The sequence below is a fragment of the Podarcis vaucheri genome (assembly GCF_965113315.1).
Source record: "Podarcis vaucheri genome assembly, chromosome: 6".
NCBI lineage: Eukaryota > Metazoa > Chordata > Lepidosauria > Squamata > Lacertidae > Podarcis > Podarcis vaucheri.
In genome coordinates, this window is record NC_138764.1 from 103696188 (window position 1) to 103753334 (window position 57147).

Consider the following 57147-nt stretch of genomic DNA (forward strand, 5'->3'; position numbering starts at 1 on the left):
ATCAGCAAGTGATCGGGGAGGGAGATAAGGGATGCTAGCAATAAAGGAGGCTGCCTGGGAGGGGGGAGGTAAAGGCAGCAAACTTGCACGGAGAGGAGACAGGAAGACTAAAGCAATAAGGAGAGAAATTAGAAGAAAAGGAGGAGCAAAAAACTGCTCCAGCTAAGGAAAAGACACAAAGGCAAACAAGGGGGAAGGGAGTGTTGAAAGGAAGCAGCTGATCGGTGGGATCGGGAGAGAGATAAGGGATGCTAGTGGAGGCTGCCTGAGAAGGAGGAGGTTAAAGCCCATGGATCCTCAGGATTTTTACATTGGGTCACCCCAAATTCACCATCAAATCACATAGCATGTCCATGGCTACAGCCTGCACCAAAAAAATCACGCATCCACTGTTTCCTGGGGTTGCAATGGTGCAAAAATGTGGTTACAAAGCACAGATCCACATGGATCCTCAGGATTTTTGCATTGGGTCCCCAAATTCACCATCAGATCACACAGCATGTCCATGGCTACAGCCTGCACCCAAAAAATCATACATCCACTGTTTCGTTCAGAATATTTTTTCTTGTTTTCCTCCTCTAAGAACTATGTGTGTCTTATTGTCAGGTGCATCTTATGAAGCGAAAAATACGGTAGCCTAAGGCAGCCTTCCCCAGCCTGATGCAATTGGGAAGAGTGCGCCTCTGCTCTGAGTACTGCTTGAGGGCTTCCTATCGACATTTGGCTGGCCACTTTGAGAACAAAATGTTGGACTCGATGAGGCTTTGCCTTGACACCAGGGCTCTCGTGTTCTTATGAGCATCTCACAACAGAAGCACTCCACGCTGCAACCATTTGCCCTAAGTCCCACTTGCTGTTTAGCTTGTCTTGCCCACCAACCTATCCCAATCAATCCTCGTCTGCAGAAAATGCCCATCGGTTAGCTTGGTTTGCATCACTGAAATCAACTACAGTGGTACCTTGGTTTTTCGAACGGCTTGGCTCCCGAACAAATCAGCTCCTGAACGCTGCAAATCCAGAAGTAAGTGTTCTTATTTGCGAACGTTTTTTGGAAGCCGAACATCCGACACGGCTTCTGTGACTGAGTGCAGGAAACTCCTGCAGCCAATCGGAAGCTGTGCTTTGGTTTTCAAATGGTTCCAGGAGTTGAACGGAACGGATTAAGTTTGACAACCAAGGTACCACTATATGTGTTTCACCACAGGCCGGTCCAGCTCTGAGGTACCTGGGGCCCCCTCTCCTATTCCCATTTTCCAAGAAGCAAAAGGAGTTTTCAGCCTACACTGCAGAATTCTTATCTTAAGAGAGAAAACCCACCTCCTTCCCTATATATGGGCTTTCTCTCACCACCCTCCGCTGCAAACACACAGAAGTGAGAGGCAGGAATGGAATAGATGCTCCTCGCCCCCTCCTGCTGAAGAATAAGGGACAGTGTATGAGAAGGGAGGAAACAGAAACATCTGTATTGGTTGTCAAAGCATACAAAATACAAAATGAGAAAGGCAGCTTTTGTCAGCTGAAACGAAACAACTCGAGAGATGTCAGCCTCGGAAAATGCAAATATTCAGTCAAACTCCGAAGTATAAAGCACAGCTTGACGCTCGTTACTCTTCCAGCCCACACGGTGTAACATGCAAGTTACAAGAATACCTGAATACAAATTACACCAATTGTGAGGCTTTTAGTAGGATGGGATAACAGCAGCTTTTGATTTCCTGGCACCAAAAAGCCACCGCCTTTCGGAAGGAGGAGGGAGCAACCCAGAATATAATGGGAACGAAGCTGCAGGGGCAGAGAGGGAACAAGCTGTACACAGCAGCCCACTCCTGAAGTGCGTTTCTGGCCCTGGGTTGCAGACGAGAAATCAGCTGCTTTTCAGCAAAAGGCAACAGCGCAACTGCTTCTGTTTCCCCAGGTCTTTGCTGAGGAAGATCAGAGAAGCATTGCATGTAGCAGTGCTGAATCTGGCAAGAATCTGGGCATAGCTGTGGCTGTAATAAAAAGAGATCACATCTGTGCAGCTCTTTAGAGGTTTCAAACCATGTCATGTACACTGTGACCCTTACAACAACTTTGTACGGTGGGCCAGTATAGTATCCAAGCGCCCAACTTATTTAAAGGACTATGTTGTTGGACATGTAACACTGTCGATCTAATGGAAGTCTGTGAAATGTAACCAATATGTTTTTGTGCCTAATTGATCCATTACGTGTAGTGCTGTATATTAAGGAAACCATTACGATTGTAACTAACACCTTATCTCAGTGGGGAGGGGTGTTATGTCCTGAAGTTCTCACCCTGGGCCAGCAGGGGGATACGGTAGATAGTTTTCACTCAGGTCCGCATATGCAAATAAGGAATTGAAGGTGAAGTTCAGTGATTGGATAGTTACAGAAAGTTGTTACTGTTGCTTTGTAGTTGAACGCTATATAAGCAGGCTGGCTGAACCCTTCAGCCCAGTTCTGTTCTGGCCTGTGAATAAACAAGAGCTGTGTGAAGAATCGCTGTGTCGTCTGATATCTTCACCCAGAACTTAACAAAATGTCTAGAGAAGGGTGGCTTGTCTAACAGCATGTGTGTGTGTGTTGACTGAAGGACTCTTTGAATCCAATACGTTACAGCAACTACCTATGTTGTGACAGAGAATCCAAATGCTGCAGTAAGCTTTGCAACATTTTGGTGTTCTCTGTCTTCGATCTTCCTGGCGGTAGGCTTCCAGTGGGGGGAAATCTCAGGCCCACCTTAATAAGTCACAACCTTTGACCCTCTGATCCCAGTCACATAGCAATGAGAGGCACGAAGGGGAATGTCATTTGCACTGGAAGAATAAAGCTTCTGCAACTGAGACATGGTCAGCCGCAGCTTCTTAGTCACACACAACTCCCCCTGGGGAAAAAACACCCCAGTTAATTGTTATTATTTTTAAAAAGGAATCTTATTTCTGAAATGTCAACCTGGCTCCACGGCGTGATTCACAAGGCACCTATTGTTGCTCTGGCTCTGTGCAATAAACAGGCAAATCACTAATGACTCGCAGTCTAGTTAAAAACACAGATAAAAGCCATCAGTGTGCATGGCAACCACATTAGCACATACCGAAATAGACCAGACCACAAGATTCCGTTGCTAAATGGCTTGAAGGATGTCAGCATCCATAGCCTCACAAACAGGCAGGTGTCGTGTCGTCAGAAGGCTGGGAACAGGTTCTGGTGTGCACCAGAGCCTTGTTTCCCCCACCGGAGGGAGGCAATTCCCCTAACCAGGAAAGTGGAAACTACGAGGCTATTTTGTAGGGGAGGTTGGAAGCTAAGGATCGGTCTGGGCCAGGGAGGTCTCATCAGCATGTTCAGTGCTGTGCTTGCCTTGACCTGGAGCGCTTGGGAACATAATGCTAATAGCCTGTCAGAAGAACGTCATGGTAGGTCCCAGTCAGGACCTGGAGAAAGGTCAACTCGTGCCCGGCCAGCTGGGTGAGTCACATCTTACTTCCCTCTGGACACAGATCCTTCTAGCTCAGAATTATCTACTCTGACTCTCCAATCAGCTCCTCAGCCCTCCTAACCTGAGATCTGTTAACTCAAGACATTGAAGGTGGAACCTGAGACCTTCAATATTCACGGCATGTTCTCTACCGCTAAGATCATGCCCTCTGCCTCTCTAAACTGAGCTAAATAAGCATCCTTCTTGCCATGGGTAGGTATCAAACAGATGCCACCATACAGAGAAATGCATAGAGGTCCCAGTTCAGCTTGCAAAGAAGATAGCTTTGTGTTCCGGAGATTGCAGAAGACCAAAATACCTGTGAAAATGACTGGGGTTGAGAGAGACCCATAATGATATTGTGCGCAGCTGCCCGGGGTCAACCTCCGGGCAGCTGAGTTCCAGTTCTCTAAAATGTCCTGAAATTGAATATGCATTTGGCCTAGTTTCCTTACTCATATGTGAGGAGCTTACATAAATCGTATAAGTGCAGAAGACGAGTCACTGAATCATAGCACAATCCATTCTCTTTCCAAGGCAAGAGATATTTGTTACATAAATGTACATTAAAAGTCCCTGTGTTTGTAGAACCACCAGCTTGTTCCTGCTCCCCTGAGAAAGAAGTTCATTCCAGTTTTTAAAGCGAAGTCTCTGCTTGTTCCATCCTCAGGGATTTGTCCCTGGGCGAGAGATGGTTGTAAAAACGTTGAGCTCCGTGGAGTTAATTTCTTTGGCATCTTGCGGAAGCGCCCGAGATGTCTTCACTGCTGCTCCTGGATGAAAAAAAGGAAGACGCCAGAGACCTGTCCTTTGTAGTGTTGCAACCAGAGGCAAGAAGCATCCGCAACTTTCCTGCAAGGAGTCATGAATTCCCTCCAGAGACTAACTTGCCTCTGATTCTGGGCGTTCTGTCTGACCCTGATGCCTGCTTAGAAAAACAGCAAAGATGAACGTGAAATTGGAGGAGAGGCTCAGCGTCTAAAGGTTGGTGCAGAGTGGGAAATTATGGAATAGGCACGCAGATCTCTCCGAAAGAGGGCAAACAAACTCGTAGAGCACCCTTTGCAGACCTGGTGCCCCAGGAAGCTGTTGGACTACAATTCCCATCAGCCCCAGCAAACATGTGCAGGCACCATTGGGAACGCACTGCAAATTGTGCATAAACAGACGTCTCTCCACCTGCCACTCACCCCACATCACACATGGGGGAAGCAGCTTTGGGATCCAGGATAGGCCTCATCAGGGCTATGGCCAGGAGGCTCCCCAGCCCTGGGTAAAGACTTTTGGGGGTGGGGGGAGGATAGGTGATTTTGGCTGGCTAAGGTCAGTGGAAGGAGATTGGCCTCTCTTCCCTCTCTGTGCATTTTCTTTTGCCTCCTTCAGCCCCAATGAAAGCATATCCAGTATACCTGAAGGAGCGTCTCCACCCCCATCACTCAGCCCAGACACTGAGGTCCAGCACCAAGGGCATTCTGGCGATTCCCTCACTGCGAAAAGCCAAGTTACAGGGAACCAGGCAGAGGGCCTTCTCAGTGGTGGCACCCGCCCTCTGGAACTCCCCCCATAGCGGTCAACTTTCCCCTTTATTTAAGGGAAATTCCCTTATTCCGAATAGGATTCCTCGCAAGAAAAGGGAAAAGTTGACAGCTATGACTCCCTCCCACCAGATGTCAACTACCAGACTTTTAGAAGACATTTGAAGGCAGCCCTGTTTAGGGAAGCTTTTAATGTTTGACGGACTACTGTATTTTAATATTTTGTTGGAAGCTGTCCAGAGTGGCTGGGGAAACCCAGCCAGATGGGCGGGGTATAAATAATAAATCATTGTTATTGTTATATTATTATTTCTCAGGGTTCCCTGGAAAGATGGAATGACTTGACTGCCAAGCCAGTTGACATCTACAGCATGATCTTGTCTTACGTGTGGGTTCGGTTCCAAAGGTACTGCATATACAATGAAATATCCAAACCTTTGAAGCTGCTGCCCCCATGGCTAGCGGTTAATGTGTGGGGAGAGAAAAAAACCATACTCCCAGTGCCTGTGGCTTCTTCTTATTAATATTATTGGGTTTTATAAACAAGAATAATGTTATACAAATAAGTATACCAAGTTTTCTCATGTCATTTGTATATCACAACCATAGCATAATAAATGTGGAAAAAATATCTGCATTTTTCATTACTAGTGGTCAATGTATAAGTTCTTGGTTCATGAATTGGTTTAAACAATTAGGAAAAAGAAGGAGGAGGAGAAAAAGGGGGGAAGAGGGGGAGGAAGGAATGGCGAGTGGGGTGGTTATGCTTCTATTATTCTACTTAGTGTCAGTATTACTTTATGGGTTCTCTTACTATAATTATTAATTAATTAATTTATACATACCCCGCCTATCTGGCTGGGCTTCCCCAGCCACTCTGGGCGGCTTCCAACAAAGTATTAAAATACAGTGGTCTGTTAAACATTAAAAGCTTCCCTAAACAGGGCTGCCTTCAGATGTCTTCTAAAAGTCTGATAGTTGCTTTTCTCTTTGACATCTGGTGGGAGGGCGTTCCACAGGGCGGGTGCCACCACTGAGAAGGCCCTCTGCGTGGTTCCCTATTCACTTGTTGTATTTCCTTGGTGGTGAGAGAGGTTGAGGTGGCCTAGCGTGTGGTTGGTTGTCTTTGGTTGGCTGCAGTGAGAATTGTTTTTGTGTGTGAGCAGGGTGTGAGTATGTATTTTTGAATCAGGTTAGCCAGATTGATTTGTATGCTGTCGGCGGATTCTTGTTGCTGTCTTGTTGGGCTGTGTATGTGATAAAGGGGTAGCCATACCGGGGTGAAGGCGTCTTCTTCTATTTGTCCCCATGTCAGTTTGTTGGTTAGTTTTTCTAATAGGCTGTTTCCCAGACTATTTGGTACCACTGGTCCATGCTTACTCCTGACAGGTCTCTCCAGTGTCTGGCTATGATGTTTCTGGCTGCTGAGAGTAGGTGGATTATGAGCTCTTTGTGGTGTAAATGGGCATTATTGTCTTGGAAGATGTTTGCAGGGGCTGTTCTTGAGACTGACCCAGAAACTCCAGCGGGTGCAGAATGCTACTCCTTACGGGGTCCTTGCCACGGGATCACATTCACCGGTGCTATACCAGCTGCCCTGGCTCCCGGTGGAGTACAGGATCAGGTTTATGGTGCTGGTTTTAACTTTTAAAGCCCTATATGGCCTATGACCCTCATACCTATGGGACAGCCTCTCCTGGTATGTCCCACAGAGGAACTTACGGTCTTCAAACAAAAACATCTTGGAGGTCCCAGGCCACAGAGAGGTTAGGCTGGCCACAACCAGAGCCAGGGCTTTTTCGGCTGTGGCCCCGATCTGGTGGAATGCTCTGTCACAAGAGACTAGGGCCCTGCGGGACTTGACATCTTTCTGCAGGACCTGCAAGACAGAGCTGTTCCACCAGGCCTTTGGCAAGGGCACAGTCTGACTCCCTCCTTTGGCAGTCTTCACAGAACTCTAGCCCAATGGTTGCCATTAATTTGATTTGAATTAATTTTATAATGAAATGATTTTAGAATGTTGTATTATTTTATTGTTGTTAGCCGCCCTGAGTCCGGCTTCGGCTGGGGAGAGCGGGATATAAATAAAAAAATATTATTATTATTATTATTATTATTATTATTATTATTATTTATTACATGTGGTCTAAAATGCCCAACCCAAGCCTTTAGGATAGGGAAGCCTGTGCCTTTAATTAGGGGCGACCCTCCAGCACTTTAAGGTTCTCCAACTCTTCTGCACCACATCGGAGAACTCCATCCTTACCCAGTCGTCTCCATTTCCACTCTGATCTGCTTCCTCCGCTTTTCATCGATGGGGTAGGAGAAGAAGACTGCCATGGAGGACAGCAGCAGGGCAATGGGAACAGGCGCCATTAGAATTTGCAGCGTCAGGATCACCTGGGGGTTATGTGTGCAGTCCGTGGCTCTGTAACCTGCAAAACTGGAAATGATGGCTTTTTTTTAAAAAAAAAAAAAAAGATTATTTCTTTGTTTATATGCCACTTTTTCCTCCAAGGAGCGTGGTTCCCTTCCTCCTCATTTATCCTCACAACAACAACGCTGTTAGGAAGCTTAAACTGGTGACTGGCTCAAGGTCACCCAGTGAGAGCTCCATGGCCGAGTGGGGGATTTGAACCCGGGTCTCCCAGGTTAGAGTCCATCACTCTAACCACTGCACCATGAGGGCTCTTAAGCCAGCCCTGCCTCTGGGTAGGCAAAGTAAGGCCTGGGGGCCGGATCTGGCCCAATCCGGACCGCGGATGGTCGGGGAATCAGCGTGTTTTTACATGAGTAGAATGTGTCCTTTTATTTAAAATGCATCTCTGGGTTATTTGTAAAAGGTAAAGGTAAAGGGACCCCTGACAATTAAGTCCAGTCATGAACGACTCTGGGGTTGCAGCGCACATCTCGCTTTAAAAGCCGAGGGAGCTGGTGTTTGTCCACAGACAGTTTTCCGGGTCATGTGGCCAGCATGACTAAGCCGCTTCTGGCGAACCAGAACAGCGCATGGAAACACCGTTTGCCTTCCCGCCAGAGCGGTACCTATTTATCTACTTGCACTATTGACGTGCTTTCAAACTGCTAGGTTGGCAGGAGCAGGGACCGAGCAACGGGAGCTCACCCCGTCACAGGGATTTGAACTGCCGACCTTCTGATCAGCAAGCCCAAGAGGCTTAGTGGTTTAGATCACAGCGCCACCCGCAGGGCATAGTAATTCGTTCATTCCCCCCCCAAAAAAAAATATAGTCCGGCCCCCCACAAGATCTGAGGGACAGCAGACCGGCCCCCTGCTGAAAAAGTTTGCTGACCCCTGCTCTAGGTCATTCTCCCTTCCTAGGAAGCAAAAGGGATTTTGGGACAGCGTTTGTGGCTTAGGAGGCTTACTGCAGACTCATGGTGGAAATCCCAAGGGAGAGGCCAGCGGCGAGCTTGTTGAAGAAAACGTAGAACGAGTAGAAGAAAGCTTCCAGGTTGAGGCAGGTGGGGTTCTGCAGCTTGAAATCGTCCACAGCATCTGGAAGCATGGACCTGGGGAACAGGAGGAGATCAAGTCAAGCGGTTTGCACCTGCAAGACAGTCACCACAGCATCAAGCAACAATTCACCCATAAGCGAGCAAATCTAAGGTTGCTTCAAGACAACTTCCCTATTAAACATACGGTAAATCTCAATGTTTTAAGGGACCCGGGTGCCGCTGTGGGTTAAACCACTGAGCCTAGGACTTGCTGATCAGAAGGTTGGAGGTTCAAATTCCCGCGACGGGGTGAGCTCCCGTTGCTCAGTCCCTGCTCCTGCCAACCTAGCAGTTCGAAAGCACGTCAAAGTGCAAGTAGATAAATAGGTACCACTCTGGCAGGAAGGTAAATGGCATTTCCATGTGCTGCTCTGGTTCGCCATGCTGGCCACATGACCCGGAAGCTGTCTGTGGACAAACGCCGGCTCCCTTGGCCTATAGAGCGAGATGAGCGCTGCAACCCCAGATTTGGTCACGACTGGACCGAATGGTCAGGGGTCCCTTTACCTTTACCTTTAACGTTTGATATCCAGTGATAAAAGTTTCCCCCATATCCTCTCATTGAGGTTTTTAGTAACAGATGCTGTACACACTTGGAAAACCCAACAAGTGAAAAGATAAAAAACAACAACAGTCTCTTTTCAGCTCTGAAAAACCAGTGCATCCATTAGTTCCTTAAATAATAATTTTGGATTCTTTCTACTTACCATCTATTATTTTCCCACAGTTTCCCCCATTATGCTTTTATAAATGATGTATGGGATTATTTGTGTTGCATGGAATTCTCTAAGTGAAGAGGATGGCAGATCATTAGTTTCTTTAGTACTATGCCCTACTGTGAAATTATTATAGGAAGATTATATACGTCATTATAATAATATTAGCTTTACTGGCTGGAGAAGCTGCGTTTTTTGGTCCCTGCTCCTGCCAACTTAGCAGTTCGAAAGCACGTCAAAGTGCAAGTAGATAAATAGGTACCGCTCCGGCGGGAAGGTAAACGGCGTTTCCGTGCGCTGCTCTGGTTCGCCAGAAGCGGCTTAGTCATGCTGGCCACATGACCCGGAAGCTGTACGCCGGCTCCCTCGGCCAATAAAGCGAGATGAGCGCCGCAACCCCAGAGTCGGCCACGACTGGACCTAACGGTCAGGGGTCCCTTTACCTTTACCTTACTCAATGTTTTTGCACAAAGTCTACAGGGAGGTTGCCTGCAGAGCATTCGTTCCGATTCCTTCACAAGGAATCTGTGTCAAGCAAGTGCGGTTCACTCCATCTTTTTCCTTATCTCAGAAAGTCCACCAGCAAAGTAGCAACTGCCGGTGCAAAAGGGACGAAGCCCAGGGACTCAGATTTCCCAGGCACTCGGGGACTTTACTAAGCTACATTTGCCCTGGACCTCGCAGAGCTGCTGCCAGTCCCAGTGGACAAAATTAGCCCAAAATTGAGATACAAATGTCCCCAAAGGTTCTGACAACCCTCAAGTTGGGGGCACGATTTGCCCTGGGAGCGGTAAGGGTGCTAGAGGAACAAGGTGGGCTCTTAGGGGCTTTGCTGGAGCTAATAATTTGCTTTGACCCACTGGAAGGGCCTTGATCATCTAGAGAGAATAATTGGGTGCACTCTTCCCACCTTGGATGAAATCTACGCTTCCAGGTGCCATAAGAAAGCTGCAGAGATAGCGCAGGATAGTGTGCACCCCGGAAATGATCTCTTTCAGCTTCTGCCTTCTGGAAGGAGGTACAGGGTTATAAAGACTAGGACTAGCTGCCTGAGAAAGAGTTTCTATCCAAATGCGATTTTGGTTTTAAACGCAGTGTAACGTAGTCTCTGTGGGAGTAAAGTAAAGGTAAAGGGACCCCTGACCATTAGGTCCAGTCATGACCGACTCTGGGGTTGCAGCGCTCATCTCGCTTTACTGGCCGAGGGAGCCGGCGTACAGCTTCCGGGTCATGTGGCCAGCAGGACTAAGCCACTTCTGGCAAACCAGAGCAGCGCACGGAAACGCCATTTACCTTCCCACCGGAGCGGTACCTATTTATCTACTTGCACTTTGACGTGCTTTTGAACTGCTAGGTTGGCAGGAGCAGGGACCGAGGAACGGGAGCTCACCCCGTCGCGGGGATTCGAACTGCCAACCTTCTGATCAGCAAGTCCTAGCCTCTGCGGTTTAACCCACAGCGCCACCCATATATTGTATTTAATTAGGGGGTATCAGAGTTTTTAGGGGGTTAACCAAGCTGGGATAGCAGGCTTGTTGGTTTTTGAATGTCCGTTATAGATTTCTTCAATTTCATTGTTCTGCATGGGACAATGACAATAAAGATTATCGTATCGTATCATCGTATCGAAAGACAGATGAGATAGAGGAGCAAGGCCGGCTCATCCATTAGCCTCAGTGAGGCACTCGCCTCAGGTAGAAGGCTGGGGAAAGCTGGGAGGGAAGGCAGATCTGGTCCACAAGGAGCGCGCCACTTGCCACCTTCTGTGCCTGCTGCCACCTCCAGCCTCCCATTTTCTCTCCCACTGCCTTCAGAGTATCGGGACCTCCCTGGGCCACCTCCAGCCACCTTATTTTGTTTTGCCTCAAACGGCAAAATCTCTTGGGCTGGTCATATCAAGGGGCAAGTAGGAATTAGAACAGAAAACTCCAAAGGGAAAAACTTGCTGAAGCAAACACAGCAGCAGACCCTGTTATAAATCTCTCTCATGCTTGGTTTTCTCACACCCATGTGCCTAGCGCTGCATTTTATGAACCAAGTGACTCTGAGAGTTCCCAGAGTGCCGAAATGCTGGAAAGCATAACACGGGGTTTCAGGAAGCTTCCGTCCGGATGCGGTACACCCTCCCCAGACAAGGCCGCTATTGTTCGGGACTTCCCTTCCGCTCACCATGGCAACAAGTAGAGGACGGCGAGGCTGCTTCCTGCCAGGGCGACCATGAAAACGTAGACCAGGAAGTTGTGGGTCACGACCGTGATAACAATGAGAGACGGGATGATCAGCTGCAGCAGACAAGGTGAGCAGGAGGAGGAGGGGAAAGAAAAAGAGGAAAAAGAAGCACCTCGTGGACCGTGATCTACCTACGCTTTCAGAGATGGGATACACCTGAATGCCAGTTGTGGGAAATCGCCAAGTGGGGAGAGGTGCTCTCGCACTCAGGCTTGCGGGATTCCTATGGGGGTCTTGTCGCAGAAGCATGCCAGTCCGTAATCACACAGTTCAAAGATGGGGTGAACTCTTTATTTGCAAAAATTCGACCTCCACACACTTGGTGGGATGTCAGGCCTAATGAACACACAGCTCGTTCCTGCTGGTCTTCCTCCATCAGTTGCCAAGACGGAAAGCTCTCACTTCCTCACAGCCATCTACCGTATTTTTCGCTCTATAGGACGCACTTTTTCCCCTCCAAAAATGAAGGCGAAATGTGTGTGCGTCCTATAGAGCGAACGCAGGCTGTGCGGCTAAGGCCAAAGCCAACACAGGGAGATGGAGCGCTGCGCAGCACTCCGTCTCGCTGTTCTAGCTTGGGGATGGCTGCGCAAAGCCTCCGCAGGGCAGTGGGGTGAAGGCCCCCCGCTGCTCTGCGGAGGCTTCAAAGGCTGCGCTCCGGGGGCTTCAGGCAGCTATCCACAAGCCTTCGGAGCGCAGCAGGAGTTCCACAGCCTGATCTACAGCTTTACTTGTAGGTCTCATTTGTTACCCCTCTGGAATTTGGCATATATATTTTTCCAACCTATCCCTGATGGTTTTCTATAGCCAGTTGGCTCTTAACATTATATTAGGCGATATACAGTGTTTAAGGCTCGCCTCTGCAGTCACAGTGCAGTCTTGGACCAATATCTCTCTTCTGGAAATGTGTAATCTCACTGACTCACTCTCTCTCTCTTTTTCAAAGCACATCATAGATGTGTCAGGTGCTTTTTTGCTGACATAGTACTTTTAAGTACTTAGTACTTTTAATCTGCAGGGTAGAAAAATTTCAGAGATGCTCCAATCCTGCTTTCTCCTGGCACAATGCCTGGTGGAGAAAAGGGCATTATCCAAGGTGTTTTCCTCCACATCACAGGTTTGTTACATTACTGGTAAATTTATTTGGCTTGTTAGTCACTTATAGAAAAGTGTAAAAGGTGGGTGGGGGGAGTCTCTGAGCAACTTTTAAAAAGAGAGCATAAAGTATATCATAAATCAGATAATAAACTGCAGGAAAACTATTATGAAACAGACCCAGCAACAGCGGAAAACTTCAGCGGCAGGAAACATCTTATCAACAAACCACAGAACAGTTGACTTAATCCAGGGGTAGGCAAATTTAGGCCCGGGGGCCGGATCCAGCCCAATCGCCTTCTCAATCCGGCCCGTGGACAGTCCAGGGATTCAGCGTGTTTTTTACATGAGTAGAATGTGTCCTTTCATTTAAAATACATCTCTGGGTTATTTGTGCGGCCTGTCTGGTGTTTTTACATGAGTAGAATGTGTGCTTTTATTTAAAATGCATCTCTGGGTTATTTATGGGGCATAAGAATTCGTTCATTCCCCCCCCAAAAAAAAATATAGTCTGAGGGACAGTGGGCCGGCCCCTTGCTGATAAAGTTTGCTGACCCCTGACTTAATCTGTCCAGTGCCTTCTTGGTGGTGGCACCCGCCCTGTGGAACGCCCTGCCACCAGATGTCAAAGAGAAGAACAACTACCAGACTTTTTGAAGACATCTGAAGGCAGCCCTGTTTAGGGAAGCTTTGAATGTTTTACAAACTACTGTATTTTAATTCTTTGTCGGAAGCCGCCCAGAGTGGCTGGGGAAACCCAGCCAGATGGGCAGGGTATAAATAATAAATTATTATTATTATTATTATTATTATTATTATTATTATTATTATTATTATTATTTATTATTATTAAAGATGTCAATGACAGCGCCAGGCAGGCTCCCCTGGGGAGAGCATGCCACGAGCAGGAAACTATGGCTAAAACGGTCCCTTTTCCTTGCCACCACCCTCTGCAAATGCAACTGAAAATGGCAAAATGCAGACAAGTCATTGAGAACAGGTCTTGTGATGGACACTCACCGAGAGGCCTATGAAGACAGCCATCTTCTTCCCAAACCTTACCAGGAACCACTGCCAGACAGGGATGGAGAGGCAGGCGACCACCTGGAGGCAAAGAGGGGAGAGGAAACTCATCACCCGGCATGACCCAGAGCTCTTTGACACAAAAAAGGAATGGCAAGACAAACTGTTAGAGTATATTGAACTGGCTAGATTAACAGAGGCAATAAGAGATCACACTAGACTAGAGTTTCAAAAAGCATGGGGGAAATGCAGAGAATACTTCAAAAAACAGTGCCCTAAAATACAGTGGCGTAGCGTGGGGGGTGCAGGGGGGGCCGGCCGCACCGGGCGCAACATCTGGGGGTTAGGGTTAGCGGGCGCAAATCCACGGGTTAGGGGGCGCAAATTACTTGCCTTGCCCCGGGTGCTGACAACCCACGCTACGCCACTGCTAAAATACATACCCGAACTTGTCTCGATTAATGCCTGCAGGATAATTTGTGGATATTTAAGTTATAATGAGAAAAATCTTAATAATTATTCAGCTTATAAGACGTAAATGAGGAGGCCAGATACAGGATAAAGGAAGTCTTTTATTTGGTTGTTTGTATTGTTGTATGTTATGCTTATTGTATGTTCTGGTTTAATGAGGGTGGATTTCTGTATTGGGGGGTGGGGGGTTTATGTTATGTTGTAAATAAATTTTCTAATAAAAATTTAGAAAATTCAGAAATTCAGAGCTCTTTGGCACAAGGCTATACAGTGGTGCCTCGCAAGACGAAAAGAATCTGTTCTATGATTCTCTTCGTCTAGCGGTTTTTTCGCCTTGTGAAGCAAGCCCATTGAAGGATTAGCGGATTAGCGCTATTAGCGCTATTAGCGGCTTTTAGTGGTTTATCTGCTGATCGGATCAGCTGATAAGCGGCTTAGCAGCTTAGAAAAAGGGGGGGAACCAGCAGGAACTCGCAAGACATTTTCGTCTTGCGAAGCAAGCCCATAGGAGATTCGTCTTGCGAAGCACCTCCAAAACGGAAAACTCTTTCGTCTAGCGAGTTTTCCGTCTTGCGAGGCATTCGTCTTCTGGGGCACCACTGTATTTATCTTATTTGGATAATCTTATTCGGCTTTCTAAGGAAGATTAATCGCAGCAGATGAATGAGCAACCCACCTTAGGGCTCCACCTGGTGACCTGTTCCTTCTGCATCCTTCCTGATTTGCTCCCACAAAGCTCAGGCGGAAGTCAGACTTACGGACAATTCCAGACTGTCTGTGATGGCCTGGGATTCGGACTTGGATGCTGAACCTGAGGAATCCCAGCCTGCACAGGAGTCCCCGCCTCCAGAACCAGCTGAGCCGGGGCTGGGGCATGAGCCTGAAGGGTCCTCACCTGTGCTGGGTCCTCAGGTGCAGGCACCAGCTGAGTCTGCTCTGGCTCCAGAGGTGATGGAGGACCCATTGCCTGCAGGTGCTCCACTCTCAGCCCCGGCAGAGGAAGCGGAGGTTGCCTCTGGGTCCGGTAGCCCCCCAGCCTCCGAAGTTGCAGCGGCTCAGGGCAGAGAGGCGGAGGGAACCCGCAGGAGGTGCTCGCCTCCAGGCCAGGAGAGGCTAGTCACCAGAAGTTCGGGGCCGCCCTATGCCTCAGGGTAGGTAAAAGCCGGCCAGCCCCAGTCCCAAGTTGCGGGAGCAACATTGTTGGTTGCTAGTTCCTGCCTGAACCCTGTCCTGCTTTCGTGCCTGAGCTCCCGACCTGCCCTGGCTCCCGGCTTGCAAGCCTGTTCCTGACTTCACCCGACTCCCTGCCCTGCACCCAGCTCCAGCTACTACGGACTGTCTCCACGTTGCACCTTTGACCCCGGACCGGACTTGGACCTCGCCTCTCGGGTAACCCATGGGACTAGCACACTGTCCCTATTTTGGGGTCGTATCCAGCCATATCCCAGCAAATTCAAGCTGTGCAAGGAAAGCTGGTTTGGAGCTTTTGCACAGCAAACCTGCTTCTCCCACAAAATATGAATTTGTTTTGCAGTATGGAAAGTGTTATGTACTGAGTTGAATAGGATCCTAAATCCAGCAGTCTGATTGGTCCTAGAACAATAGGATTCAGAATGCAGCAGTCTGATTGGTCCTTGAACAATGCAGCAGTATGATTGGTCTGCAGGAGCCACCCAATCCAGCTCCAGATGGAAGTGAATCCACAACCTGATTGGCCTACAGGTGAATTCTGGAATTAGCCAATCACGTGCAGCCCATTGTGTAAATAATGTATATAAAGCAGATACTTTGGGGAAACTTTCATTCCTCCTCACCACTATGTATAAATAATGTATATAAATAATGTATATAAAGCAGATACTTTGGGGAAACTTTCATTCCTCCTCACCACTATGAGCTGAATAAAGAGCATGAAATCCACTCTTGACTCTGAGTATATTTCAGAAAGTGATGGGGAAATGTACTGGAACATAGGAGCCAACTCCTAGGGGCTGAGGGGGCTTTGCCCCCCCCATAAAATATTTGAGGGGCCTCCTCCACCTCTCCCCCCTCAGCTGATCGGCATTGCCATTCAAATAGTCTGTGTGTACCACATCATGTGATCGATTATGCAGGGCGGGGCTTACCTGCCCTCTCCCCAATATTTTATTCAAGTTGGCACCCCAGTAGTGCAAAGTGTGGGACGACACTCGCTTGATGCAACGTCCCCTAGTGTCCCCCACAAAGAAGTCAGGATAGATATTCATTAAATAAAAGGTAAAGGTGTGGCATCTGAATATAGACTGCATTTTTAATCAAGGCATATATTGGCTTATATCTTGATCAGGTTCCTAAATTAAATGGGCTTAGATTTTCAAAAGTTTCATGCCAGGCAGATCAGCTGCTTAGAGGATCTTGGCAATGTTTTCCTCCTAGACAAAGGGGCCCCTTGATTTATAGCAGAAAACAATTCTCAAAGTCGTAAAAAGGGAATTACAGGTTAAGAACAAGGTTACATAGACCAAACATAATTAGGAATGGGTAAATAGTAAAATAAAACCGTTAAACTTGAGCCACAGGACAAAAGGCCAAGAGCACATGGAAAACAAAGCAACTGGCTGGAGAAGAGGGGGAGTGTAAACTGAAGAGGCTTCTTTTGAAACTGCTTTTTTTACTGAGTTCCCTTTTCTACTTTAAAAAGGCCTTATTCCTTTTAAGAGGCTACCTGTGTTGTGTATTAAATATATTGGCTTAAATGTAATTATGCAAAGGATTTAGAAATGCTGGATTCTTATTTCATATAGTTGTAAGAGTTGTATTTTGAAATTAAGTCAGCCACCAGTCTAGCCCCCCTGCCAGACAAGAGACGCCATCCAAGCAGTCCTGATATATTAGTTGTCAGACATTTGTTTAGAAACCTTCAAATGAAGGAGATCTTTCAATGTTGATGTGAAACTCAAGATCCTTGACATATGTTTAAGATAAAAATTTAAAATTATTAACCATCTGTTTTGGAGGGCAAGGAAGGCAAGAGGTGAGCTGGTAATTAAGATTCCTTGTTGAGACACATGTAAGATATATTACTACTTATTTGTCATTTATAGATGTAACAATATATAGCTCTTTGTGTTCCATATAAGGACAGGAGGATATGGGTGTATCTTTTAGAATTGGTTATAGCAATCAGCCAATAGGAAATCCAACCAGGCTGATTGAACAGAGGCAGCCACAGGAGGAGCAAAGGGGGCTGGATTAAGGGAATATAAGTGCTGGCCATAATGGCAGGAGGCCAGGCCAGAGCTTGGTAACCATATACCACTGTGCCTCTCATTTATTTGTCTGACAAATAAATTATTATTTTAATTTCTCTGATGCTGCGTTGAATATTTCATTCCAGCTAAGCGTTAACCACAAGCAGGGTGCTACATTTTATGGTGCCTGCGACTCGGATAAGTGGTCTGCTGGAACGCAGCCCCTTCGCCTTACTGGACGGGGTACAAGAGAGAAGACAACTGATTGCCTACCCAGCGCGCACTGGAAAAATTTTTTCCAGGGGAACGCAGCAGTCTTGTCTGTCTGATACCCTGCCCACTGACGGCGACGGACCGGGGGGAACCAGAGAAATAAACAGGGAACCAGCTAAGGGTAAGTGCACTAAGGGGTTTTGGCCCTCCAATTAATTGGGAGGAAGAGAAGTCCTGATCAAACTTCTGCGTCTCAGTAAAGGGGAACTGAGTACGCTAGGTGGCTGGGTACATCAGATGGTGATCTGGTGTAGGGAAAAGGGAAGATTGGGAGGTAGAGTATGGTTGAAGTATCTGGCGCATTGCATGTGTGAGAAAGTACAATGTGTAGCTGACCTAAGTGTGGAGTGAGTACTACTTCGTTTCCCAGTAAGGTGTGTGTGTGAGTGACTGAGTGGATACTTCACAGGGCCATACAATGGGAGTTGGGGGTTCAAAGGGGGGAAATACACCTTTTGAATGTATGTTAAATAATTTTAAGAAAGCCTTCTCAGGGGCATATGGAGTCAAAATGACGCCAGAGCGCCTGAGAACGTTATGTGAACTAGAATGGCCAAAACAAAATACTGGATGGCCATCTCAAGGAACCTTTGATATAAATTTAGTAAGCAAACTTTGGTCTAACATCACCAAAGAAACTGGAGGGTGCCCAGAACAATTTTCATATATAGATTCTTGGCTGAGCACATTAAATAAAAATCCTCCATGGATAAGGGAATGCAAAGTCCAACGATGCAAATTATTGGCTGTAAAAGCCAAAGCTAGGAAAGGAATCTTGCCAAATAAACTCAAACCCATTTTTGAGGGACCAGAGGAAGAGGTGCTTCCACCTCCACCCTATGCTCCACATCGAAGGGAGCCTAATTCAAACCCTCCACCAGTTGTAACCCCAAGGCAAGAAAGTGGAATGAATAATGGGGGTGGAGTCACAGAACTTGATTCCTTGATAGATTATGATAAATATCTTCAGGAGGCATTGGAGTCCTATAATGAAGCCCAAGCAGAAGTGGTTATTCCACCTGTGAGTCCCAGTAGAACTCCATCTACAGTCTCCTTTAGTGGAACAACTAATTGCCCACCCCAAACCCCTGTACATCCAAGTCCTAGAGAATTATTACAGAAGTTACAGGGAGACCTTTATCGGTCAGCAAGCAATACAGCCAGGCGTATAAAGCTGCTAAAAGAACGCCTTGGGACAGATACCATCCCCTATGATTTGAGGCCCCTAGAGCAAAGCGAAGAGAAAGGTCACGTAGTAGCCCCTCTTAGAAGAGTATTTGATGCACTTGAGGAGCCTGTGCTGGTTAATGGGCAACCCGGACCACGGCCACCTCGAACTTCGATCCTCCAGTACATTCCATTCACAACTACGGATCTGATGAATTGGAAAACACCCCATCTTTCGCAGAAAAACCTCAGGCTATGATGGACTTGGTGACTTCAATAGTAAATACTCATAGTCCTACTTGGACAGATTGTCGCCAGCTCCTGAATACTCTCTTCACCACTGAGGAAAGGAGAGACATAATTGAAAAGGCACAGATATATTTGCGTGAGCAGGCCAGAGTGGGAAATATTTATAATATTGACCGTCATCTCCAGGACAACTTTCCCTTGGAAGATCCTAATTGGGATCCAATCAATGCAATTCACCTGGCCAGGCTTACCACCTACCGCCAGACGCTTGTGCAAGGTATCTGCAGGGCATGCCAGAAGCCCACTAATATGTCTAAAGTCTCAGGAGGGTAGACGTGTTACCCATAACACTGTTTCGTGTTCGGTGCACACCCACAAAAAGACTTAAGTTGTCACCTTTTGAGCTCCTGTATGGGAGGCCGCCCTCCTTTGTTCAGGATATTCCAACTGACCTCAAACAAATAGGAGACCATGCGACACAGGGACAAGTGCAATCTCTCTCCCGTGTTTTTGTCTCTCTCCCGTGTTTGTTTGTTTTTTTTATCTTAACAGGTGGGCCCTCGAGCGCACGCCGTGCAGCATTGCCGTGCCGATTCATCAGCTCCAGGCTGGCATAGCATATGGGTGAAAGAGTGGAAACGTGATCCACTTGCACCTAAGTGGCGTGGACCTTACACCGTCTTGCTCTCTACTCCAACAGCGGTGAAGGTAGCTGAGGTGACCCCCCTGGATTCATCACTCCCGTTTGAAGAAGTCCGAAGGCAGTTGGATGTGCAAAGGTGACCCCTCTAATCCTTTAAAACTGACTCTCTCCAAAAACCCCTGTATCTAGCCCTACCGGGAACGGGCTAGGTCACGGGCAACATTAGACGACCGGCCTGCTGCAGCCACAACCTGGAAGCTGGCTGACCTGCGCACGCCTGAAGCTTGAGGAGCATCTGAACCAGCGATTGTGAAAGGGAAGATTCTCTTATACAATTGATTGACTGCCTCCTTGTGGAACAATTATCAGAGATATTACACATTGGGGATCCTTGGGATATATGTTTTGGTCTTGGTGGTTCCCCATTTCTGTCACTGGGGGAATTATATTGGGACTAATATTTATTTGCTATCACAATAAGGTAATCTTTTGTGGAAGGAATGCATATGCTAGACATCAACATGATTTTATTATTAATCCTGATCCCTTGGGAAGGGGAAGGGTCCTTGAATCTGACTAAATTTGCTAAATATGGATTCCGCTATGACCACAATATGTAGGTAGGTTTAGCTGGAATGGTAGCCAATGTTGCAAATAGGACCAATTGCCTTGTTTGCTCTCTTGGGCCAGATGATTCAGAGGGAGGTATGTCCTTATTACCAATACCATTAAATGCCATTGGTATGGTAAGCGAAATGCCACACCAAACAGAAGTACAGAATTTCCCCGGATGGAACTCAACTAAACCATTACGAGTTATACCTGTACAAGGGGAATTCTGTGTACATAAATCATCAGATGCAGCTGATTCTACCATGATAGGCTCTTCTCATTGTCACTATACTTGGGATAATATTAAGAATACCTGGGCACACGGTACTACCTATCGAACTCGGAATGCCTTGCCCTGTGCACCTCCTTTTATTCATGCATGGAAAGTGGTATGGAACATAACTGTGACAGAGAAAGGCAATCTAACATACTGCACTGTGAACTCTCTACCTCTTTTGATATTTCGCCTTCTGTACTCCACATACCAAAACCCTCAGACCCGATGGTTGTGGTGGATATGTGGAGAATGGGCATACAAGAAACTCCCCTCCAAATGGAGTGGGGCTTGTTTCCTGGGATGGGTATTACCACCAATGTGGATTATGCCCACTAATTTGGCCAAGCGTACACGAAGAAACGCTGATATTTCTCATATAGCAGGAGGAAGTACCCAAAGTTGGAGCGGTACTGATGATTGGCCACCAGAGCGCATTATAGCCTATTATGATCCTGCCTCCTGGAATCCTGGTGAGCTCATACAAGGGGCACGGGATCCTATTTATAATCTAAACAGAATAATTCGATTGCAAGCAGTAGTGGAACTTGTAACCAATGTAACGGCCCAGAGTTTGAGACTTATTGCATAACAGCTGGATGAAAGTAGAGCCGCCATTTTGCAGCTGAAAATGGGAATGGATTATGTACTTGCCAAGCAGGGAGGCCTATGTGGAGTCTTGAACTTGACAGGGAATGCCTGTTGCTTTAACATTTCAGATAATGGTGAGGCAATCCGTGTGTTGGCCACAAAGATGGAGAATATAGCACATGTCCCAGTACAAACATGGGAAGGATGGGATATGGGATGGCTCACCAATTGGTTACCTAATGTCACAGGACTCAAAGGGATACTATTGTCTTGCTTGTTTTTCTTGACAGTAGTGGTAATGGTTTTATGTATGATGCCATGTATCATTACATGTTTTAGAAGTACAATTAGCAAGATGATTTCGAATGAAACTCTACCTCATATCATGGCCCTATACAGAGCTTTAACTCAGGAATATGATGAAGATCAAGCTATCAAGGACGCTTGGTAGCAAGGTCCTTGAGCTTGAAAGGGGGGAATGTGGCATCTGAATATAGACTGCATTTTTAATCAAGGCATATATTGGCTTATATCTTGATCAGGTTCCTAAATTAAATGGGCTTAGATTTTCAAAAGTTTCATGCCAGGCAGATCAGCTGCTTAGAGGATCTTGGCAATGTTTTCCTCCTAGACAAAGGGGCCCCTTGATTTATAGCAGAAAACAATTCTCAAAGTCGTAAAAAGGGAATTACAGGTTAAGAACAAGGTTACATAGACCAAACATAATTAGGAATGGGTAAATAGTAAAATAAAACCGTTAAACTTGAGCCACAGGACAAAAGGCCAAGAGCACATGGAAAACAAAGCAACTGGCTGGAGAAGAGGGGGAGTGTAAACTGAAGAGGCTTCTTTTGAAACTGCTTTTTTTACTGAGTTCCCTTTTCTACTTTAAAAAGGCCTTATTCCTTTTAAGAGGCTACCTGTGTTGTGTATTAAATATATTGGCTTAAATGTAATTATGCAAAGGATTTAGAAATGCTGGATTCTTATTTCATATAGTTGTAAGAGTTGTATTTTGAAATTAAGTCAGCCACCAGTCTAGCCCCCCTGCCAGACAAGAGACGCCATCCAAGCAGTCCTGATATATTAGTTGTCAGACATTTGTTTAGAAACCTTCAAATGAAGGAGATCTTTCAATGTTGATGTGAAACTCAAGATCCTTGACATATGTTTAAGATAAAAATTTAAAATTATTAACCATCTGTTTTGGAGGGCAAGGAAGGCAAGAGGTGAGCTGGTAATTAAGATTCCTTGTTGAGACACATGTAAGATATATTACTACTTATTTGTCATTTATAGATGTAACAATATATAGCTCTTTGTGTTCCATATAAGGACAGGAGGATATGGGTGTATCTTTTAGAATTGGTTATAGCAATCAGCCAATAGGAAATCCAACCAGGCTGATTGAACAGAGGCAGCCACAGGAGGAGCAAAGGGGGCTGGATTAAGGGAATATAAGTGCTGGCCATAATGGCAGGAGGCCAGGCCAGAGCTTGGTAACCATATACCACTGTGCCTCTCATTTATTTGTCTGACAAATAAATTATTATTTTAATTTCTCTGATGCTGCGTTGAATATTTCATTCCAGCTAAGCGTTAACCACAAGCAGGGTGCTACAAAGGGACCCCTGACCATTAGGTCCAGTTGTGGACGACTCTGGGTTTGCGGCACTCATCTCGCTTTATTGGCCGAGGGAGCTGGCGTACAGCTTCCGGGTCATGTGGCCAGCATGACTAAGCCGCTTCTGGCGAACCAGAGCAGCGCACGGAAACGCCGTTTACCTTCCCGCCGGAGCAGTACCTATTTATCTACTTGCACTTTGACATGCTTTCAAACTGCTAGGTTGGCAGGAGCAGGGACCGAGCAACGGGAGCTCACCCCGTCGCAGAGATTCGAACCGCTGACCTTCTGATTGGCAAGTCCTAGGCTCTGTGGTTTAACCCACAGCGCCACCCGTGTCCCATATATAAAATCTATATAAAATATAGATTTGATATGCAGTTGAAAACATTTACATTAGGAGCCATGGAGGGGATGGGCGGAGGTCTCCAGATTCAGAGAAATCTCTCTATAGTGGTACCTCGGTTGTGGAATGTAACCCGTTCTGGAAGACCATTTGACTTCTGAAACATTCAACAACTGTGGCGCAAAGGGCGGTCTGCAAAGTCAATGCAGAAAATGGAAAAAAAATGCAGCCGTTCAACTTCCGAGGCGCGTTCGAAAACATAATCAATTACTTCTGCTTTTTCAGCATTCAAAAGCCAAAATGTTTGGTTTCCGAGACACTCGAAAACCAAGGTACCACTGTATATGGAAATGTATTTGGTTTTGTTATAAATTTATATTTGAAAAATCAAATAAAAACGATTTTTAAAAAAGGTCGGGCAATACGTACCAACATGATGAGCACCAGATGCTGGAAGCTCCCAGGCAGTCCAGCTGCATGAGTGCAGAAGAAGGCAAAGATTCCCTGGGCAAGCTGTGGGTGGAAACGGAACAGCCTCAGCGAGCACTCGGGCGCTGAACGGGCAAGTGTGGCATGCCACTCCTTGCTAAACCATTGCTTCCATTTTTATCCTCTGTGACCGTCAAGGAGGCTGCTTTCAGAATGAAAATCAGTGGTGGGGAAACACCACCTTGCCAGGTTCTTTTGGTCAAGCCACACTCACCTGCCCTTACCTGGGGCAGGTAAAGATAAACCTGGGTTGAAAGTGCATTTTGCACATGCTGCCAATCAGTGAACAGGGTCGGAAGGAGCAAAGGACTTTCCCATCCCTTGCTATGGACCCCGTTAACTGGAGATGCCAGGGATCGAACCTTCGACAAGCCAAACAGGTGCTCTACGGGACCGCCTCTCCTGGTCTGCCCCACAGAGGACCTTAAGGTCCATAGTTTAGAGGTCCCGGGCCCTACGAAAGTTAGATTATCCTCCACCAGGGACAGGGCCTTCTCAGTGGTGGCTCCGACCTAGTGGAATGCTCTGTCCCATGAGACCAGGGCCCTGCAGTATTTAACCTCCTTCTGCAGGGCCCGTAAGACAGAGCTATTCCGCCTGGCTTTCAATTTGAACTTAGCCTGATCTTTTATTCCCCTTCCTTCCCTCCCCCTCCCCTTTTTATGAAGATTACCTGCTCTGGGATCCCACAGCTAATTCTCCCCTGGTCTCCTCACTGGCCCAAATAGGAATAATTTAGCCAGCTAGCCCCGGTGATCATCTAATGTTTATTTGATGGATTTCCCCCTAAATTGATTTTTGAATTCTGAATTTATCGTTATTCACGTTTTATACTGTATTTTGTGCTGTTTTTTGTTGCATCAATTACGTGTTTTAAATTTGTTGTTAGCTGCCCTGAGCCCGGTTTTCTGAACCGGAAAGGGCAGGGTATAAATAAAAATTTATTATTTATTATTATTACTGCTGAGCTATGGCCCGTCCGGCAAATTCAGTGTAGCGCTGAGCAATTGTGTCCTGCTTCCGCCCCAGGAAAGCCCTGTTACCCAGCCATGGTAGGACCTGCTATTACCTGGAAGGCCAGCGATGCCAGCAAGAAACCTGCAAGGAGCCGGGTGTAGGAGCTGTGGCTTAGGACGGCCCGCAGACTGGCAAAGAATGGGAGTCTGGTCTTTCCCAAAGGGGTGTATCGTCCTGGCAAAAAAGAAAGAGGGAAGAAAGGAACAGTAACATGGATTTATTTCTGCCATTTCTGAATTGCCTTTCTGCACCAGAATGCCCAAGGCAAACGTATGGCGTAATAGAAGGGGAGCAGGCTAGCATTAACTTCCTTTAAGCTTTCCTTTGGCAAACCAAGTTGATGGACTATGCCAAAATGGCAAAATTAACTGGGAAGCTCAGAAACCAAGAGGGCAAGAACTTTTTTAAAAAAAAGAATGGGAAAGGTTTATAATTTACTTACAAGACCATTGTAAGCAAGTTAAAACATTAGCAGGATTTGTGATGTAGTGGAAAGAATGGATAATTTGGAAGGACAAAAATTTGGACATATTGATGTTGTTGTTGTTGTTTAGTCATTTAGTCATTTCCGACTTTTCGTGACCCCCTGGACCAGAGCACGCCAGGCACTCCTGTCTTCCACTGCCTCCCACAGTTTGGTCAAACTCATGTTTGTAGCTTCGAGAACACTGTCCAACCATCTCGTCCTCTGTCGTCCCCTTCTCCTTGTGCCCTCCATCTTTCCCATCATCAGGGTCTTTTCCAGGGAGTCTTCTCTTCTCATGAGGTGGCCAAAGTATTGGAGCCTCAGCTTCAGGATCTGTCCTGCCAGTGAGCACTCAGGGCTGATATCCTTCAGAATGGAGAGGTTTGATGTTCTTGCAGTCCATGGGACTCTCAAGTGTCTCCTCCACCACCAGAATTCAAAAGCAACAACAACTAAACAACAACACATTTCTTTCTTCACAGGGTGTTTCCAGACAGGATCTTAATATTGCAAGCAGGCAATTCAGAAGATGCAAATAGGTCATTGGCAACAGCAATGTATGGGTGTGTTTTAACTTTTTCAGAAGGGAAGATGGGTCTTGTTTTGGACTTTGCAAAGAATCTTGCATGCATAAGCCGCAGCCATCCCACCATAAGCTTCTGTCTGGATGTACCCTGGATCTTGTGACCAGACCCAGGGCTGAACCTTCAAGAAAAGTCACAGTGAGCGCCAAAAATATGAAATAGTTATACGTTTACCTGGCTGCTCTTTCACTCCCAAGAAGAGGACCAAACAGGAAAGGAAATAAAGAGAGCCAAGAACCAGGGAGGCGACAACATACGCCGTGCGCTGAAAGGGAAACAGAGAAAACCATTTACTGGCCGAGTGCAAAATCACAACCAGTCAAAATCTGAAGGCTTGTTCTCTGGTGCAATGCATGCATATTCCACTCAGAGTAAACCCACTGAAGGGACTGGACCTAAGTTAGCCATGTCCGTTCATTTAGGGAAGTTTTTAATGTTTCATGTTCTGTTGTGCTTTTAATTCTGTTGGGAGCCGCCCAGAGTAGTATGGGAATATTAAAGATTGTAGGAAAGGATACAGTGGTACCTCGGTTTAAGAACAGCCCTGTTTACGAACTATTTGGTTTACAAACTCCGCAAAACTGGAAGTAGTGTCCCGGTTTGAAAACTTTACCTCTGTTCGTAAACCGAAGTACCACTGTATATTGAATAAGTATTAGCCTTTCCTCACTCACGCTAGTAAGTGATGTAGCAGAGAAGATTCCCCTCAATATAGTAGAAGCTAGTTTGCAGGTTCGTTAGAATCTCTTCGTTAAGTTTATTCCTGGTGTCCCCTTTTGATCCCGCTTAAAAAGACACAGGTGGCGCTGTGGGTAAAACCTCAGCGCCTAGGACTTGCTGGGACGTGGGTGGCACTGTGGGTAAAACCTCAGCGCCTAGGACTTGCCAATCGTAAGGTCGGCGGTTCAAATCCCCGCAGCGGGGTGAGCTCCCATATTTCGGTCCCAGCTCCTGCCCACCTAGCAGTTCGAAAGCACCCTTAAGTGCAAGTAGATAAATAGGTACCGCTTTATAGCGGGAAGGTAAACGGTGTTTCCGTGTGCTGCTCTGGTGCCGGTTCGCCAGAGCAGCTTTGTCACGCTGGCCACGTGACCCGGAAGTGTCTCCAGACAGCGCTGGTTCCCGGCCTCTAGAGTGAGATGAGCGCACAACCCTAGAGTCTGGCAAGACTGGCCCGTACGGGCAGGGGTACCTTTACCTTTACCTAAAAAGACACAAGAGTCTTTCTGAGCAAAGTAACAAAAGGTTTATTCACATTTCAGTTCACAATATGATTCCCAGAAGGCAGACTTTTCTTAATAGTTACACAAGAATCTGCGGGTTCATCTCATAGGGAGACTGAACTCATGTGCTGCTGGCTGAGAGCCAGCAGACAGAAAAATTACATTAAGGCAACAAAAGGGCGGCAGGAGAGCAGCGTGGCAGCAGAAGAACAGCAACAAGACAGTATGGAGAAGACAGACGAACTGAGAACATGGCTTTGTGACGTGGCTCTTTTGTGGAGGCAGCCAGAGCCATGCTCATCTCCCAGGTCACATGGAGGGAGAGGAAGCTCCAAATCAGTCTAAGAGGACGTTACCCTGACTAGATGTCCCCCTGCCTGGGCACACTCTAGGAAATAAGGAATGCTGCATTTGACTGCACCAATGGATTACATCCCACAAGTGGCTGGGGAAAGCCAGCCAGATGGGCAGGGTATAAATAATAATTCTTATTCTTATTCTTATTATTATTATTACTACTACTACTACTCCTGCCAACCTAGCTGTTCGAAAGCATGTCAAAGTGCAAGTAGATAAATAGGTACCGCTCCGGCAGGAAGGTAAATGGCGTTTCCGTGCACTGCTCTGGTTCGCCAGAAGTGGCTTAGTCATGCTGCCCACATGACCCGGAAGCTGTACGCCGGCTCCCTCGGCCAGTAAAGCGAGATGAGCACCGCAACCCCAGAGTCGGTCACGACTGGACCTAATGGTCAGGGATCCCTTTACCTTTTACTACTACAGTGGACACTCGGGTTGCGAACGTGATCCGTGTGGGAAGCACGTTTGCAACCCACAGCGTTCGCAACCCGAAGCACTGCGCATGTGCACATGCAAGTTGCAATTTGGCACTCCTGCGCATGCACAAAGCACGATTTAGCATTTCTGCGCACGCGTGACTGCCGAAACCCAGAAGTAACCCATTCCGGTACTTCCAGGTTTTGGTGCATCTGTAACCCGAAAAAAATGCAACCTGAAGCGTCTGTAACCCGAGGTATGACTGCACTACAGTGCTATTATTAATGGAGCTAATCTGAATAGGGATGGCAGCATGGGGGAATGGAGCCTCCTCAAGGAAGGTTACGCATGCTAGAATAATAATAATAATAATAATAATAATAATAATAATAATAATAATAAATTTTATTTATATCCCGCCCTCCCCAGCCAGAGCCGGGCTCAGGGCGGCTAACAACAATCAAATAATCAAACAATCAAATAATCTAACATTCTAAAACATTTCATTATAACAATTAATTAAAATCAAATTAATGGCAACCATTAAGCAAAGTTCTGTGCAGGTTGCCAGAGGAGGGAGTCAGGCTGGGCCCTGACCAAAGGCCTGGTGGAACAACTCTGTCTTGCAGGCCTTGCGGAAAGATGTCAGGTCCCGCAGAGCCCTAGTCTCTTGTGAACTCTGTTAGGCTGGGGCATGCTGCAACATTTTGTTGCAGCTCTCACTTGCTCCATGTGGCTCCCAGTCCCATTTCAGCTCCCATGTGGCTGGTTGCCTACAGCCGCCAAGGGCCGGCCCAACTCTTACCGCATTCTCCAGCACGTCCGGGAGCAGAGAGGTGTCGTTTTCTGCCAGGGTGCCATTCGTCACGTCGCACCTCTTCCTCATGCTGGCGTGGTGACTCCCGACGATTTGCCCCTGGATACCCGACCCCACCAGGGTGCTCAGCATCTCCACTCCCATCCCTGCCGAAAGCCGTGGAAAAGTGGGAGAGGCATGAGCGGAAAGGAGTCGCAGCACAGCTCTAAACCAGGGTGGGGGGCAGCCCCCCAAGGCTCTTCCATCCGGCCCTCTGGACTCTGCCCAGGCCACAACCCCTTCCCCTAGGCCAGACCCCTCACCATCCCCATCTCACACCCTCCTTGAGTGATATTTGCCTGGCCAGAAGGGGCCTGGATGAAAATCAGAGTGGCGCTTGCAGAAGTTTCTACAACTCTGGATTTTGCATGGCTGGAACCTAGCCTATGGTTACCAGACGTCCCCGTTTCCCGAGGACAGTCCCCGGATTTACAAATCTGTCCCTGACAAAATCCGTCCCCAGAATGTCCCCGGATTTCATTTAAAGTCCCCGGATTTATATTTTAAGTGTTGTAGATTTATTATGAGGGAATGAAGTTTTAAGTCTTAAGTTAACCATATTTGCACATCAGTTTCTAATGTTGTGAGTGTCCTCTATTTCAGAGGCTTCTACTCTGCAGCCTCCTATAGTCGTTTTAACTGCGAGTCTTTTAGTTCTTATGCTCTTACAGTACTTTTAACTGCGTGTTTTTGTTTGTTTTTAGTTCTTAACTGTTTTAATTATCAGTTTTTATCCATCCATTATCTGTGTTTAATCTTGTATTTTATTCAGATGTTTTATCCTATGCTTGTTTCTTTCTCCTTATTTGCTCTAACAATTATCTGTTTAAAAAATCCTAACGGCTATTTTATTTATATGTTTTTTTATCCTGGTCTGTGACTGTAATAAAGTTCATTCAGGAGGGAATGAATGTTGTGTGATTGGTTCAACGGCACAAGACACATCATATGAGGACTTCCGGCGAGGAAAAATGGAGAGCGCCACGGCAGCAAGCAGCTCCTGAAGCCAGCCAGAGCCAACTGCGCTACCAGGCTGGCTTCGGGCTGCTGAGACTGCCACTGCCACTGCCAAGGGGGAACTGGGGACGCCCAGCGCATCAACTGGGGAAACCACTGAACACGCCCCCCCAGCGACCCAAATCGAGCTGAGAGCGAGGGTGCCTGGCCACCCAGCCGACTGCCCAGCGGCACTCCGGGGCCAGGAAAAACTCCAGAGCCAACGCAGGGAGAAGGAGGAGAGGAGGAGAAGGAAGATAGAGAAAGAGGAAGGAGAAAAAAAGTTTGCTGACCCCTGGGCTAGAGGGTCCTTGTCCCTTCCAACTCTGATTCTATTATTTTTTCCAGACTAGGAAGTCCCTGTAGAGCAGGCATCCCCAAACTCGGCCCTCCAGATGTTTTGGGACTACAGTTCCCATCATCCCTGAGCACTGGTCCTCTTAGAATCATAGAATCATAGAGTTGGAAGAGACCACAAGGGCCATCGAGTCCAACCCCCTGCCAAACAGGAAACACCATCAGAGCACTCCTGACATATGGTTGTCAAGCCTCTGCTTAAAGACCTCCAAAGTAGGAGACTCCACCACACTCCTTGGCAGCAAATTCCACTGTCGAACAGCTCTTACTGTCAGGAAGTTCTTCCTAATGTTTAGGTGGAATCTTCTTTCTTGTAGTTTGGATCCATTGCTCCGTGTCCGCTTCTCTGGAGCAGCAGAAAACAACCTTCCTCCCTCCTCTATGTGACATCCTTTTCTATATTTGAACATGGCTATCATATCACCCCTTAACCTCCTCTTCTCCAGGCTAAACATGCCCAGCTCCCTTAGCCGTTCCTCATAAGGCATCGTTTCCAGGCCTTTGACCATTTTGGTTGCCCTCCTCTGGACACGTTCCAGTTTGTCAGTGTCCTTCTTGAACTGTGGTGCCCAGAACTGGACACAGTACTCCAGGTGAGGTCTGACCAGAGCAGAGTTAGCTAGGGATGATGGGAGTTGTAGTGCCAAAACATCTGGAGGGCTGGGTTTGGGGATGCTTGCTGTAGAGATTCACCGTCTCAGAAAACAAGGATGGCAGGAGCTACATTTCCAGATCAATGGCGATCTCTGCCAAGGGACTTACTGTAGGCGGTCGCAGAGTCGCGGTCCATCTGACTCCCTCCTAGGAACATGGTCAGTGAGGAATAAGGGACGTGGTAGCACTAAAAGGAGGTAAAGGTGAAGGTAAAGGAGGGAATCTGTCAGGGTGGAAATAATAGTAATAATAATAATAATAATAATAATAATAATAATAATTTATTTATTTATACCCCACCCACCTGGGCAGCTTCCAACAAAACACTAAAATACAATAACCAATTAAACATTAAAGCTTAATGTTCCACAGGGAAGGCGGCACTACCGAGAAGGCCCTCTGCCTGGTTCCCTGTAACCTCACTTCGCACAATGAGGGAACCGCCAGAAGGCTCTCGGCGCTGGACCTCAGTGTCCGGACAGAACGATGGGGGTGGAGACGCTCCTTCAGATATACTGGACTGAGGCCATTTAGGGCTTTAAAGGTCAGTGCTAACACTTTGAATTGTGCTTGGAAATGTACTGGGAGCCAGTGTAGGGCGTCTTTCAAGACCAGTGTTATATGGTCTCAGCGGCTGCTCCCAGTCACCAGTCTAGCTGCCGCATTGTGGATTAGTTGTAGTTTCCGGGTCACCTTCAAAGGTAGCCCCACGTAGAGCGCATTGCCGTAGTCCACGCGGGAGATAACTAGAGCATGCACCACTCTGGCGAGACAGTCTGCGGGCAAGGAGGGTCTCATCCTGCGTACCAGATCGAGCTGGTAAACAGCTGCCCTAGACACAGAATTGACCTGCGCCTCCATGGACAACTGTGATTCCAAAATGACCCCCAGGCTGCACACCTGGTCCTTCAGGGGCACAGTTGCCCCATTCAGGACCAGGGAGTTCCCCACACATGCCCACCCCCTGTCCCCCAAAAACAGCACTTCTGTCTTGTCAGGATTCAACCTCAATGCAATGTTGTGAGCAGGGCTTTTAGCAATGCCTACTTGTAGCTTTTTAAAAATGTGGCTTTCATTTTAAACTCCCCGCTGTGTGTGTGTTGTGTGTGTGTGTGTCTTTGTCTTTTACCCTCCTGGTCTACAAAGCCCACCTTGAACTGCAGGACGTGCCGTGTCTATATATAAACCTCAGCATCAATAAATACATGAATGGCTGAAGGGAACATTCATTCATCCATCCGTCCCACGCACAAGCGCTTACACTCATGCAGGTCTGGAAGAGGCAGTACATGACCAAATACCAAAAGAACTTCAGTGACACAGAGAGGGAATCTGAGGGCACGAACCAGAGCATAGTGTAGAAGAAGACCCCAAATGGCGTGGAGCAGACGACCCTGCAAGGAGAAGAAGAGAGCGTAAGGACCACCTTGCAGGGCTGTCGTTGCTAAGAGCAGCCGGCTGGATGCCGCCAGGCAGCAAGCAGGATTGCATTGACTGTGCCAAAAAAAATCTGGTGCTCAGAGGTAGACTATCCCTGTATCTGGAGGTTCCACTGCAATGGGGAATTTGTCACAGTTATTGGAAGAGTGGGCAATGGAAGAGTGGGCAAAGTGGAAGTCTTTGTTTGCCAGAAGGGCTCTTGTGCCTTTAAGGGCCACAGGAAAGGCAGGAGTCCAACAGGTAGAGCTGCGGAACCAGGATGTGAAACCAGGGATCTGATCGCTGGCGCAAATGTCAGGCCACATCAGGAACATGCCAGGATCCATCCTGAATGTTCAGCTTCAACTGGTTCAAAGGGGGGGGGACTAACAATGCCATTGGCCAACCGCCTCTCTCTTCCCCTTTAAATCTCTGAGGTTGGAAATATAAAGGGGGAAGAGGGGAGACTTGCAAAATCTCCACTTCTGCCAAATTCGGCCCGTGGAGCCGAAAAGGTTCCACGCCCTTGGCTTAAGGCAGGGGTCAGCAAACTTTTTCAACAGGGGGCCAGTCCACTGTCCCTCAGACCTTGTGGGGGGCCGGAGTATATTTTGGGAAATAAATATGAACAAATTCCTATGCCCCACAACCCAGAGATGCATTTTAAGTAAAAGGACACATTCTACTCATGTAAAAACACGCTGATTCCCAGACCGTCTGCAGGCTGGATTTAGAAGGCGATTGGGCCGGATCTGGCCCCCGGGCCTTAGTTTGCCTACCCATGGACTAGTGGCTCTCTCTCTCTCTATGTATATATAATAAAAATTATATAATTTTTTGTTAGTTTTTTAACATATCATTTTCAACCGTTATTAAACATACTTTTACATCTTATTCAATTTTTTTTGACTTCCATCAGTCCTGTCTGAAAATTTCCCAATCTGATCTCTTAGTGTGCATTTCTTATTTTCCCTACTACATTTCAAACTCATAACCAATATCTCTATCTTTTCCTACTTTGTAACACTTCGTATATTTCCCCTTACAAAACTTCTTGTAGTCCTACTAGCATGATTTGTTGGTTACAGTTGCTCTTCAAATAATTCATATACGTACTTCTTCCCATCTTCTGTAAATCTCTGGTCCAGAAGTACATGGATTAGCGGTTCTCAACCTGTGCATCCCCAGATGTTGTTGGACTACAACTCCCATCATCCCTGAGCTCTGGCCTTGCTAGCTAGGGGTGATGGGAGTTGTAGTCCAACAACATCTGGGGACCCACAGGTTGATGAAGGCTGAATTTTTCGTTTTGTACCTTCCAACTCCACTGCCCTATGAGAAGCAACCGGCTTAATGCACCTCCAGCTTTTATGACCAGGCTGCCTCTTGATCTTTCCTGCAAAACACCAACAGATCCACCCGGTTTCCCCTTTTCCCTCTCACTCACCAGGGGATCAGTTTGCCCCACCTCCGGCGGGGGCTTCTGCTGACCAGGAATCCGATGGCGGGGTCGGCCACAGCATCCCAGGCTTTCCCCAGGAAAAGGATCAGCGAAGCATGGAAAGGCTCCAGCTAGATCGAGGCAAAGGGGGAGACGGAATCTGTTAGGCAGTGTGGAAAGACCTGGAGCATCAACCCAAACAACATATCAAAATTGATTATTTAGTGTCTAAGGGCCGCCGACACTTCGGAACTCCCTGTCTATTGACATCAGGCAGGATTCTTCCCTCTTTTCAGTGCCTACTAAAAACTTTTGTTTGTTTTGTTTAGGCTGGCCTCTCCAGATATCTAGAATGTTTAGTTTATTGCCGATGTGCATTTTTTTGAATGCTTTAATTCCTTTTATTAATTATTCTGCTGTTTTATTATTTCTGTAAATGGCTTTGAGGTTTTCTGCAGTCAAGCAGTATGCACATTTTATGAAATAATAATAATAATAATAATAATAGACGTGGGCGGCGCTGTGGGTTAAACCACAGAGCCTAGGACTTGCCGATCAGAAGGTTGGCGGTTCAAATCCCTGCGATGGGGTTAGCTTCCATTGTTCGGTCCCTGCTCCTGCCCACCTAGCAGTTCAAAAGCACGTCAAAGCGCAAGTAGATAAATAGGTACCCCTCTGGCGGGAAGGTAAACGGCGTTTCCGTGCGCTGCTCTGGTTCGCCAGAAGCGGCTTAGTCATGCTGGCCACATGACCTGGAAGCTGAGCGCCGCAACCCCAGAGTTGGTCACGACTGGACCTAATGGTCAGGGGTCCCTTTACCTTTTAATAATAATAATAATAATAATAATAATAATAATAATAATAATAATTTATTAATTATACCCCACCCATCTAGCTGGGCTTCCCCAGCCACTCTGGGCGGCTTCCAACAAAATATTAAAATACAGTAATGCATCAAACATTAAACGCTTCCCTAAACCAAAAGCCAAATGAAATAAATTTCAAGGGCTGGAAATCACGTGAGCAACTAATCTGAGTCCGGCTTCAGATAAATTGCACTTCCAGACCACTGCTATTTTCAAGTGGGATAATGCCACATTCCTACCATACATTTAAAGTACTTTGATACCACTTTAACCAGTCATTCCTTCTTTCCAGGGAACTCTGGGAATTGTAGTCTCTTAAGGGTGCTGAGCGTTGTTAAGGAGACCCCTATTTCTCTCCCAGAACTACAATTCCCAGAGTTCCCTGGAAAGAAGGAATGATCGTTCAATACTATAGTTCTGGGATGGGCTCCTTTCACAAACTACAGCTCCCAGAATTGTTTGGGGGAATCCATGACTGTTTGAAGTGGCATCCTAGTGCTTTAAATGAATGCCCTGAATGTGGGCTCCATCACAAAATAGCAAATTGAAGCTGCACTATTGGAGTTGATTGAAGAGAGGTCTTGTGCAACAAAACCCAGACTTTTTGCAATAAGGAAAATGACAGATAAATGCACAGGAAAACATGGGATAATAATGCAACATTCTCAAACCTCCTTGTGTGCCAATCAGAAGGAGCAGGTGCGCAGCCTGGGAGTCATTTTGGACTCACAGCTGTCCATGGAGGCGCAGGTCAATTCTGTATCCAGGGCAGCTGTCTACCAACTCCACCTGGTACGCAGGCTGAGACCCGATCTGCCCACAGACTGTCTTGCCAGAGTGGTGCATGCTCTAGTTATCTCCCGCTTGGACTACTGCAATGTGCTCTATGTGGGGCTACCTTTGAAGGTGACCCGGAAACTACAACTAATCCAGAATGCAGCAGCTAGACTGGTGACTGGGAGCAGCTGTTGAGACCATATATCTCCGGTCTTGAAAGAGCTACATTGGCTCCCAGTACATTTCTGAGCAGAATTCAAAATGTTGGTGCTGACCTTTAAAGCCCTAAACAGCCTCGGTCCAGTATACCTGAAGGAGCGTCTCCACCCCCATCGTTCTGCCCGGACACTGAGGTCCAGCTCCGAGGGCCTTCTGACGGTACCCTCCCTGTGAGAAGCCAAGTTACAGGGAACCAGGCAGGGGGCCTTCTCGCTAGTGGCGCCTTCCCTGTGGAACACCCTTCCACCAGATGTCAAAGAAATAAACAACTATCTGACATTTAGAAGACATCTGAAGGCAGCCCTGTTTAGGGAAGCTTTTAATATTTGATGAATCATTGTATTATAGTATCCTGCTGGAAGGCTCTTAGATGGGCAGCGTATAAATAATAAATCATCAACATCATCATATTAAGAAACCAACATTTCATCTCCCTGCAAACAAACCAGGGGTGGATCTGCACACAGGGGAAAAACCGCTATAAATAAGTCAGAAATCAAATTGTTATAACAAAAGGGGGGAACCTATGGAAAAACGCTATGCAAATGTTTTGCGCTGTCTGGCACTATCTGGTGTTGCATGTTTCATAGAATCATAGAGTTGGAAGAGACCACAAGGGCCATCGAGTCCAACCCCCTGCCAAGCAGGAAACACCATCAGAGCACTCCTGACATATGGTTGTCAAGCCTCTGCTTAAAGACCTCCAAAAGAGGAGACTCCACCACACTCCTTGGCAGCAAATTCCACTGTCAAACAGCTCTTACTGTCAGGAAGTTCTTCCTAATGTTTAGGTGGAATCTTCTTTCTTGTAGTTTGGATCCATTGCTCCGTGTCCGCTTCTCTGGAGCAGCAGAAAACAACCTTTCTCCCTCCTCTATGTGACATCCTTTTATATATTTGAACATGACTATCATATCACCCCTTAACCTCCTCTTCTCCAGGCTAAACATGCCCAGCTCCCTTAGCCGTTCCTCATAAGGCATCATTTCCAGGCCTTTGACCATTTTGGTTGCCCTCCTCTGGACACGTTCCAGTTTGTCAGGGTCCTTCTTGAACTGTGGTTAGTTTATAACTCATTCAGATCACTGTTTTTTGACGAATGTCGCTGAGTGCCAGGATGGAGCTCACCTGCACGACATCCAGCAAGAAGATCTGGAGGAAAAACCCGACGGCGTTTCCTGTGAGCTGATACGGGGCTCCTCCAAGAGCATAGCAAACCTTCCGGTGGAGAGGTAAGGCTGGTTTCACCTGGAAAGGAGATGCTGGCAGGTGAGGAGAGCATCTCTTGAACACACACACACCCTGCAAAGGTAGCAAATCCTGTCTTCTCTAATGCAAATATAAGAAAATGTTAAAGAGCAACCCTGGTAGATCAGAAGGCGTTCACTTTGGTGAGCATCTGGCAGTGGTGAACTGGGTACCTCTGGGAAATTCAGTTGGGCATGAGGGGAGCATCGCACCCCTGTCAAAGTGTCGCACTCGAGGGAGGACTTTGGGGCATAGGTCAAGGGCCCTGCTCTGCAGAAATGCCCAGGAGAGCCTCCCCCAAAACACAGTATATCTGGCTTTTCACACTTTGAAGAAAGGTTTCATCTTGAAAGCCCTGTGCGGCCTAGGACCCTCGTACCTACGGGACTGCCTCTCCTGGTATGTCCCGCGGAGGACCTTAAGGTCCACAAATGGCAACACCTTGGAGGTCCCAAGTCACAAGGTGGCTAGATTGGTCTCAACTTGGGCCAGGGCCTTTTCAGTACTGGCCCCGACTTGGTGGAACGCTCTGTCACAAGAGACCAGGGCCCTGTGGGACTTGACATCTTTCCGCAGAGCCTGCAAGACAGAGCTGTTCCGCCTGGCCTTTGGTTCGGACTCAGTCTGACCCTTACATTTCCCTCCCCTTATGGTCTTGAGTTATCAGCTACTTTTAAAATGAGGCTGCATTTTAAATTGTTTAACGTGTATTTTAAATTGCTTTATTTATTTATTTTCTATTATGTTTTTATTGTAATTTTATTGGTGTTTATTGCAGAACTGTTTATTGGGGATTGTGGGGTATAAAAAATTATTATTATTATTATTATTATTATTATTATTATTATTATCCTGCATGTAAAGCACCCAAAGAATTCTGGGAGCTTCTGCCAGTCAAAGTAGAGTATGCTGAGCTAGATGGAAAAGTGGTCTAATATATAGCAGACTTCTGTGCTCCCCTACTGCAGACTTTGCCAGCCTCCAGCTGTTTAGGGCTACAGGTGCCATCACCCCCAGCTGGATGGCTGCAGGTTTCTTCCTCACAACCTCCCAGTGCCTATTGCCTCTGACATGGGAGGGTCTGTAGAGATGCTGGATATGAAAATCCCTTCTGCAGTTTCTCTGCAGGTAAAGGTAAAGGGACCCCTGACCATTAGGTCCAGTCATGGCCGACTCTGGGGTTGTGGCGCTCATCTCGCTTTATTAGCTGAGGGAGCCGGTGTACAGCTTCCGAGTCATGTGGCCAGCAGGACTAAGCCGCTTCTGGCGAACCAGAGCAGCGCACAGAAACGCCGTTCAGCTTCCCGCCGGAAGCACTTCGACGTGTTTTCAAACTGCTAGGTTGGCAGGAGCAGGGACAGAGCAATGGGCGCTCACCCCGTCACGGGGATTCAAACCGCCGACCCTCTGATCGGCAAGCCCTAGGCTCTGTGGTTTACCCACAGCGCCACCCGCGTCCCTCTGCAGTTTCTCTACAACTCTCTAATCTGGCCTGCATCCAGCCCTATATTCAAACAGCAGGGAGTTTCCACAGTGCAAAATCCTATCGGGTTGCCTTGATCCCACTGTCAGAGGGGGGTTAAATTCCTCTCTAAACACGAGCTTCTTAGTGTGTTGACCAAGGAATTGCTATGTTCATCTTATGCAAGATCAGGGATTTGGCAGACCCAGAGAAAGCGCTCTCTCTCTCTCTCTCTCTCTCTCTCTCCTGACTGCTGCCTCTTCCTTTGACACTGAGTGGGGTTTCAGCATTTCCTGATAGGCCTAAAATACAATTTCTGAACATGTTGTCGAACTGACCTGACCTCTCTCAAGTCACGACAACATCCAAAGTCCAGAGTCTGGCCGGTGTTCAAAAGAGGCGATGGAAGTTTTTGCAGTGGATAACAAAGAACCAGAAGAGAATATGTGGTTGAGGAAAGCAAGCTTACTCAAGGACTCTTCAATCACCTTTCTTGACCTCAATTCCCCAGCTGTAAATTGGGCATAATCACAACTTTCCAGGCAGCAGTGGTGTGTGAGAGACAGAGAGAGAGAGAAGATGAGAAAGAGAAAACAGGACTTCAAATGTTTCAAGATCCCACACACATAAAGAATAGAATATTGCTCTCAGAAAGCATCTTTCTTTAAAAAATAAAGCAAAAGCAAGATTCTAGTCCTTTTTGAGTTACCACTTCAAACTGAAAGCCTGCCCCAGCTGCTGCTGTTTGATGGCAGGGTTCAATCACATAACAACAAATTCAGGTTGTGCAATTATAGTGCATTGGGAGCTCTTGCGCAGCAAACCCAGTTCCCCAAAAAGATCAGGTGGGTTGTTTTTTTGGTAATAAATCACAGGGGAATGTACTGGAGAGTGTGGGATCACACTTGCTTTGACAACACCTTCTTACTTCCCTGGAAAAAAAATCAGAGTGAAGGCTCATTCAACAGCCAAGGCCATCTTATCTTGCGGGATGGGGCTCAGGATGATGGCTTTCTCAGTAAAACCGCTTACCCCTGAGTAGACTCGCCAAAGTTTGGGAATTTTAATCTGAGGTGACCATGGCAAAAATGGACGCAGGACAGTAGTCTTTATTCTGGATTAGTTAATTCAGGATACTTTTGCAAGCGTCTCCACCTGTTCTTAATTCTGGCTCTGCCCTCGCCTGGCGTGCAGCCCTCAACCCAGGCTGGACAGATCCTGGTTCAGATCCACACCCAGCCAGACATGAACTGTAGTGTGGAAACTTCCCTCATCCTGCACTCTCCCTCGCAGGGGCGTTGTGAAAGGAAACAGATAGATATGCCAACCTCAGCTCCTTAGACTGGAGGGATAATAGCAGCATAAACGGGGGTGGGAAGGAGATGGGGAGACATTTCACAAGCTGCCTGCAATGGATCGGGTGTCGGCAGCTGGAAAGCGGCTGCAGATAATTTTAGAAGCACATATTTTCACAGAGGGCTGCAGAACAGAACAGCCCTGTTGTGCCTGCAGTTCAGTTGCTGTTCAGTTACTCCTTCAAGGATCGCATGGTGTTTGACAATATAAGAACAGAATAATACATAACACAGTAAACAAAAAACAATAACCCCTGCACTAAGAAGGCTCCCTTCAAAGTGGTCCCACTATCTGAAGTATGGGGGATTGTGGCTCCAGCATCCAGTGCTTCCTTCCCTATTGTGAGACACCCCAAATATTTTAGGCTACAACTCCCATCAGCACCAGCCATGTGATGCTGTGGCTAGCTGGAGCCTGGCTCTGCTGGCAGGGGCTGATGGGTGTTGTAGTCCCAAAACATCCAGAGAGCTCCAAAAGATGGCTGCTCCATCCAGAGTCTTCTCGGTGGTGGCCCCCCAGCTCAGAAACCCTGTGGGATGGAAGGGAGGGCACTGACCAGGAAGGACCACGTGGCACCTTCCTTTAACAGCCTCTTGGTTCCAAAGAGCTTTTAGCTGACTGAGGCTCGTAGCCGGACACTGCCTCTTGGTCCTCATCTTGGTTACTTATCAGGGCCGGCCCAACCATGACGCAAGGTGAGGCAACTGCCTCGGGTGGCAGGATCTATAGGGGCAGCATATCTGGCCTCCAAAGAATGCATCACCGGCTGCAGCTGCAGTAACAGCAATGGCTGTGGCACACTCCTTGGGGGCTGAATCTGTCACCTCGGCAGCCCCCCACCCCACCTCAACAGCAGCCTCTCAGCAAATAGAGGGCGCTACCAGTCTCCTGGGACGTGGGTGGCGCTGTGGGTTAAACCACAGGACCTAGGACTTGCCAATCAGAAGGTCGGCGGTTCGAATCCCCGCAACGGGGTGAGTTCCTGTTACTCGGTCCCTGCTCCTGCCCACCTAGCAGTTCGAAAGCACGTCAAAGTGCAAGTAGATAAATAGGTACCGCTCTGGCGGGAAGGTAAACGGCGTTTCCGTGTGCTGCTCTGGCTCGCCAGAAGCGGCTTAGTCATGCTGGCCACATGACCTGGAAAAAACTGTCTGCGGACAAACATCGGCTCCCTCGGCCAGTAAAGCGAGATGAGCGCCGCAACCCCAGAGTCGGCCATGACTGGACCTAACGGTCAGGGGTCCCTTTACCATTACTTTACCAGTCTCCTGCCACCCCAGGGAGGATACTGAAAAGGCTGGCTCCTGGGGGCCTCCTGGGCTTTGCACCCTGCCAGCGTGATTCAGAGCAGAGCCCCCACCTCCCCAAATGGGCTTTGATTCCCACTTCAAGTGTCAGGCAAGGTTAATTTGATCAATTCCTCCCTGGTTCCTGATGTACATCTCCACTCACCCCATCTTCCCTGGTGGGAGGACGTGCCATTTTGCGATCGCCTCTGGTGCCCAAATTTCTTGCACTGACCCTGTTACACTTTTTTACCCTGTCCCAACGGCAGGAAGTACGGTAATTAGGCCAATCAGAGGCACCCTCACTGGGGGACTGCAGACACATTTCTGGAAGGAACGAGGGCTGTGATTCATTGTGGCAACAAGAGAAGGCGATGACGACACAGCCAGGGACCTGGGCACGTTCATTAATGCTTTACCAAACTTCACCTACTTGGCCGGCACCCTGAAGTTCCCCTGGGCACTTGTCCAAGCAGGGCACAGGCCGTGGCACCCAGGAAAGGCTTGGCCAGCTCTTTGCTTCCATGCACTGGCTGAGAGCAACATCGCCTGCTTCTGGCATTTCTCATCCCCTAGTATTATGGCAGCACACACACATTTTGTTCCAGAGTCAATGGAGTGCTTGTTTTCTTTTCCCCTGCGTAGTCCTCACACAATCTAGAGCTGCTGCGTATTTTTAGTCCATGAAAAGCGCTTCTTGAGAAACGGGTTTGTTATGTACTGAGTTGAATAGGATCCAAACTGCAGCAGTCTGATTGGTCCTAGAACAATTGGATCCAAATTGCAGCAGTCTGATTGGTCCTAGAACAATGCAGCAGTATGAATGGTTGGCAGGAACCACCCAATCATGCTCCAGATAGAAGTGAATCCACAACCTGATTGGCCTACAGTAGAATTCCAGAATTAGCCAATCATGTGCAGCCCATTGTGTAAATAATGGATATAAAGCAGATACTTTGAGGGGACTTTCATTCATTCCTCCTCACCACTATGAGCTGAATAAAGAGCATGAAATCACTTTGTGACTCTGAGTATATTTCAGGGTTTCATTCCGATTTCCGAAAATCAAAGCTTGCTGCAGATTGAGCATGTTGTCGGTGGATATGCAGGAAGGCAAAGTCTTGTGTGCACATGAAATCCTGGAGGTGTGGGGAGGAAGGTGGGGCCAGCAGGCATTATGGTCTGGCTAGTCCAGCATCCTGTCCTCACAGTGAGCAACAACTTGCACATTATGGGAAGCGCCAAAGCAGTCCTACCAGGAGGCAGAGGGAGGCAATGGCCTTAGGTGGCAGATTTCGGGCAGAGGGGGCAAAGCAGTGGGAAGGGGTTAGAGCAGCTGAGAGGAAAATTAGGCCTCTCTAACTGGCCTTCAGTGCTCTCTCCAGGCTGCACCTATCACCAGGCTATTTTGCACCGTAGGCATGGCTAACTACAGTGGTACCTCGGGTTACAGACGCTTCAGGTTACAGACGCTTCAGGTTACAGACTCCGCTAACCCAGAAATAGTACAGTACCTCGGATTAAGAACTTTGCTTCAGGATGAGAACAGAAATCGTGCTCTGGCGGCGCAGCAGCAGCGGGAGGCCCCATTAGCTAAAGTGGTGCTTCAAGTTAAAAACAGTTTCAGGTTAAGAACAGACCTCCGGAACGAATTAAGTACTTAACCCAAGCCACTGTACTTGCAACCCACCCCCAAAATTGCTAGCTTCAATTTTCAGAAGCAGTTGAAAAGTCAAAAGCACAAAACTTGGAAGCGCTAGATTTATTTTAGAGTGTAAGGATAAGCCTAATGCAGCCATCTTTGAGCACCTTCCTCAAATACGAAAGAAAACGCTTGAGGAGACAAACCATTTTGAATAATCTTGTGAACTGCGATGTTACATGTTTCCATTCATGCAGATCACAATCTCACTTTGTGTGCCTTTTCCTTGGCAAACTTTGTCATCACCAGCTCCTTCGGGTCAAGCGCAGGCAGCTTGGGCACATGCTCAGCTGATAGATTTGCCAAGCCGACTAGTCCCCCTTGCAACATTCTTAAACGTAAGGCAGTTCTGCAAACTCGAGCTTTGCGTTCCCCACTGACGCTGGAAGGGCGTGGAGGCTCCTTAGGGCAACAGAAACATCTGGCACTTTATCCAGGAGCTTTTGTCGTGGCACGAAGAGAGGTTTTCCTAGCGCAGCGGCAGCATGGACTTTGGAAGTCTTCGTGCTGCTGCTGTTAAGTTCACAGGATTGGTAAAACAAAAACTAACCTGTATGAAACTGTGCCCACCCCTCGGAGGTCTGTGCCCGAGTCGGATGCCTAGTTGGCCTGACGATAGCACAGCCTCTGCCCATCTTTGCTGCTGTTTTTCACCTTCCTTGAGTGTTTCTGCACAGCTGGAAAGTGCCCTGGAACTCTGACAATTCCTCTTATTCCTGGGGGAAGGATGGAGAGAGGAGTGTGCAAGTGTGGGTAGAAACTAGCCTACATTTGTTGCCCACTCCACTTTTGTTCCTGGCCCCTGCTCACCTCCAGGGCCAGATTTATGTATAAGCTAAACAAGCTACAGGACGCAGGTGGCGCAGTGGGTTAAACCACAGAGCCTAGGGCTTGCCAATCAGAAGGTCGGCAGTTCGAATCCCCGCAATGGAGTGAGCTCCCATTGCTCGGTTCCTGTTCCTGCCCACCTGCATTATTAAGTTTGTTATGAATAAAAAAAAACATTTTAAGTTAGAGCTTAATAATTATTTCACTATCAATATACTAATTAATTGTATTTCACTATTAGTACTTCTTCTTTATTGCATTTCAGTTCAACAATTACTTTGATAAAATACATAAATACATATTTTGTTACGTGCAAATGGCTTCAGATACCTATTAGGTCCATCAATTACCAGAGAGCATATATTCAACACAAAAAGCAGCGACAATTTGTTGTTGACGAAGGACAGCTGGACATATGAAGGGTCCCATTACTTTCAGGAGCATCAAACCTAAATCTGGCCCTGCTCACCTCTGACATGTGGCCCCTGGAACGTTGGTTAGAAGGCAATGCGGGCCCCAGCCTGAAAAAGCTCCCCCATCTCTGGTGCTAAAGGGTAGAGATCTGCCCTGAGCCCTCTAAGTTAGCCTGGCTCCCTTAAGGGGTTGGGAGATGCTGTCTGCCAGCGTTGCCATGAGGCTGTATCTTCAGTCTGGCCAGCTTACGCCCATAAAATGGGCATCTTGCATCCTTTGCCTCAGGCAGCAAAGCATCTTGAGCAGGGGTAGGCAACCTAAGCCCCGGGGGGCCAGATCCGGCCCAATCGCCTTCTCAATCCAGCCGGTGGACGGTCTGGGAATCAGCGTGTTTTTACATGAGTAGAATGTGTCCTTTTATTTAAAATGCATCTCTGGGTTCCAGTGGCGTAGCGTGGGGGGTGCCAGGGGTGCCGGCCGCACCGGGCGCAACATCTGCGGGGGGCGCGAGTCCAGAGGGAAGGGACAAGTTCCTTCCTCCACCAGGCTCCCCGCCGCCACCGCCAGCCTTGCGCCCTAGCCGACGCCGCCGACGCCTGGCCGGGCACGGGCAGCCTCCGCACCCCGCCGCCGCCGCCATCCCCTTGGCCCAGCCACAGGCGGCGGCTGCTTCTGCCGACTGGGAGGGAGGAGAGCTCCGAGGGGCCTTGCCGTGCCCTGCGCTCCCCAAAACCCTCCAAGAGGAAGCCAGCGGGCGGGCGAGGGTCTCCCGGCAGAAGGGGGCGCCGCTGGCTCCGGCTCTCAGCGCAAGTCTCAGCCGGGGGGGGAGGACGGAGCACGGCTGGAAGCCCCCTGACCCGGCCGGGAGGAGGAGAGGCGCTCGCCAAGCCCGGATCTGGAGCTCCACCTACAGCCCAAGGAGAGGAGGGGGCGGGGAGGCGCCCGAGGGGAGGGGGCTTCGGCTGGCTCGGCCCGCGGGGGCTCCGCAAATAATAAATTTAATAAATTCCTGCTGAGCCTTTGGGGGGGCCTTGGCTCCTTCGCTCGCCCCCAGCCCCAGTGGCGTAGCGTGGGGAGGTGCAGGGGGGCCGGGCGCAACATCTGGGGGGCGCTCGCACTCGAGTGCTAAAATCCACGGGTTAGGGGGCGCAAAATACTTGCCTTGCCCCGGGTGCTGACAACCCACGCTACGCCACTGCTGGGTTCTTTGTCGGGCATAGGAATTTGTTCATATTTCCCCCCAAAATATAGTCCGGCCCACCACATGGTCTGAGGGACGATGGACCGGCCCACGACTGAAAAAGGTTGCTGGCCCCTGATCTTGAGCCTGGCCTGACCCTGGGCTAGTGCAGGCACCTGCACTGCCCCCCCCCCGAGGAACAGCACTCTGCACATGCTCAGAAGCACAGTCTCCCTTAGGGCTACTTCCGCTTTCAGCATCAAGACCTGTCAGTGATAAGAGTGACATGTCTCAGATGCAGCCCTCAACGTACTAACACTGATTTATTTTTCTTATTGCTATATTTATACCCTGACTTTTTTCCTCCAGGGGAGCTCAAGGTGGATGCGCGGTTCTCCTCCTCTGCATTCCTCACAACAGCCCTGAGAGGTAGGTCAGGCTATCTAAAGAGCACACTTTCCCACCACATAAAAACATAAGAGGCTTTTGGATGAGACCAGAGGCCCATCTCGCCCAGTATCCTGTTCTCAGAGCGGCCAATCAAATGCCCCAAAGGGAAACTCGAACTCAGGACCCAAATGCAACAGAACTCTCCACTCCGGTGGTTTCCAGCAACTGGCATTTAGAAGCATTGGTGTCTCCAGATGTGGAGGCGGAGCAAGGAGCCTTAATAATAATAAGACTAATAATAAATTTTATTTATACCCTGCCCTCCCCAGCCAGAGCCAGGCTCAGGGCGGCTAACACCAGTAAAATTACAGTAAAAGCACAATAGGGGGAAAAACCAATTTAAAATACAGATTAAAATGCAATTTAAAATGCAGCCTCATTTTAAAAGTAGCCCATAAATCAAAACCATAAGGGGAGGGAAACATAAGGGTCAGACTGAGTCCAAACCAAAGGCCAGGCGGAACAGCTCTGTCTTGCAGGCCCTGCGGAAAGATGTCAAGTCCCCGCAGGGCCCTGGTCTCTTGCGACAGAGCGTTCCACCAAGTCGGGGCCAGTACTGAAAAGGCCCTGGCCCTAGTTGAGACCAATCTAACCACCTTGCGACTTGGGATCTCCAAAGTGTTGTCATTTGTGGACCTTAAGGTCCTCCGCGGGGGATACCAGGAGAGTCGGTCCCGTAGGTACCATTCTCCATGAATCTGTCCAATCCTCTCTTAAAGCCATCCGTGTCGGTGGCCCTTCCTGCCCCCTGCTGCAGCGAGTTCCGCAAATACCACCTGAAATCCTTGTAAGTGGAAATGACAAGAGCTTTTTCGCATGCAAAGCCACCGAGTTGCGTGGGGTCTGGCGCTCGGGTCTACATGTCTGCATCCCCTTGCCTCCCTCGCGTTTTACTTTGCATAGCCCGCGGAATTAAAGAGAGAATTGCAAACGCGCATAGGCAAACTCTGCTCCCGGCCGCTTCCTCCTTGCCAAAGGATCTCTCTCCGTGCCGCCTCTGCAAGTCAAGCGCCACCCTCTCCGGCTGCCTGGCTTAGACTTTTGGCAGGCGAACGGCCCGGGAGCGCCTCCCACCCCCCTTTAAAATGCTCAAATATAGAAACCCTCTTGGAACCGACTGTGAGGGCGCACAGCCAGCATCGCAGCGCTCCGCGGAGTCACGCGCGAGAAAAGCCACCTCTCCAAATTGGTCAAGCTGCTAGTCCTGTCTGAGGCCACTGCCTGCACCCTTCGCCCTCCTCTCCGGCTTACCCGGCTGGGCTGCGCGTCCTTCCCAGGCTCTGCACCCTCCGGAGTTAACCCTTCCCGCGCCGGTTCGCCCTGGCCTTCGCCCTGAAGCATGGCTCGCATAGTTATAGGACCATCACCTGCCGAGCTTCCGCGCGCAATTACGCACAGGGCAGCCGGAGCGGGAGGAAGGAGCGCAGGAGGGGGCGAGAGGGATAGTCCCCTCCAGGAAGCCAGCGGACGCAGATCATGCTTCTTCCTCCCCGGGGGCGCGGACGGGAGGCGGACGCGCGCCTGGCCCTGAAACTGACACCAACACCAGGGCTCTCGCCAGCAAGGGGTGGGACAGGGAGCCTCTGGCAGGCGACGAGGCGCGGAGGAAAGGGGTGGATGAAGGCTCTCCGGTGGGGGACGGGAAGCTGTCCGTCTTGGAGCCGCCTGCCTGCCGGCTTCGCTTTGTTGCAAGAAGTCTTGTTGTTGTTTAGTCGTGTCCGCCTCTTCGTGACCCCCTGGACCAGAGCACACCAGGCACTCCTGTCTTCCACTGCCTCCCGCAGTTTGGTCAAACTCATGCTGGTAGCTTCGAGAACACTGTCCCACCATCTCGTCCTATGCCGTCCCCTTCTCCTTGTGCCCTCCATCTTTCCCAACATCAGGGTCTTTTCCAGGGAGTCTTCTCTTCTCATGAGGTGGCCAAAGTCTTGGAGCCTCAGCTTCAGGATCTGTCCTTCCAGTGAGCACTCAGGGCTGATTTCCTTAAGAATGGATAGGTTTGATCTTCTTGCTGTCCATGGGACTCTCAAGAGTCTCCTCCAGCACCAGAATTCAAAAGCATCCATTCTTCGGCGATCAGCAAGAAGTCTAAGGTTCCATAAATAAAATGCAAACGCACATGGAGAAGTGCGTAAACCGCATGTCTGAAATAGTACAGAGAGCGATACAACAGGGAGGTTTGGCTCCTAGAAACCCCCCAACCCCACCCCTCAGGTCACGGTAGCAGGAAATTCCTGGAAGCTCGTCCCTCTGCAAACCGGTTTGACAAGTGTCTGGTTTGACAAGTGTCTGTTGCGTGGCCAAGCTGAACTGTCAAATGAGCACAAATCTATGTCTGAATGTTGCAGGCCTTTGGCTTCAGGAGCCAAGGTGTTCACCATTTCCAAAGATGTTTCAGACAGGCCAGGAAGGGCAATTCTCAGGTGTCATCAGGCATCTTGACAGACAGGCTTGTAAAGATGTGGGAGAAACATGAACTCTGAGCACGAACTGATTTACATGCACAACCCGTTGGGTGATGTATCTGTGACGTTTCGTAACTCGCTTTTGTTCTGGCCTGTCGCAACAGATAAGCAACAAAGATAAAAACAGCTATAGCATTGCTCCTTGGGTTGCCTCGGTTTGTTTTCTCTGATCGATTAGCGGGCCTTGGTGGAGATTTGGGCTGTAAAAGCCAACCTGGGTTTTTTTAGAACAGCTTGGACGTCTCCAAAAGGCTTGCAAGTTGAATCGAGGAAATGGACCAGCGTCCGCACAGGAAACTGACCCAGAGAAAGGAGCGTGTCCAAGGAAACTGATAAGAGGAAAGAAGAGGCGTTGGGGCTTTCCATTGTTTTGTACCGTTCAGCACACGCTGCTGTTTGTCTCTTGGATGGAAGATGTTTGTGCGCCCTCGGCACGATTCGCTCCTGGATCTCTAGCTAGGAACATTTTCCCCCTTGGGGGGGGCAAGGACCTCCTGCATTAAAAGCACATCTAATGTCCACAACTTCCCCCAAAGAATCCTGGGAACTGTCCTGCTGGGAACTGCAACTCTGTAAAGAGGAAAGTAGAGTCTCCAGGATTATTTTGGAGAAGTCTTGAGCTTTAAATGCGCATTAGGTAAAGGTAAAGGGACCCCTGACCATTAGGTCCATAGAATCATAGAATCGTAGAGTTGGAAGAGACCACAAGGGCCATCGAGTCCAACCCCCTGCCAAGCAGGAAACACCATCAGAGCACTCCTGACATATGGTTGTCAAGCCTCTGCTTAAAGACCTCCAAAGTGGAGACTCCACCACACGCCTTGGCAGCAAATTCCACTGTCAAACAGCTCTTACTGTCAGGAAGTTCTTCCTAATGTTTAGGTGGAATCTTCTTTCTTGTAGTTTGGATCCATTGCTCCGTGTCCACTTCTCTGGAGCAGCAGAAAACAACCTTTCTCCCTCCTCTATGTGACATAGAATCATAGAATCATAGAATCATCCTTTTATATATTTGAACATGGCTATCATATCATCCCTTAACCTCCTTTTCTCCAGGCTAAACATGCCCAGCTCCCTTAGCCGTTCCACATAAGGCATCGTTTCCAGGCCTTTGACCACTTTGGTTGCCCTCCTCTGGACACATTCCAGTTTGTCAGTGTCCTTCTTGAATTGTGGTGCCCAGAACTGGACACAGTACTCCAGGTGAGGTCTGACCAGAGCAGAATACAGTGGCACTATTACTTCCCTTGATCTAGATGCTATACTCCTATTGATGCAGCCCAGAATTGCATTGGCTTTTTTAGCTGCCGTGTCACACTGTTGGCTCATGTCGCGGCCGACTGGGGTTGTGGTGCTCATCTCGCTTTACTGGCCAAGGAAGCCGGCGTACAGCTTCTAAGTCATGTGGCCAGCATGACTAAGCTGCTTCTGGCGAACCAGAGCAGCGCACGGAAACGCCGTTTACCTTCCCGCTGGAGCGGTACCTATTTATCTACTTGCACTTTGACGTGCTTTCGAACTGCTAGGTTGGCAGGAGCAGGGACCGAGCAACGGGAGCTCACCCCGTCGTGGGGATTCGAACTGCCGACCTTCTGATCGGCAAGTCCTAGGCTCTGTGGTTTAACCTTTAAATGTGTGCCTGGCCAGGAAAAGCTGAGAAAGGCAGAGAGGTTGGTGGATGAGGCCTTCATTATTTTAGAAACCTTGATCTTCTTATAAACAGAGCACATGAAGGAACACGACAAGCGAGAGATATGAGATGTGCTTATTCCATTTCTATCCAACTCTGTTTCCAAGAAATTCAAGGAAGCATTCAGATCTCTGCCTGCAAACCAGTTTTGCCTCCCAATACCCTTGTGAAATAGTAAGAAAGTGATTGGCCAAACTCAGCCTTTCCCCCAAAGCAGGCGGTTTCCAGATGTTCCCATCTGCCCCTGCTGTAGCCAAGCACATCTGGAAACCACCCGCTTTGGGGAACGGCTGACCAAAAGTCACCCACTGTGCGCAGGGTGGCTGAAGCCCAAACTACATGTTATGCGGTTGAATGTTGGCACATTCCCTTTAAACTTTTCTCAATGAACTGTGGGGAATGACCTTGCCTAACTGGTTTTTATTGGCAGCCGGTTAGTCTCTCCGGCATCAACTGGACCTTCTGAGAGTTGATAAAGGATGCCAAGCAAATCTTTGCTTTGCAATGGTCTTTTGAAAACCACATCAGTGGCGCAGAGGGAGTTTCACGAAGCAGCCCAGATGGGCAGTTGCCCACGTCAGCTCTGAATCCTTCCTCCCGCCCCCTACCCTATAAAAAAAAGCATCATTCAGAACAGTGGTCTGCAAGACACACCACTGGCATCCATCTGTCTTAGGAGACAACGGAGGAGTGCACCTTTGGGAGTGAAGTTAAGCTGTTGGAAGTTGCAGCGCCTGCTGTGGCTGCAGAGACCGATAAAGGAGAGACATGTTTTGTTGCAGCTGGGGCAGATGAAGGCATCTGATTGTGCTGCTGCAGACGCACCATGGCATTTCTTCTCTCGCACTCCTCCAAGCAGTCATTTCTCCTCTGGTCACTACTATGGATACACAACCAGACTGGCTCCAAGCACTGCAAGGGGTTCCCACACGGCAGAGTTGATGTTGCCAGCATCCATGGCACATTGGCAGACACCCTTGTTATTAAGAGTTGGGCATACCAGAAGAGAGCCTGCCGGATGAGGCCAGCAGCCCATCTAGTCCAGCATCCTGTACTTACACTGGCCAGCCAGATATCCATTATGGGAAATGCACAAGCAGGATCTTAGCCCAAGAGCGACTTTCCCCTGCTGTGGTTTCTGTTAGAATTCCTGCTCCGTGATTGCAGTCATGGGATTGTTGTCTTTCACATGACGGTGTATGCTTTGACTCCACCGCGTGGGAAGTGACGGAGACAGGATGTTTGTGTTCCGTGAAGTGGGACTATTGTCCTTTGTTCTTTCTCTCTTTGCTGTCTGACGCTAGAGAGAGAGGGAGCCATGTTGCAGTGCTCCGTGTGTGTTTATATGTCAATAAAGTAGATTAGCCAAAATGCTGAGTTGCTGAGGTCTGTTATGCGAGTTGCACAAACTCTGCGGATCCCTAAGTGTGCCGGTGTCGGTTGGCATCAGTCGCTGATGTTCGGGCTGGAGAAAGCTTTTGAAGCTCCTGAACGAAAGACCAGGAGGGAGAGAACATGCCAGTGGGGCATGTGTCTCTGCCAGGGTCCTACTCGAGTGTAGGGTGATCTCCTGTGTGCTAGTCCCGGGGGGGGGAGGTTTACCATGCAGCGTGGTCTGAGTCCGGTCCTAGGTCAAGGGTATGGAGGCTATCCGTCAAGGGCAAAGCGGGTTCCAAGGCAAGGAGCCGGGCGTGGTCAGGAACTCTGGAAGAGCAGGACAAGGTGCTGGCAGGAACAGGTTACCAACGATGTTGCTCCCGCAACCTGGGACTGGGCTGACTGACCTTTATCTCCTCTGAGGCCAGGGGCGGCCCTGGTCCACAGATGACTCGCCTCTCCTGGCCTTAAAGCGAGCCCTCCTCCTGAGAGAATTTAGTTCCCTCCGCCTCTCTGCCCTGAGCCTCTGCAGCTCCGGAGAGGCTGGAGGGTTACTGGACCCAGAGGCAACCTCCGCTTCCCCTGACGGGGCTGAGAGTGGAGCACCTGCAGGCAATGGGTCCTCCATCACCTCCGGAGCAAGAGCGGATTCAGCTGGTGTCTGCTCCTGAGGATCCGGTCAGCCGGTACTGGAGGTGGGGACTCCTGTGCAGGCTGGGATTCCTCAGGTTCGGCCTCTGAATCAGATTCCCAGGCCATCACATCCTGACAGTTTCCAGCAACTGGTATTCAGAAGCATACCAGAGCCAGCCTGCCTAGTAGCCATCGAGAGTCCTCCTCTATGAGTTTGTCTAATCCTCTTTTAAAGCCATCCAAGTTGGTAACCATCACAGCCTCTTCTGAGGGGGGGGGGGGAGAGCTCCATAGTTTACGTTTTGCACGAAACCCCCAATTTGGGGGACTGTGTCTCCCCCCCCCCCCCATTTTCCTGCCCTGACAGCCTCGTTGCTTCAGAGATTCAGCCGCTACACTGGAGAAAAAGGCCTCCCTCCTTCCTCCACTCTATCAGGGGTTAATCCGATGATTGTTTTTCAAATCCCCATCTTGCAAGGTGAGTCATAACAGTTCCCTGATTATAGTGCCGGAGGCTGAGTCAGCAAGCCTTTGTCTTCCCAGCTCAGTTTTGTTCTGCATGACTAACAGGGACGCCCACCAGCTTCATCTCTGCATCCCAGATGACTCCCACCCGTCTTGCAGAGAGAGGATGGTCTGCCCTGCCCTGCCTTCTCCAACGTGGTGCCCAGCAGATGCTCTGGACTATGATTCCCAGGGGTCACAACCATTGTGGTTGAATCCTGACGAGAAAGAAGTACTGTTCTTGGGGGACGGGGTGGGCAGGGGTGGAGGACTCCCTGATCCTGAATGGGGTAACTGTGCCCCTGAAGGACCAGGTGTGCAGCCTGGGAGACATTTTGTTCCCTTTGTGAATGATGCCATGGCCTTCGGCTAGTGCAATAAAATTGATGATGATGAAGAAGTGAGTTTTTGGGTTATGAGATCTGCAGAGGAGGGTCTTCTCTCTATCCCACCACCCACACATTCCCACTCGCTGGGGACACAAGAGAAGGCCTTCTAGGCGGTAGCTACTCCCAGACAACTTTGGTATTCCCTCCCTAGAGAAGACAGACTGGCTCCCTCCCTGTTACCCTTTTAATGAAAAGGCTGGCGCCGTGCCAGGGCGGGAGAGTGCTAGAGTCCTGTCTAGTCAAGTTGCGTGGGATCAATTCCAACCTGTTACCTCCGAGGATGTGGACAGGCTGCTTGGACGAGTGAAACCAACTACCTGTCTCCTTGATCCTGCCCATCCTGGCTTATAAAAGCTAGCCAGGAAGGGCTGGGTGATGGGCTTCGTGGGGTGGTGAATGCTTCCCAGAGGGAGCCTTCCCATACCCGCTGAAAGAGGCGGTTATTAAACCGCTTCTTAAAAAACCATCTTTAGATGCGGCCACGATGGCCAACTATCGCCCAGTCTCAAATCTTCCATTCCTGGGCAAGGTGATTGAGCGAGTGGTTGCTGAACAACTCCAGGCACGCCTGGAAGAAGCGGACCATTTGGATCCCTTCCAGTCGGGATTCAGGCCTCATCACGGGACTGAAACTGCCTTGGTCGCACTGGTTGATGATCTCCGGCGGGCTAGGGACAAAGGTGAGAGCTGTTTCCTAGTTCTGCTGGATCTCTCAGCGGCCTTTGATACCATCGACCATAACATCCTTCTGGACCGTCTTGAGGGGCTGGGAGCTGGGGGCACTGTCATACAGTGGTTCCGCTCCTTCCTCCTGGACCGTGTTCAGAAAGTGGGGGGGGGGTGAGTGTTCAGACCCTTGGGCTCTCACTTGTGGGGTGCCTCAGGGTTCTGTCCTCTCCCCCATGCTTTTCAACATTTACATGCAGCCACTGGGAGAGATCATCAGGAGGTTTGGGCTGGGTGTTCATCAGTATGCGGATGATACCCAGCTCTACCTCTCTTTTAAATCAGAACCAGTGAAGGCGGTGAAGGTCCTGTGTGAGTGTCTGGAGGCGGTTGGAGGATGGATGGCGGCTAACAGATTGAGGTTGAATCCTGACAAGACAGAAGTACTGTTTTGGGGGGACAGGAGGCGGGCAGGTGTGGAGGATTCCCTGGTCCTGAATGGGGTAACTGTGCCCCTGAAGGACCAGGCAGTGGCGTAGCGTGGGTTGTCAGCACCCGGGGCAAGGCAAGTAATTTGCGCCCCCTAACCCGTGGATTTGCGCCCCCTAACCCTAACCCCCAGATGTTGTGCCCGGTGCGGCCGCCCCCCCTGCACCCCCACGCTACGCCACTGGGACCAGGTGTGCAGCCTGGGAGTCATTTTGGACGCACAGCTGTCCATGGAGGCGCAGGTCAATTCTGTGTCCAGGGCAGCTGTCTGCCAGCTCCATCTGGTACACAGGATGAGACCCTACCTGCCCACAGACTGTCTTGCCAGAGTGGTGCATGCTCTGGTTATCTCTCGCTTGGACTACTGCAATGCACTCTATGTGGGGCTACCTTTGAAGGTGACTCGGAAACTACAACTAATCCAGAATGTGGCAGCTAGACTGGTGACTGGGGGCAGCCGCCGAAACCACATAACACCGGTCTTGAAAGACCGACATTGGCTCCTAGTACATTTCTGAGCACAACACAAAAGTGTTGGTGTTGACCTTGAAAGCCCTAAATGGCCTTGGCCCAGTAGACCTGAAGGAGTGTCTTCACCTCCATCGTTCTGCCCAGACACTGAGGTCCAGCGCCAAGGGCCTTCTGGCAGTTCCCTCACTGCAAGAAGCCAAGTTACAGGGAACCAAGCAGAGGGCCTTCTCGGTAGTGGCACCCACCCTGTGGAACACCCTCCCACCAGATGTCAAAGAGATAAACAACTACCTGACATTTAGAAAACATCTGAAGGCAGCCCTGTTCAGGGAAGTTTTTAATGTGTGACATTTTGATGTATTTTTCATCTTTGTTGGAAGCCGCCCAGAGTGGCTGGGGAAACCCAGCCAAATGGGCGGGGTACAAATAATAAATTATTATTATATTATTATTATTCTACTTACATGCATATGATATATCTATGTATATGTATATCTATAGCTGTTTAACTCTACTAATGTTTAATTGGTTTTAATCATTGTTTTCTCCACCCCTATGCTTTTAGCTGTTCTTATTTAATCTGTAAACAGCTCTGAGTCCCTGTCAAGGAAAAAGGAGGGGTATTAATGAATATATAAATAATAACTCAGGCAGTTCCAGGAAAGCCCCAGGACCCAGAACTCGACAATTCTATGAATAGGGTGGGCTATGAAAACACACATCTCAGGTGTCATGAAAAGCCTTCTTATACAGCTTTACTTGGAAGTGAATCCCACTAATGGGGCTTACTCCAAAGTAACTGCATGGGATCTTAACTGTTCACTATTCCATCTCTTGTACATTTTAATAGGATGTACAGAAAAAGAAAAAGGAACAAGATGTTCCTCCCCAACCTAATTTCAATATTTATCGGAGTTGGAGCCAAGGATGTCTTGCAGTTAAGGGAGAAGAGATTTAAAACAAAAACAAAAAACACAGACTCCAAGGTAGATCACGGCTGAAGAATGCAGCAGTGGATTGCACCAGTGAAGGATTAATTAAACAGTTTCGCTGAGGCCATTGAGAGGCAGGGAAGCCGCCAGCTAGCTGAGGTTGTGATGCCAACCAAAACAGCCCAAGCCTGTGAGCTGCTGGCATTCTTGGCACTGAACTTTGAAAAAGCCGGTTAGTACCTGCCAGGCTGCACTCATCCAAAACAGTTCAAAAAACAAAGAAACCTCACAGCTGTCCATTCGGCTACAGGCTACCCCAATCTCTGGGTTGTGAGAGACTTCCAAGGGGTCGTGCGCTTTCCCAGGGTTCAGTTTCCTTGGACTGAAGGTCAGCGGAGACTGTGGTGTCTTCAGGCTATATGGCTTGATGTGCACATATACGCCACCTGCGCATAAGGTTGAGGGGCTTGTAGCATCAACAGCCCCATAGATCTTGCTTCCCCAATAGCTTTCCAGGGGAGCCCCGAAGTCTAGCACAGAGCAAGACATGTATCTGTAACCAACTGTAGCCAACAAATTAGGCTAGTAGGACTACAAGACGTTTTGTAAGGAGAAACATACGAAGTGTTACAAAGTAGAAAAATATATTGGTTATGAGTTTGAAATGTAATAGGGAAAATAAGAAATGCATACTAAGAGATTAGACTGGAAAATTTTCAGACAGGATTGATGGAAGTAAAAAAAAAATTGAATAAGATGTAAAAATATGTTTAATTACTGCTGAAAATGATATGTTAAAACAAACAAACAAACACACACACACACATATATATAAAAGCTGCCTTATACTGAGCCTGACAGCAAGAGCTGTTCAACAGTGGAACAGACTCCCTTTGGGGGTTGGACTAGATGTCCTTTGGGGGTCCCCAACTCTACAGTCCTATGATTCTATGAGTCTGACTTGCAGGTCCATCCAGCTCAGTATTGTCAACCGCTGACTGGCAACAACTCTCCAGGGTTTCAGACAGGGGGTGTGCCCATCCCATCCCAGAGATGCCAGGATTCGAACTTGCATCCAGATCAGATAACGGAGCGCGGAGTGCCAGCTCTTCCCCGCCCTTCAGCGCTTTGGTTTCCTCAGAGGTTGGCAGCCCTGTTTTGCACACTTCCTCCCGGCAAACTCCAGCCTCCGGTCCGGCTCCAGAGCTCCTGGAAGATACACTTCCTTGGGATTTGACCTCCGAGGTCGAGGCCAGGAGAGCGAGGGCTCACTCTCGTAAACAGCGGGCAGCAAAACAGAGACCCGACTGTGTTCCACTTCAGACGGCCTCCAAACAGCCAATCTAGAAAACTAAAACATCAGGAAGATGGCTTGGCGAAAGTCCTTCTTCCCAGCAGGCTTATTCCAGGGGGTTATCGGCCAGTCCATGTGCAGAGGCATTTGAGGAGGGCGCCCCTCTCCATTAACCAGCAATCAGCTTAAGTGGTACAGTCCAGACACACATTCTGCACTTAGGCAGGAAGAACCAGATGCGCAAATATAAGATGAGGGACGCCTGGCTTGCTAGCAGTACATGGGATCTAGGGGGCTTAGGAGACAAGCTGATCATGAGTCGACAGTGTGATGCAGCAGCAAAAAAAGAGAATGCTATTCTAGGCCTCATCAACAGAAGTCCAGAAAGTACAGATCAAGGGAAGTAATACTACCACTGTATTCTGCCTTGGTCAGACCACACCTGGAATACTGTGTCCAGTTCTGGGCACCACAATTTAAGAAAGATGTTGACAAGCTGGAAGGTGTGCAGAGGAGGGAAACCAAGATGATCAAGGGTCTGGAAAGCAAGACTTATGAGGAATACGGTGGAAGAAGATTGGAAGAAATTTAAAGACTATCTACAGAAGTATTCTAAAATTAATCAAGAATAGAATGATGTAATTAAGGGGTTTCCAGCTGTAATGCTTTAAGAGAATGTGAAAAAAGGGTTATAAATGGGTTAAAACTTAATGGTAAGGATTTGCTGAACCAATAATTTGAAGTGGAATACAAAAAAGGGAGGTATGAGGAGGTCCGGGAAATAAGTTAAAGGAAAATAAGTGATAGAAAATATGTGTCCTTTTTTTTTTAACTGTCTTTATTTTGGATTTTTCTTTTTCTTTTTTATTTTTTACTGTATTATTTTAAAAAACCTTAATAAATATTTTGTGGGGGGGGGAAGACTTATGAGGAATAGTTGAGGGGCTGCGTATGTTTAACTTGGAAAGAGAGCCAGTGTGGTGTAGTGGTTAAGAGCGGTGGACTCATAATCTGGGTAACCGGGTTCGCTTCCCTGCTCCTCCACCTGCAGCTGCTGGGTGACCTTGGGCCAGTCACACTTCTCTGAAGTCTCTCAGCC

The 57147-nt window shown here is 48.4% G+C and overlaps 1 protein-coding gene across 6 annotated transcripts; it reads right to left on the reverse strand.

Annotated features, from left to right (window-relative positions):
* Positions 1-1436: 1436 nt before the first annotated feature.
* LOC309534075 (sodium-dependent lysophosphatidylcholine symporter 1-B-like) lies at positions 1437-47937 on the reverse strand. Of its 6 annotated transcripts, none has more exons than XM_082226016.1 (14): positions 46390-47937; positions 36341-36514; positions 33357-33481; positions 31752-31884; positions 30599-30677; positions 28433-28590; positions 25805-25895; positions 24633-24754; positions 23504-23587; positions 13592-13675; positions 11417-11529; positions 8403-8546; positions 7282-7458; positions 1437-4405 (listed from the first exon to the last, which is right to left on the reverse strand). In XM_082226016.1, exons 1-14 carry the CDS (start codon positions 46966-46968, stop codon positions 4363-4365), a joined length of 2106 nt encoding a protein of 701 aa, XP_082082142.1. In that variant the 5' UTR covers positions 46969-47937; the 3' UTR covers positions 1437-4362. The 6 variants fall into 6 exon arrangements, with proteins under 6 accessions (XP_082082142.1, XP_082082141.1, XP_082082144.1 ...); XM_082226015.1 differs by having other exon boundaries at positions 1437-4408; XM_082226018.1 differs by having other exon boundaries at positions 1437-4408; positions 31837-31884; positions 46390-47936.
* Between the last annotated feature and the right edge of the window lie 9210 nt (positions 47938-57147).

What these genes read in the sequence shown, in the direction of transcription:
- LOC309534075 (XM_082226015.1), bottom strand. Translation starts at nt 46,968, where the DNA reads ATGGTGGGACAGTGTTCTCGAAGCTACCAGCATGAGTTTGACCAAACT. An exon ending in TCTTCCAGACCTGCATGAGT is followed by an intron (nt 30,678 to 31,751) that starts GTAAGCGCTTGT and finishes ACCTCCTTTTAG; the next exon opens with TGCTACCACGTCCCTTATTC. An exon ending in CGGACGTGCTGGAGAATGCG is followed by an intron (nt 25,896 to 28,432) that starts GTAAGAGTTGGG and finishes TTTCCCTTTCAG; the next exon opens with CGCACGGCGTATGTTGTCGC.